General features: G+C 38.4%; 1 long non-coding RNA gene across 1 annotated transcript; it reads left to right on the forward strand.

The window, feature by feature from the left end:
* Positions 1-3347: 3347 nt before the first annotated feature.
* Positions 3348-56590, forward strand: LOC132537486 (uncharacterized). The gene is made up of 3 exons (XR_009548939.1): positions 3348-3548; positions 3970-4092; positions 55862-56590. It is a non-coding gene; the product is annotated as an uncharacterized LOC132537486 (long non-coding RNA).
* Positions 56591-72089: the final 15499 nt, after the last annotated feature.

A 72089-nucleotide genomic window follows, 5' to 3' on the forward strand; every position in this document is an offset into this window, starting at 1 on the left:
TTCTCAGAAGGGTGCTGCTGCACTTCTATCATTTAAGAATGATGAACTGTTAAGAGACTGGCAATCAGCTTGCTGCAATCACACCGACATACCTTTTTCCACAGTAACCTAAAAATAAGAACAATTGCATTTTAACTTTAAAAAGACAAGTCTCATTTTTAGGTAAATTGAAAGTGTGTGCGTGACTTCAAAAGCAATGGCGCTCCTGAATGCTAGTTTTGGCAAGTCTCCTTTGAAATGTCTCAAGCTTATTTTTTGAAAATCTGGATTATCTTAATGTGGAAATAAAGTATAAGTCATCAAAAACAGTCCAAGTCACATATTACATAAAGTAAAATGATCTAAAATGCTAAAGTCATCACGGCTATAAAATTCTACATGTTTTACTTTCAGGTTTTACTTTTGTCAATGTGAATGAACTAAGTTTGCAGGTTTTAATTTTAGCTGTATATTCTATTGATGGATCATAGTAACATACCGTGATTTTATAGTCTCTCTATCTAAATAGCAGGTTAATTATTTCTTGACAATCAAACTCCTTGTCTTTGAGAAATGTAAGCAACAACCTGTTACCTTTATATTTGTATGACTGACTTATTTTCTTCATTAAATAAATAAAATTGGAAGTGTCTGATCACAAATTTATGACTTCAGAATTTTTAAAATTCAGGAGATCCAAAATAGGGCAACAGGGCAGAATTTCTGAGTGAGCAATTTATCTACGTTAGAAAATATTCATAGTGGTTTATTTTTAAATATTTTCATTTTACATATTGAAATCAGTACTATTACAAGGATGTACAAATATGAAGCGCATGCCTTTCTCTTTCCCTATCATCTAGCCTGTATTTGATGATTTGTGTTGCATTCTAAAAATTAAGATCAGCAGAGATGAGTCTACGTAATTTCTAGTCCTATAGCTTACTTTCTTTTGTTCAACAGTTAATGACTAATTTTTTTATTAAGAGTATTCCTATTGGCCTTTCTGATTATTTTTGCTCAAGAAAGAGAATGGGAAAAGACTCCATAAAAGGCTTTTCACATCCTTGTTATTCCAAAAATAAAATAAAAGTCAGAAAAATGTGAGTGATGCTTACAAGGTAGTAAGTGGTACCAGGACCACTGAAAATCTTAAAGTCTGGCACCAAAGTAGAAGAGAACAAGATTATTTTCACATGTTATTGTTCATATGTGTATAAATATTCCAGTAAGAATTCAGCAACAATCTGTGATGTACATATGATCTACTTTGAATCTGGTGCCTTTGTGACTGTTAAAAATGAATTTCCATCCTCTGCACTTAAAATTTTTATTCCAAAGCAATTTCAGAAAGCAAAATAAATAAATAAATATATGCATATAAATATACATATAGAGTATAAATAAAATATGAACAGAAAATGGCTTCAATCACTAATATTTTTGCAAACTAATGTTCAGCTGATGCAACTCAATTTTATTTTGCATCACATTAGTGTCATAATGGTAATGACTAGCCTTTATTCACTAACAGTTTGAGTCAGCACTTTGAGACATTTTCAAATTAGGTCATACTGCACATTTGTGGCTGATACAAAGGTTGATTAAGAGAGCTGCACAATTTTAAAGTGATGTGGTGTGAGTTGAATTAAGTTCTCTCTGATAGTTACAGGAAATGTGAGCCACCATAACTAAGCAGAAATAATGTATGGGCTATAGGAGGAGAATATATCTCCACAGAGTGCTTGAAGTAATGCTCATTTACAATTTCACAAAGTCTTCAGCTGTTATGGAAGAATTTTACCATGGGGCCCAGAAATGAAGAATGAATTACAATAAGGACACTGGAAGTCTGGTTCCCAGCTCTGTCTGAGTGAAAGACAGTTTTTGCCTTTGTGTTCCTTTTGATGATCTACAGAAAGACCTACTTTTGTTCCTTCTAGATACTGTTGACTGCTCTTTCTGAAGTCAAAATCATCCTGTATCACAACCACACCATTTACCTATAGTGTAAAGATTCAAAGGCAAAACTAAACTGCTCTGCAAAGTAGACCTGAAGGTGAAGGCTAAGGTCTGTTTGAAGTGATACTTGGGAATTATGTGGAGTTGTCCCCCTCTTAACATATGGCTTTTGTCAGTGTTTCCTTTTTATAAATAAAATTTTAAAAATAATAAAATAAAAAATAAAGTGGTATTGCTATGGCAAATCCACAATCACATCTAAAATATAAAGGCATAGAATTTTCTTTAGTTCAGTCAGCACTTCAGATGAATTGTTCGTGTGGCTCCTAAAAAGCATAGTGATTTTTAAGGGGGGGAAATAAAATGACTGCTGATAACTGTATTTGTTGATTTGTTCAAAAGGAGGGGGGGTTATTACTAATAATTGTGTGTTCACTTCATATCGCCTTCTCCATATGATGAAAGAACCATTTATACATATACATTTACTGCTCATGTGACCTTGAAAGCCAAGAAACTTGGACAAAAACTGAAAGAGCACATGGAACAAAACTAAAGAAATGCCTCTAAGAAAGTTTGGTACAAGGACACAAGAAATTGGCGGGAGTCGGGTGGTAGCGCAGTGGGTTAAGCACAAGTGGCACAAAGTGCAAGGACCAGCATAAGGATTCCGGTTGGAGCTCCCCACCTTCAGGGGCATCGCTTCACAAGCAGTGAAGCAGGTCTGCAGGTGTCTTTCTTTCCCCCTCTCTGTCTCCCCTCCTCTCTTCATTTCTCTCTGCCCTATCCAACAACAACAATAATAACTACAAAGATAAAACAACAAGGGCAACAAAAGAGAATAAATAAATCTTTTGGGGAAAAAAATTCTCTGGGGGCCAGGTGGTAGCACACGTGGTATAAAGTGCAAAGACCAGCATAAGGATCCCAGTTTGAGTCCCCAGCTCCCCACTTGCAGGTGGGGGGGGTGCTTCACAAGCTGTGAATCAGGTCTGCTGTTGTCTACCTTTCTCCCCCCCCCTCTGTCTTCCCCTCCTCTCTCGATTTCTCACTCTCCTATCCAACAACAAAGACATCAACAACAACAGCAACAATAATAACTACAACAAAAAAAGGAAAAATAAATAAATTTCTTTATAGTTTTCCTTGCACATAACCCTCTTCCCTCTTACCCTCCCTTCCCACCCATCCCTTGGAGAAAGAGAGAGACTGAAGCTTCCTTCAGTGTGGTGGTAACTGGGATGGAACCTGGCCTGCACACAAATAAAAGCAGCACACTATACAAGTGAAGTATTGATAGTTTACCAACTCTCACCTTGCTTTATTTACATTGTCAGTCTAAAACATTATGCGACCAAAACCGTATTTTACTTATTGTATCTGATGTGATTTTTCAAATGCCAACTTCCTACATGGCACTTTTTATAGTTCTGAATTCAGTCTTAGCCAAGACAGTTTGTACCACACCACCCACTCCAAACAACACACTGTCAGTTTATTCTTGGATGGCTTTTGAATTCTAACAGAGTTTTCACAAACATTTGGACTGAATTTCTTTTCTTAGGTAAGAATAAACTAACAATAAAGAGGCAGAGCACTAAATAAAGGTAAACATGTTGATTTTTTAAAACTTTCTCTTTTTTTAATTTATTTTTTTAATATTTATTTTATTTATTTATTCCCTTTTGTTGCCCTTGTTGTTTTATGTTGTAGTTATTATTGTTGTTGTCGTTGTTGGATAGGACAGAGAGAAATGGAGAGAGGAGGGGAAGACAGAGAGGAGGAGAGAAAGACAGACACCTGCAGACCTGCTTCACCGCCTGTGAAGCAACTCCCCTGCAGGTGGGGAGCCAGGGTTTGAACCGGGATCCTTATGCCGGTCCTTGTGCTTTGCGCCACCTGCGCTTAACCCGCTGCGCTACAGCCCGACTCCCACATGTTGATTTTTTTAAAATGCAATGCATTAGGAACATGAAGTTAAAATAGTTACAATCATTCTCAATGTTTATAATCATGTTTATATTCCAGACTCAAGAGTCTCACAAGATGCAAAGAAAAATATCTTCAAGGAATGGAACCAAGAGTTCTTTTGAAGATAGTATGGCAAAGAGGATGGAAAAAACAGAAGGATGAACAAAGAAATAAGATATGGTTAGTTCTTCCACTCCTTATCAACAAAGGTTTGTTCATGAGGCAAAAATTGCTGTTCTACCCTTCTACTGTGAAAGATCACAACCTGTGAAATTGATACATAAACTTGTGTTTTACTATCTTAAACTTTGCTGCCATTGATTTCTGGACATATAGCTAGTATTTTTTTATGAACTATAACTTGAATTTGGATAACCTCTTGTGCATGCTAAGCTACAGAGGTTGCTCTACCCTGACCTGATTATTTTTCAGAAAAATAAGCATCATGAGTAGTTAAAAGTGAAATGTCCTGTGGCCCAGAGTAAAACACAGTGTGCCGGCATTCATAGTCGCCAATTAATACCTGACGTAATGATGGTGCTATGTTGTGCACATACATTTTCATTTTGAAAATACCCTTGGTGTGTGCAATCACTTAATTTACATTTTCAAAAGGTCACTTGTGGTACTAGCTGAAACGGATTGTAGATTTTACTTATTTTGAAATAAGTTAATTTGCCCAGCCAGCAAGATGCACCTTTTCAACCACTAGGACAACATAAATCTGATTCATCTACAGTATCACAATGAAGAAATAGAAGTATTTTGCTAAGCACTTAGGGGATACTGAAGTGTCTTCAGTAGTTTAATTTAGTGCATGAGAATAATATCTTAGTGAGATGTGTTTATTTATAGTTTTTTTATTATTTTGTAGAATGGATACAGAGACATTATAGGAGTTCAAAATGACTTTTGATGATCTAACATGCAGTGATTAAATAAGGTTAATCCTCATTTTATATGCTAATGGGATATTTATAATCTCTACAGCATATCCAATTTAATGATTTTATTCTCTATTGTTCTGCAACTATTTCTTGTTAGTGAAAGAGAATACCCTTACATTCACCACAGATGCTAGTTTAATTGGGCTTGAGTGCATTGTGTATAATTAGTCCACTTCTCTAATATTTCATTTATAATTACACAGTGAACAGTGCATTTGAATTTTATAAAATTTGAGTGTTCACAAGAAAGACTTCATACACACACACACACACACACACACACACAATCATTCTGTTACCAAGCTTTTCCCAAGCACTACTAAGAACCTAATGAAAATGTGACTCAGGCTAGTCTGAGTTCCTTGAATGGTGAATGGATGTTCAGTGATTCTGAGGCTGAATGCAAAATAATGTTTTCTTTCAGCTCCACTCATCCTATCCAGTGGTATAGTTAAACTGTATGTCCAACTGTCTATGGATTAGCAGGTTAAAAGTCTGCAGAAACAATTATTCCAAAGTCCTCAGAAAATGTCAACTTTCAAGATGATATTTTTAGGAGTAGAACTGTTTGGTTTAGGATTAGAGTATTTTTCTCCTCCAGCATGTAGAAATCTTTTAGGCACAATTATTTTATGCAGTAATTTATGAATTTTTACCATGGAAGTCAAATTTTAAGATTTTTTTTAAGGAATGTGACCAAGTAGGGAGATTACCTGATTTAAGATTCTGAGTGTTCCTTCACTAATTGAAGAAAGTTAATGGGGCTTCTGAGTATGTGTTAACTATCCAACTTAGTTCAAATAAGATTATTATTTTTCACACTAGCAGTGTGTGTGTGTGTGTGTGTGTGTGTGTGTGTGTGTGTGTGTGTGTGTGTGTGTTGGTGTCACTGAGACTTTACTGTTCCAGGTAGACTTTTTCAGAGAGAAAGAAAAGGAAAATAAAAGCTACCACAGCACGAAAGCTTTCACTGTTATTGTAGAGGCCAAGCTGGAATTTGGGTTGTGTGCATGACAAAAAAGGCATACTCTCTAGGTAAACAAGAAGGATGGTTTACTAAATAAATTTATTTATTTATGTGTATATTTGTTTGTTTGGATTTTAGATAAAGACAAGCAGGGAAGCAGAGGGAAAAAGTGAAAGAGACCCCCAACAAAACTTCCTTCAGTGCTGTGAGAGTCAAACTCAAACCTGTTTCACACATATAGCAAACAGTACACTATCCAAATGAACTATTTTGCCAGCCCTTTCTGCATAAAGTAAAAAAAATAAGAAATAGGGTAGGCACAATAGTTCCCTTGGCTAGTTCACTGTTTTGCCATGTTATTGACCTAGATTTGAAGCCAGCCCACATGACACTGAAGGAAGTTTTGGTGCTGTGATTTCTCTCTCAGTCTATCTCTCTGCCACTATCTCTATATTAAAAGGTCAGCCTGGAGTGCTAAAGCCCCAAATATGATAGATAGGTAAATAAATAAGTTAATAAATACATAAATAATAAACTTTAAGAGTAAAAGAAAAATGGATTGTGGAGCTTTAGGAAAGTTTTTCCAAGGACTATAGGAAACTTTCCTTTTCAGTGCTATCCAACTTGGGGGAATTATCCAAGGTTAACAATATGTGCATATGGTTCTTTCAATGTGTCTGTTTTCTAATATTTATTTTACTTGTTGACAGACATAAATCAAGAAGGAAGGGGGGAAAAAGAGAGGAAGAGAAGTGGAGAGATAACCTGTAGCACTGCCTCATTCCTCATGAAGCTTTCATCTTATAGGTGGGGACTGGGGGCTTGAAGCTGTATTATGATTGTGATGCATGCTCTGCTGAGTGTGCCACCACCTGGACCCTTAATGTATTCTTTAAATTCCTAAATGATCATTCTGTAAGAACTTTGAATGGTTGAATGATAACAACATGCTTGTTCCACATCTACCATAAAGAATGACAATTGCCAACCTAACTATAGAAGCCAAATAGAATGAATGAACACTAGACAGTTCAGTAAAGAAATTTAAGTGGGATGGGGCTGATAACATAATGGCTATGCAAAGAGAATTTAAGTTAGAGAACTAATTGCAAAGATATTGGGAGGAGAAAAGTCATTCCCAAGCGTTTGGGAATACCAAGAAGCTGCTATTCTTAGACTGAAGAACGAAGGTATGGGGGCAGATTCTGGGACCTCAGAGATGATAACAATTGCCAGAACCACCTCCTGTGAATATTTGAGTGAGATCTTAGAATTCCAGCCTCTCCTCTCTGCTCAGTTTCTATCTGCAGACATTGGTGGAAGTCAGATTGCAAAGTATCTTCCAGAATTATATCCCTTGAGTATGAAAGAGTCAAGGGAAGTAAGGAAATATCTAAGAGCAAACAGACAAATGACTAAACAGAACTCCTCTCATCAGCCTTAACATTTTTGTGTGATAACATTCCAAACAAGTCCCTATTTGATTACAGCATGAAGAAACTGACAATTATTTTGAATTCAAAGTACTTATGTATTCTACCTAGGAGTAGCAGGTGGGAGAACAGATATCATATTAAGAATGTGCATTGAAGTTAACTCTGTATATTTTAACTGGTGAATAGCAAAGAGATACAAGTGCTTAAGAGACGGTGGAGGGACTGTATGATGGTGCACCCAACTGAGTACTATGCTCAAGGAGCCAGGTTCAAGCCCCCTGCCCCTACCTACAGGAGTGAAGCTTCACTAGTTGTGATGCACTGCTGCAGCTGTCTTTCTTTTCCTCTCTATTTCCCTCTCTAATTTAAATTTCTCTCTACCCTACCAAATAAAGACAAACATAAATAAATACCTTAAATATTTTTAATATTTATTTATTTATTCCCTTTTTTTGCCCTTGTTGTTTTATTATTGTTGTAATTACTGTTCTTGTTATTGATGACGTTGTTATTGGATAGGACAGAGAGAAATGGAGAGAGGAGGGGAAGACAGAGGGGGAGAGAAAGACAGACACCTGCAGACCTGCTTCACCACTTGTGAAGCGACTCCCCTGCAGGTGGGGAGCCGGGGGTTCGAACCTGGATCCTTATTCAGGTCCTTCCACTTTGCGCCACATGCGCTTAACCCACTGCGCTACCGCCCAATGCCCACCTTAAATATTTTAAAGAGAGAAGGAAGGTAGGAAAAGACCTTAGTTATGAGTCAGAGTGTTTTTGCAGACACTTATCACAGGGAGAGATTGTATCCATATGTCAACAAGGATATTGCAGTTCATTAATCCCACTTAGTAAAGAATGAAACAAAGGGGCCAGGTGGTTGGTGCACCAAGTTGAGCGCAAATGTTACAATGCACAAGAACCCAGGTTCTTGTTCCCGATGCCCACCTGCAGGGGAAAAGCTTCATAAGTGGTGAAGCAGTGCTGCATGTGTCTCTCTATCTCTTCCTTTCTATCCCACCCTTCCCTCTCAATTTCTGGCTGTGTCTATCCAATAAATCAATAAAGATAATAATAAAAATAAGTTTTTAAAAAAGAATGAAACAAAGGGAGGAGGTTGGCTGTGCACCTGGTTAAGCACACTTTAACATGTGCAAGCATCTGGTTCCAAGCTCCTACTCTCCACCTGCAGGGGAAAGCTTCATGAGTGGTGAAGCAGTGCTGCAGGTGTTTCTCTGTGTCTCCCACTCTACCCCCCTTACCTCTCAATTTTTCTCTGTCCTATCAAATCAAATAAATAAAGTTAAAAAATAAATAAGAAAGAGAGAAAGTTGTAGTGATACAGGGTACCTACTCAATGGAATATTGTCTCTCATAACATATTTAGGAACTCAGAAGGGGAAAGGGAACATTACTAAGATAAGGTTGGAGATCTCAGTCTATATGGTAGAACAAGACACTAGTTTGATTGAAGGTGAAATGTCCTAATAGCTATCATGGAAAAATGTAGAATTACACCATTATGACAACAACAGCAAAAAAAAAAAAATCCTGGCTAAAGGTTTGTCGATTTTGTTTACTCTTTCGAAGAACCAACATTTACTTTCATTGATCTTTTGTATGGTTTTCCTATTCTCAATGTTATTTATTTCTGCCCTAACTTTAGTAATTTCTGTCCTTCTGGTTGCTTTAGGATTCCTTTGTTGTTCTTCTAGGTCTTTGAGATGTGCAATCAGGCTGTTTATTTGTGTCTTTTCTTGTTTCTTAATGTGTGCTTGTATAGCTATGAACTTCCCTCTTAGGACTGCTTTAGCTGTGTCCCAAATATTTTGATAGCTTGTGTCTTCATTTTCATTGAACTCTCAAAACATTTTGATTTCTTCCTTGATTTCCTCTTTGACCCAGAAGTTGTTAAGAAGTGTACTGTTGAGCTTCCACAAAACAAAAAAGGGAGAAGACCCAAATAAATCGGATAGTAAATGAAACAGGAGAAATCACAACAGACACTGCAGAAATTCAACATATCATGTGAGGCTTCTATGAACAACTATATGCCACCAAGCTAGAGAACCTGGAAGAAATGAATGATTTCCTAGATACCTACCAACTTCCAAAACTAAGTAAAGAGGAAGTGGATAACATGAACAGGCCCATCACAGCTAATGAAATTGAAACAGTTATCAAAAATCTTCCCAAAAATAAAAGTCCTGGACCAGATGGTTTTACAAATGAATTCTACAAAACTTTCAAAGAAGAACTAATACCTCTACTTTTAAAAGTCTTCCAGAAGATTGAAGACACTGGAATACTCCCTCCCAGCTTCTATGAAGCCAACATCACCCTGATACCAAAAGCAGACAGGGACACAACCAAAAAAGAAAACTACAGACCAATATCTCTGATGAACATAGATGCGAAAATATTGAACAAAATTCTAGCCAACCAGTTACAGCAGTATATCAAAAAGATTGTTCATCATGACCAAGTGGGGTTTATCCCAGGCATGCAAGGTTGGTTTAATATACGTAAGTCAATCAATGTGATCCACCACATGAACAAAAGCAAGACCAAAAACTACATGGTCATATCAATAGTTGCAGAGAAAGCCTTTGACAAAATACAACATCCCTTTATGATCAAAACACTACAAAAAATAGGAATAGATGGAAAATTCCTGAAGATAGTGGAGTCTATATATAGCAAACCTACAGCCAACATCATACTCAATGGTGAAAAACTGGAAGCATTTCCCCTCAGATCAGGTACTAGACAGGGCTGCCCACTATCACCATTACTATTCAACATAGTGTTGGAAGTTCTTGCCATAGCAATCAGGCAGGAGCAAGGAATTAAAGGCATACAGATTGGAAGAGAAGAAGTCAAACTCTCCTTATTTGCAGATGACATGATAGTATACATGGAAAAACCTAAGGAATCCAGCAAGAAGGTTTTGGAAATCATCAGGCAATACAGTAATGTGTCAGGCTATCAAATTAACATTCAAAAGTCAGTGGCATTCCTCTATGCAAACACTAAGTTAGAAGAAATTGAAATCCAGAAATCAGTTCCTTTTTCTATAGCAACAAAAACTATAAAATATCTAGAAATAAACCTAACCAAAGAAGTGAAAGACTTGTATACTGAAAATTATGAGTCACTACTCAAAGAAATTGAAAAAGACACAAAGAAGTGGAAAGATATTCCATGTTCATGGGTTGGAAGAATTAACATCATCAAAATGAATATATTACCCAGAGCCATCTACAAATTTAATGCTATCCCCATCAAGATCCCAAGCACATTTTTTAGGAGAATAGAAAAAATGCTACAAATGTTTATCTGGAACCAGAAAAGACCTAGAATTGCCAAAACGATCTTGAGAAAAAAGAACAGAACCGGAGGCATCACACTGCCAGATCTCAAACTGTATTATAGGGCCATTGTCATCAAAACTGCTTGGTACTGGAACATGAACAGACACACTGACCAGTGGAATAGAATTGAGAGCCCAGAAATGAGGCCCCACACGTATGGACATCTAATCTTTGACAAAGGGGCCCAGACTATTATATGGGGGAAGCAGAGTCTCTTCAACAAATGGTGTTGGAAACAATGGGTTGAAACATGCAGAAGAATGAAACTGAATCACTGTATTTCACCAAATACAAAAGCAAATTCCAAGTGGATCAAGGACTTGGATGTTAGACCAGAAACTATCAGATACTTAGAGGAAAATATTGGCAGAACTTTTTTCCGCATAAATTTTAAAGACATTTTCAATGAAACGAATCCAATTACAAGGAAGACTAAGGCAAGTATAAACCTATGGGACTACATCAAATTAAAAAGCTTCTTCACAGCAAAAGAAACCACTACCCAAATCAAGAGACCCCTCACAGAATGGGAGAAGATCTTTACATGCCATACATCAGATAAGAGTTTAATAACCAACATATATAAAGAGCTTGCCAGACTCAACAACAAGACAACAAATAACCCCATCCAAAAATGGGGGGAGGACTTGGACAGAATATTCACCACAGAAGAGATCCAAAAGGCCGAGAAACACATGAAAAAATGTTCCAAGTCTCTGATTGTCAGAGAAATGCAAATCAAGACAACAATGAGATATCACTTCACTCCTGTGAGAATGTCACACATCAGAAAAGGTAACAGCAGCAAATGCTGGAGAGGGTGTGGGGTCAAAGGAACCCTCCTGCACTGCTGGTGGGAATGTCAATTGGTCCAACCTCTGTGGAGAACAGTTTGGAGAACTCTCAGAAGGCTAGAAATGGACCTACCCTATGACCCTGCAATTTCCCTCCTGGGGATATATCCTAAGGAACCCAAAACAGCCATCCAAAAAGATCTGTGTACACATATGCTCTTGGCAGTACAATTTGTAATAGCCAAAACCTGGAAGCAACCCAGGTGTCCAACAACAGATGAGTGGCTGAGCAAGTTGTGGTATATATATACACAATGGAATACTACTCAGCTGTAAAAAATTGTGACTTCACCGTTTTCAGCCGATCTTGGATGGACCTTGAAAAAATCACGTTGAGTGAAATAAGTCAGAAACAGAAGGATGAATACGGGATGGTCTCACTCTCAGGCCGAAGTTGAAAAACAAGATTAGAAAAGAAAACACAAGTCGAACCTGAAATGGAATTGGAGTATTACACCAAAGTAAAAGACTCTGGGGTGGGTGGGTGGGTGGGGAGAATACAGGTCCATGAAAAATGATGAATGAAATAGTGGGGGTTGTATTGTTAAATGGGAATCTGGGGAATGTTATGCATGTAAAAAAAAAAAAAAGAAGTAGAAACGCAAAGCAGAAATTGACTGAGTTTGGAGTATGGCACCAAAGTAAGAAAGCAGAAGTACACTAGAGTTTGCAGTGAGTACCTCCCTAATACTTCCTCTCCACTTTTCCAAGCTTTGGGTCCATGATTGCTCAACAATTTGTTTGGCTTTGTATGTTAACTCTCTTTTCAGTCACCAGGTTCCAGGTGTCATCAGGATGCCGGCCAGACTTCCCTGGATTGAAGACCCCACCAATGTGTCCTGGAGCTCAGCTTCCCCAGAGACCCACCCTACTAGGGAAAGAGAGAGGCAGACTGGGAGTATGGACCGACCAGTCAACGCCCATGTTCAGCGGGGAAGCAATTACAGAAGCCAGACCTTCTACCTTCTGCAACCCACAATGATGCTGGGTCCATGCTCCCAGAGGGATAGAGAATGGGAAAGCTATCGGGGGAGGGGGTGGGATATGGAGATTGGGCGGTGGGAATTGTGTGGGGTTGTACCCCTCCTACCCTATGGTTTTGTTAATTAATCCTTTCTTAAATAAAAAAGAAAAAAAATAATAAAAAAAAAAAAGAAGAAGAAAGACAGTCCAAGTCATAGGGGTCCTCAAAAAAAAAAAAAATCCTGTAAAATCAATACTTCTTCAGTAAAGTGACATTGATATTGAAAAATAATAATAAAAAAAATTGAAAATGGATGCCACTTTCATCCCAGGCCTTTGAAATTGTTGTTAAGGGTACCATGTCAGTGTCTACCCTATTAACCTCGGCAACAGAGTGAGGCATAGACCAATCTTGATATCAAATAGTTGGCTTACAAAAATTGTATACAATGCAAATTTTGCATGAACAAAGTTTGTTCAAAGACACTTTGCTGCTCCCTGAATGAACAGCAATGAATCATTGATGTCATGCCAACTATTGCTGCCCTATAACTAGATCACCTACACTTTAAGTTTTTCTTCCTGGATATTAGCAAGTACCAACAGTGTTTTTTGTTTGGAGTAGTGTCACCTTGAAAGCTAAATACAAGTGTGCTTTGAATGCTTAATATCTTATCTCCTTCCTTGTCTGTTTCCAGCCATATCATTTGCCTGTTGAAATGTGAAATGTAGTTTTAAAAGAACTGTATTTGGTCCTACAAAGATTTCAGAAGTTGGCTTTTCCTCCTTTTGACCAGAATCCATATAACTTGGAAAGGGAAAGGCCAAGGGGAAATTATTGCTATTTCAGACAGCAGTATAAATTTTCTTCTATTTTTAACCTAGCTTTTAATTTAATAAGTTTTATGACCCTTATATTAAGTACATATGTTTTACAAGACATTGTGTCCCTTGAGTCACCCTGAATTTGCTCTACTGTATCAGAGTTAAATGAATGAATACTGTGTTTCTGATTTTTAGTTCACTCTGTATTTGATCCTTATAATACTCCTGGTAAACCAGCATAAAAACTGAGTGCAACAGTATAATTCAAAGACCATCTAGAGACTGGCATACTCTGGTAAACAAAATGAATGAATGTGTGTCTCTCTGTGAGATATTAAACTTAGTATTTCTCTCCCACGAGTGTTTTCAAATAATAAAGTATATACAATATAATAGGGATTGTTTCTGATCTTTAGAATTAGTCACAAAGTATGCAAGCTTGCTTTTATAGTTTATTCACTGGCCAATATAAAGGAATGTTACCTTCAAAGTAAAATTTCAAAATAAAAAAATAATTATCTCTTATTGGAAATTTTATTTTATTTTTATATTTATTTATTTTCCCTTTTGTTGCCCTTGTTTTTTCATTGTTGTTGTTATTGATGTTGTCGTTGTTAGGACAGAGAGAAATGGAGAGAGAAGGGGAAGACAGAAAGAGGGAGAGAAAGAGACACACCTGCAGACCTGCTTTACCACCTGTGAAGCGACTCCCCTGCAGGGGGGGAAGGGGAGGGGTGTGGGGGGTGCTCAAACCCGGATCCTTCCAAGGGTCCTTCAGCTTTGCACCACGTGCGCTTAACCCGCTGTGCTACCGCCCGACTCCCTTATAGGAAATTTTACAGCAACTTTCTTAAATAAGATGTTTCGTCACTTTGTGCTTATAGTTATTTCAAAATTAATTTTGTGCTATTTAAACATAAATTATTAATGGATCCTGAAAGGTTATTTGAATATTGATTCTGTGGTTATTTAAGAAGAAATTTAATGGGGCCAGGTGGTGGCGCATCTGGTTGAGTGCACATGTTACAGTGAGCAAGGACCCAGGTTCGAGCCCCTGGTCCCCACCTGCAGGGTGAAAGCTTCACAAGTGGTGAAGCAGTGCTGCAGGTGTCTCTCTGTCTCTCCCTCTCTATTACCCCTTTCCCTCTCAATCTCTGACTTTCTCTATCCAACAAATAAAGATTTAAAAAAAAAGTTAAAAAAAAGAATTAAAAGAAAAAGAAAAAAGATATGTCAAAAAAAAGAAGAAATTTTAAATTAATAATGGAGTAAAGAAAAGCATGGGTCAGGTGGTGGTGCACCTGGCCGAATGCATGTTATAATACACAAGAACCTGAGTTTAAGCCTCTGGTCCCCACCTGTAGGAGAAAAGCTTGACAAACGTGAAGGAATGCTGCATATGTCTGTCTCTCTCCCTCTTTATCTCCCCCTTACCTCTTGATTTCTGGCTGTCTCTATTAAAAAAAAAATGCAATGGCAATGCAGAGGAAGATTTAGTAGTTGTAGATAGTGAAGAGGTAGACTTTTCTGAGTTTTTAGGAGCTTTGCTTAAAATTGTAGGATTAGGGTGCGGGCGTACCTGGTTAAGCGCACATAGTAAGTACTATGTGCAAAAAACTAGGTTCAGCCACCACTCCCCACCTGCCGTGGGGACCCTTTACAATAGGTGATATCGGCCTGCGGATGTTTATCTTTCTCTCTCCTTCTCTAACTGCCTTTCCTCGCTCAATTTCCTACCCAATAAAATGGAGAAAATGGCCGCTAGGAACAGTGTATTTGTAGTGCAGGCACTAAGCCCCAGCGATAACGCTGGAGGAAAATAATAATAATAATAACAATAATAATAATAATAATAATAATGTTGTAGGTTTAAATAGTATAAGGCAGCATTGCACTAGTGACAAAATTTGCTTTTTAATTATTATTATTATTTATTTATTTATTTATTGCTTCCAGGGTTATTGCTAGGGCTCAGTGCCTGCACTATGAATCCACTGCTCCTGGAGGCCTTTTTTTTTTTTTTTTTCCATTTTTGTTTCCCTTGTTGTTATTATTGTTATTGTCATTGTTTTTGTTGTTGGATAGAACAGAGAGAGATCGAGAGAGGAGAGGAAGACAGAGATGGGGAGAAAAAGATAGACACCTGCAGACCTGCTTCACCTCTTATGAAGCGACTCACCTGCCCGTGGGGAGCCGGGCCCTCAAACCCAGATCCTTATGCCAGTCCTACACTTCACACCTTGTTCGCTTAACTGGCTACGCTATCACCTCACCCCCTGCTTTTTAATTATTAAGGTGCAGCAAAGTTTTACAACTGTCCAAAGAACTATTGACTAACTAATATCCAACTATAAAGTTATTATAATATAATCAAATTTGTTTATAAATATACTTCCTAAGTGCTTTATTTCAATTTTGATCATAAAAATGTTTCTTTATACACGGAAAAACTCTAATAAATCAATAATCTATGAAAAGTGTACTCTAGGCCAATAGATTAAGAGTAGGACAGTCGAGACGAGAAAACTACCCTTCATAGCACAATTTCAGGTTGCATGCCAGACGCCAAACCATATGTGAACACTTAAGTTTACCGATGTATCTTATCAGATTCAAGAAGCCATTAAGCTCTTTTCTACTCACTGTTTGCATTTGTCCTACTTCAGTGACTTTGAAGGACATGACCTTAAAGTATAACTGGTTATTCAGTAGAACCTCTTCCAAAGATCTACATAATGTTTATTTCACAAGCAAGCATAACCTCAAAAACTGATATATTGCCCTGTGGTTTTATTGTTAGAGGAAACCACCCATTATTTTTGAAAGGAAAGAATTTCAAGCTATCTATGTTTCATTTCAAGACCAAGTGAACAAAAAAATGACACTATATTTGAAACCTATTCAAATATTTGGCACTTTGAAGGTTCTTTGCATTTGTTGTATTGCTTTCAGAAAAAATATTTTTTAAAAAAAGTAAGGAACTCTACTAGCTAGAAACTCTTGGTCAGCCCCACTGTCTGAGCTGTGATTGCACTGCTGAGAAATACAGGGTAGGATGGAATGTTGGCATTAGGCTCCAGGAAAACAAGGGCTGGCCATTTTAGCCCTTCACAGGGAACTCCTGGTCACCTCCCAAGGGGCAAATTGATGTCAAGTTCTGCTGTCTGTCAGGATTAAGTGCCTGTTTGCTTTTTCACTAACATGTGGTTTGAGAACAAAGCAGCTCAAATCTCCTCAGTCCCTAACAAAGCATCTCAAATTGCTGAGTAAAATTCCTTAATCCCCCATCTTAATCTGAAAACAGTGGCAGCACATGGTAGAACACTGTGGTCTCTTTTTATACTGCTCTCCACTCCGCCCACTCCCATCTTCCCCATGCTTGACCACCTACTCCTTAACACTAACATTAATGTGTCCACTCAGCTTTCACTACTCTACAAATACTCTCAAGAGAATATCATCAAATAGAATATCCCAGTAACTTTGTTGAAGATCATGTTTACTCTATTCATTTCTGTTCCTTGTCAATTTTAAGAGTCAAAGGGAAAAGATAAAATGAGAGTAGAACTAATTTGCCACCTTATATAGCCTAGAAGGATATACATATACAAAGAGCATTGCTCTAAGTTTTAATGGACAGGCTTTAGCAACTTATTTACAGTATTTGTTGATTCTCATTCAGAAACCAAAGGATACAGGGCCTATATATATCTTGAATATTTTGAATGAGGTAAAGAAAGAAGCAAAACTCCAAGGACTAGTTAGTTTGAAACCAGGGAACAATCTTTATTAATCTAGCAAATGAATCAACAGTTGGAAAATAGGTCTCATTGTTTGCAAATGTTCAGTATATGTTAAGGATCAAGACTATCAAGTGATCAAGACTATCAACTATGCCTCCCCACCCTTACTTTATTAAATCCCACTAATAAGTGAGATCATTTGATATTTGTCCTTCTGTTCTTGGCTCATCTCACTCAACAAGATGTCCTTGAGTTTCATCCAAGAGGATGCAAAGGAGACAACTTCATTGTTTTGAGCAGCTGAATAGTATTCCATTGTGGACATGTTGTATTGGCCCAAAGCAAAAGACTCTGGGGAGGGAAAGATAGAAAGAAAACTTTGGAGTCTATTACATAATGAAGTTTTATACATATGTCATCATTGCACTGTAAAGCATTAAACACCTTTAATTAAATATATATATTGGTTTTCCACATTTTATCTTTGAGATCAATTGCTACATCATTTTGAAAAGACTCAGAAGAAAATTTACAGTATCATGTTTTGGACAATATTATCAATTATTAGATTAGTTTGGGGGAAAATTAGAGCCTTTATAATATATTGTTTTACATGTAGAATCATGTTTTGCCTGGGCCAGTGGTGGCACACATGGTTAAACAAAGGTAAAAAAAAAATGATGGGTTTTACTTGAGGTACTTTAAACAATTTATTTATTTATTTATTTATTATTTTATAGACTGAGACAATTTAGAAGGGGAAGAGGAGAAACACACAGAGTAACAGAGAGACACCTGCAGAACTGCTTCACTGCTTGTGAAGCTTCCCCCCTCCAGGTGGGTGGGGCCCAGGGACTTGAACCTGGGTCCTAACACTTAGTAACATATGTTCTCAATCAACCAGGTGTACCAAAACCTGGCCTCACATGATATACTTCATTTTTCTTTAATGTATTATTAGTGATTTAATGTTCATTTACAAAATTATAACAGGGATAATTCCACACCTTTCTCATCACCACAGATCTGTGTCTCCCATTCCTTCCATTGGAAACTACAGTAGTTCTCCCAAGATCACAGATATGGGGTAACTACTATTTCTTTAACTGTCCATCTACATTTATATGTATTTGCCATTTTTATTTCTATTGTCCTACCCTCCCTTCCTTTGTAAGTCATACTTACCACTTCCGAATGTTCTCACTTTCTCTGTCTGGGTCTTGATGAAATTGGAGTTCAAAGCCCTCTGGCAATCTTTCCTTAACGTTTCTTTCCCCTCTGGAAGTATGGGCCAAAATTCTTTATGAGATACAGAAGGTGGAAGGTCTGGCTTCTATACTTGCTTCTCCACTGGACATGGACATTGGCAGATCAAGCCATACCTCCTTTTTCTACCTTTCCTTAGGAATGAAGGACTTTTTTTTTTTTTCCTCAGGAAAGGTGAAACTCACACTGGTCATTTTCCTTTTATGATTTTATAAAAGTGAGACTTTCCATAAAAATAATCAAAATTAAGAAATACTATTATTCCACTCTAAAAATTTCCTCCAGTTAGGCACCAAATTAAAAAAAGATGTCAATATGGTATATTCTCATATTTTCCCTTTTCTTTCACAATGGCCCCCTCACCTAAGATGAGTGAAATGGATAAAGCTTCCCAGGCACCTAGTTAAATGCAACTAAGCACAAGGACAGACACAGGGACCTGGGTTTGAGCCCCTGCTCCCCACGTGCATGCAGGACACTTAACGAGTGGTGAAGCAGGTCTATAGCTGTTTATCTTTGTTTCCCCTTTTCTATTACCCCCTCCTCTTTGTCTTACCCAATAAAATAAAATAAAATAAAATACAATGGCCACCAGGAGCAGTAGATTCTTAGTGCTGGTACCAAGCCCCAGCAATAACACTAGAGGCAAAAGAAGAAAAAAAAAAAAAGATTCCCTATAATCTTGAATTTTGTTGCAACACATATATCTCTGGAAAATTCATGGGTAATGTAAAATGCAATAGAGCTAAGCACTGTGCTGTATTTAATAATTATCATATTCACAGTTTTCCTTCTTGGCATTTTTGTTTTTCAGATTGAGTAAGGGAAAAGGCCAAAAAGATGTGAGGAACATCAACCATTCCAGGTTAATTTCAGATTTCCCTACATACTGTTTTCTTTGAAACTTTTTATTAGAAACGAAACATCACATTTTCCCCAGTAAATTCATTCATTATGGTAAAATTCCTACTCAAAATAAATGCAAGTTTTAAGTTCAACAATTTTAAGGGCCTATAAGGTAAATTAGCAGTGATTCAAAAGACTTCTGTGACTAAGTTTCTGATGTCCCAAGGTCCTAGGTTCAATTCTAGCTCCACAATAAACCAAAGCTGAGCAGTATGAGAGAGAGAGAGAGCCCACGGGGAATAGACAGGCAGGACACCCTCATCAGTTTTAATAGGAGAAAAAAATAGAAAATTTAAACAGTTGTTGTAGCTTTTAATCCATAAGTCCACAACATAAACTTTTCTGTCCTAAGCTTAAAGTCAGAGGCAATGACATTGGATGATACAAGCAGAACAATGTAGTATAGTAGGTAAGAGCATAGACTATAGCCACACTATTTGTGTTTAACCCAGTTCTGCTTCCTACCTGTATGACTTTAGGAGAGTTGCTTAACCTCTCTGTACCACAATTTCCTTTGCAAAGTGAAGATAATGGTCTATCAAATACAAATGAGTATTAAATGAGTAACTATTTGCAAGGCACGACACTGTTAGACATTGAGTATAAGTCATATGAGAGGTTGATTAAAAATACACTTTTACAAGTTGGTCTGAAAATAAGAGCCTTCATGTTCCACTGTATTCAAAGAAAACCTACTTCAGATCCTAAGTCAACAACATGATGAGAAGTGAAATAAAGTGGTGGAAGTAGTTATTTTGTTGTTTAAAATAGGAAAAACTACACAAAGTAAATAATTGCATATAATTTAAATTCATTGAAAACATACTTTAACATTTCAAAGCATTTGGAAAAGGATACACTATATCTTATCATGATTTCTATGTTAGCTATACCCAACAGTTCTTTGAGCACGAATGCTTCTTCTAGGTTAGTTATTTTGTTAAATAAACTGTTGGATATTTAGGCCACATTACCTTGGCAAATATTTATTAGTACAAGTGGAACCTGAGTAAATAAATGCCATATTTTGGAATATCTTAACAACCTGAGTAGAGATCCCAAAACAAATATTTCAGTAGGTTTTATAAAAATAACCAACTTTATCACTTTAAGCATTAAAATAAAATGACTCCTGTGTGAAACTTTCTATAGAGATTTTTACATACTTCTTTAGATACCTTTAGAACCTTAATATTTTAAAAGATACAGTTTATCAAGTATGATGACTGCACATGGAATTTGTGTCCCTGATACCCCAGATACCTTAAATTCAGTCTCTTGCACCTTCACATGCCAGTCTTGAGCACTGCTTCGGTCTCTCTTGTCCTATCCTTAAATACATTAAAAAAAAAATCTTTCAAGAGAGGAAGAAGCCACAGTATTATTTTCTTATATACATGCTTCAAGGAAGTCAAACTCAAGACCTCATACCTCTGTGGCACTTCCCAGGCCTCTACCTATGGTTTAATCCCGTATTCCTAAGTAGTCCATTGAAATAGTCATAAAAGTACTTACCTTATTTGGTTGGGTGGTGGCACACCTAGTTGAGCACATGTATTACAATGTGCAAGGACCCAGGTTTGAGCCCCTGGTCCTCACCTGCAGAGGGAAAGCTTTAAGAGTGGTAAAGCAGGGTTGCAGGTGTCTCTGTCTCTCTCCCTCTCTGTCGCTCTCCTCCCTCTTGATTTCTGGCTGTCTCTATCCAATAAATAAAGATAATTAAAAAATTAAATATAAATAAAAATAAAAGTACTTATCTTTATTCCTTCAGCTAATATGCAAGTGTATCTTGGGTCATGGGTGAGGCATTGTTATATAACAATGAGTAAACTAAACAGATATTTGTTTGCCAGTTGATTTGTTTTGCATAGTGACAGAAATTGAGAGATAAGGGGAAGGTAGAGGGGGAGAGAGAGAAACCTGCAGCACTGCTTCACCACTCGTGAAACTTTTTCCCTGTAGATGGAGACCAAGGGACCAGGGGCTTGATCCCATTTCCTTGCACACTGTAATGTGTGCTCTCCACAAAGGGCACCACCACTTGGCACCTGTCTCTAGTCTTTCAGCCTAGATATGTTTTCTCAGGCTCTTCAAGAATTAAAATGATATAGAGTATACAACATAAAATATAAGTACTCAAAATTGCAGTTAAGAACTTTGGGTCGCAAATCTCACTTCTATCTAACTGAAATCTGCAGTGCTAAGTTTGAGTGGAAAACATGGACAAAGTTCATCTCTTGTGAGAACTAGAAGACTAGGTAAAATATTCACTATATGATCGCATTTTGTTGATCACAATAGCATGAATGTTTTTATAAAGGAGGAAGATCAGGGCCTAGGAAAATAGGTCACTTTCATAGTGGACTGGTTTTCTATGCACATGACCCAGAGAGTCCAGTCCCTACTGCATCAAAGAAGCTTCAGTGCTGTGGTGTCTCTCCTCTCTCTCTCTCTCTCTCTCTCTCCTCTCTTACAAAAAGAGAAATAAAAGGAGGAAAAAGGTCAAAGATAAAAAAATGGATTCTAGATTCTAGGAAATGTGTAAGTATTATAATAGTTTTTAAAATGTTTTTTGGGGGGTTATATCAATTTTTTCCCAGAACATAACTCTTCTATACAAGCCATAAAACTATGAAATTCTTTAAAGTCTTGCTGCATTTTGAGTACTTTTGAAGCAAAAGTCAAGAGCATAATTCTCAAGATTATTAGTTAGATATACCATGGCCTTAAATCTGAACATTTAAAAAAATTTTATATTTGTAATCATAATTAATCTAGGGAAGGATGTTAATTAAACATTTAAACTAATCAAATGAACTTTTGAAATACATTCTTGATAATAACAGGACTATCTGGTAATATTAGAATGTACCACATGCTAATATTACCTAAGCCACATTTTTCTAATCATCTTTAATTTTTTTAACTTTTGAATTGTACATCTACCTTCACCCTCCACCTGGAGATTTTTACTTTGGTGCCCTACTCCAAACTCAGTCAAATCCTTCTTTGGGTGGAGAGCGAGGGTAAATGTTCAGTTTCACTGGGGGGGGGGGGGTGAAGGGGAGGGACACAGATGTTTGGTGGTGGGAATGTTGTTAATATACATTCCTAGTAACTTACAATCTCACAAATAACTATTTAATTAATATGACCAGGGGAAAATGGATTTAATGTCTCAAACTTTTTGATGCATATAGGCTGAGTTCCTTCAATCTAAGTACTTAAGACTTCAAATTAGAAATCAGATTGAATTTTAACAGTGGGTTCAAATTGTTAGTACATTTCTAATAATAACTTGTTCTTTGAAATATTGTCTCCAAAAGGCTTAAACCAAGGATAACAGAAGCAACTGGTGGTGTTACTTTATAGGATACAGCTATATATAAATAGCATAAAAGGACATAAATTATGGTGAGGTCTTGTATGATACAGCAAATTCTAACAATGAGATTTTCAAAATTAACCCAATTTCCAAATAACTTGGTTATAGCAATAACTATCTATTGCCTTCTTAAAACCTAAGACAGCAGCAACCTTCCCCTTTCTCTATAAATCCCATATATCTCCCAGTCCTGGAACCTCTAGGATTGGGTTCACTTTTTTTGCATGCTTCTCTCAATTCATACCTACTGATACTGCATCTGCTGATCCCAACCTAGTCAATGTTACCAGTACCACCTCAGCATGCTTCACTTTAGACTGTGTCTAGAGATGTCAGGTGTGGAATGTTAACTCTTCAGCTTCTGGTGAGACCATTCCTAGCTCATAGGACTCAAGTACATTTCGAGTGGCACACTTCTTAACAAAACCTAGATATAGACCAGGGCCCATGGGATAGGGCATATGTACAAGTATCCATAAGTAGGGGAAAATATATACCTTAAAGAAAAGTGCAAAATAATTTGCAGTGAGTCAAAAAAAAATGAAGCAAGAAATAGAAAGACCAAAAAAAAAAAAAAAAAACATACCATAAAGTACCTATTAAAATAGTATCTACGGGATCCAACTAATTGTCTAGGGAGATGGTGTCATGGCTGGAAAAAGGACCAGAAAGCTGGATCAGGGAAAAGAGTAGCTCTGAAATATGGGAAAGGTGTATAAATATTGTTGACTGTAAACCCCATTGATTTGATCTGATCTGGGGCCCATATTCAGCTTAAGAGACTTAAATTTTTGCAATGCTGTAAAAAAAAAAAAAAATCTTGGAGGTTCCCGGAAGATGGCAGACTGAGAAGCTGCTAATGGCTTGAGCTCTGACCACATCTTCTGGAAATGGTAGGATTTTCTGCCTTTAGTAAGCCCGTCAATAAGGGGTCCTAGCGGTAACACCAAGGAGGTGACTATAACTTAATTTGGGTTAAGAAATAGAGTAGAAAAAAAGGGGAAAAATTTTTTTTCCATTTAATTATAAAGCACACCTCCTCCCCCTCCGCACCATACCATAACCAGTCCCTGGGGATCAGCTTCTAGCAGGCTCCCCTGCTGAGCTTCTGTCTTTACCAAATTCCTGTCCCACCAGGGAGTATCATTCATTCTAAGTCTATACCCTTCTGAAACCTCTGGTCTTTTTTCTTCTTTCTAAATAGCCAACCCCCCCACCTCACCCCGCATAGCTAATTAAATAATTAAAAATAAATAAATAAAAAGCTTTCCTTTCACCGCTCTTTTATGACTGTACTTTTTCTTATCTTTTTCTTTTTTCTCTCTCTCCTTCTTTTTTTTTTCTTCTTTTTCTCATTCTTGTCATCCTTTCTTCCTTAATCCTACAGCTTCCAAAGCCACAGGCCCCAGCCCTCATACCACCAAACAGTGTGCTTTTTTGAAATCACTGATACACATTTGGGAATTATTTTGGGGAAGAATTCTGACTCAGTGTGGACTCTCACTGTGAGTGTCTCTGCTCAACTTCCCTTCCTCCTTTAGCCACCCCTAGAATATACAGTGGATACTAGATTTGCATAACTGTCTATTTCAGCCATCCTTGTATAGTCCTGAGGGTTTTTATTTTCTTTTCACTGCTTTAATTACAGCTCTTTTTCTTCTCTTTTCCCTTTTCTCTCACTTGTCTCTTTTTTCTTTTTCTTTTTTTTTATCTTGTCATACACTTCTCCCTTCCTTCTTCTTTGCCTTTCTGAATTTGTGAATTATTTTGGGGAAGAAATCTGACTCAGAGTGGACTCTCTATGTGTGTATCTCTGCTCTAGTTCCCTTTCCCCTCTTGTTACGCCTAGAATATACAATGGATAGTATATTTGCATAACTGTCTATTACTGCTATCCCTTCTTTCTTTTCTCTTTCTTATTCACTGGGATTTGGTTACTAGTTTTTCATGGACTGGAGAAATTGTTTGGCTAACTGGTAGTGATTAAACTGCTTCAATACTTGCTTCAGTTGCTACTGCAATTCCTGAGGTTTGTGAGTGCAATTGTCATAAAGGTATTTAGTACAGTGTTGCTTGTGCTCAAGACACAACAACTGAGGAACAACAGAGCATAAAAAAAGAAACACATAAATCAAAAAAATGGGTAGATCAAAACAAAACTGCTACTCCAATGAATGAAGACAATATCCCAGAAGAAACTACAAATCAGCCAAAAGTAACCATAGATAAGAAAAGTATGCAAGCAATAATAAACTTATTAATCACAGAAATGAAAACAACATTGGAGGAAAGGAATGGCAGTATTAGGGAAACAACAGTTGAGAACCCCAAGGAAAATACTGATTATCTTGAGGCAATTAGAGAATTGAAAGCTGAAATAGCTGTAATGAAGAAAGAAGCTGAGGCAAGGGAAAGCAGACTAACAGAAGCAGAAAACAGAATTATTCAGACAGAGGATGAGTTAGAGAAAACTAAGAAAGAGGTGAAAGAGCTTAAAAAGAGATTGAGAGACACTGAAAACAACAACAGAGGCATATGGGATGATCTCAAAAGAAGTAACATTCGCATAATTGGCCTGCCAGAGGAAGAAAGAGAGGAAGGGGAAGCAAACATTCTAGAGGAAATAATAGAAGAAAACTTCCCAGGCCTGAATAACAGAAAGGACATCAAGATTCAAGAGGCCCAGAGAGTACCAAGCATAATCAACCCAGACCTGAAGACACCAAGACACATCATAGTCACAATGAGCAGGAGTAAGGATAAAGAAAGGATCCTAAAGGCTGCAAGAGAGAAACAAAAAGTCACATACAAGGGAAAACCCATAAGATTATCTGCAGATTTCTCCACTCAAACTCTAAAAGCTAGAAGAGAATGGCAAGATATCTATAGAGCCCTGAATGAAAAAGGGTTTCAACCAAGGATAATATATCCTGCTAGACTTTCATTCAAACTAGATGGAGGGATCAAAACCTTCTTAGACAAACAACAGTTAAAGGAGGCAACCATCACCAAAACGACCCTGAAAGAGGTTCTAAAAGACCTCTTATAAACAAGAACATCACTATAATACTGGCAATATATCAGAGCAAATAAAAAAAATTTTTTTTTGAACAATGGCACTACAATATCTTAAATCCATAATATCAATAAATGTCAATGGCTTAAACTCACCCATCAAAAGGCACAGAGTTGGGGGAGGGATAGAAAACATAATCCAACCATATGCTGCTTGCAAGAATCCCATCTGTCACAACAAGATAAACACAGACTTAAAGTGAAAGGATGGAAAACTATCATACAGGCTAACAGACCACAAAAAAGGGCAGGAACAGCCATTCTCATCTCAGACACGATAGATTTTAAATTAAATAAAATAATAAAAGATAGGCAAGGACACTACATAATTATTAGAGGATCAATCAGCCAAGAAGACTTAACAATAATTAACATCTATGCACCCAATGAGGGACCATCTAAATACGTCAAGCACTTACTGAAAGAATTTCAAAAATACATCAATAGTAATACAATAATAGTGAGAGACTTCAATACCCCACTATCACACTTAGACAGATCAACTAAGCAGAGAACCAACAAAGATACAAGATAATTGAATGAAGAGATTGACAGACTAGACCTCTTGGACATTTTCAGAGTCCTTCACCCCAAAAAACTGGAATACACCTTCTTTTCAAATCCACATAGCACATACTCAAGGATAGACCACATGTTAGGCCACAAAGACAACATCAATAAATTCAAGAACATTGAAATCATCCCAAGTATCTTCTCAGACCACAGTGGGGTAAAACTAACATTTAACAACACACAGAAAATTATTAAAAGACACAGAATTTGGAAACTAAACAACATGCTCCTTAAGAACCACTGGGTCAGAGATTCACTCAAGTAGGAAATTCAAATGTTCCTGGAAACAAATGAAAATGAAGACACAACCTATCAAAATATTTGGGACACAGCTAAAGCAGTACTGAGAGGGAAACTTATAGCCATACAATCACATATTAAACACCAAGAAGAAGCTCAAATGAACGACCTTTCTGCATACCTCAAGGACTTAGAGGAAGAGGAACAAAGGAACCCTAAAGCATCCAGAAGGACAGAAATCACTAAAGTTAGAGCATAAATAAACAACATCGAAAATAAAAGAACCATAGAAAAGATCAATGAAGCCAAATGTTGGTTCTTTGAAAGATTAAACAAAATTGACAAACCCCTAGCCAGACTCACCAAACAAAAAAGAGAGAAGACTCAAATTAATAGAATTGTAAATGATGGAGGAGATATCACAACTGACACCACAGAAATCCAGAGAATCCTGCAAAACTGCTATAAAGAGCTATATGCCACCAAGCTAGAGAATTTGGAAGAAATGGAACAATTCCTAGAAACATACGCCCTTCCAAAACTGAACCAAGAAGAACTACAAAATATAAATGCACCAATCACAGACAAAGAAATTGAAACCATTATTAAGAACCTCCCCAACAACAAAAGTCCCGGACAAGATGGCTTCACAAACGAATTCTACAAAACTTTCAAGAAACCGTTAGTACCCATACTTCTTAAGCTTTTCCATAAGATTGAAGAAGCAGGAATACTCCCTTCCACCTTCTATGAAGCCAACATCACCCTGATACCAAAAGCTGATAGGGACAGAACAAAAAAGGAAAACTACAGACCAATATCTCTGATGAACATAGATGCCAAAATGTTAAATAAGATCTTGGCAAACCGGATACAGCAACATATCAAAAAAGATTGTTCATCACGACCAAGTGGGATTCATCCCAGGAATGCAAGGCTGGTTCAACATCCGTAAGTCAATCAATGTCATTCACCACATCAATAAAAGCAAAACCAAAAGCCACATGATTATCTCAATAGATGCAAAGAAAGCCTTTGACAAAATCCAACACCCATTCATGCTCAAAACTCTACAAAAAATGGGAATAGATGGGAAATTCCTCAAGATAGTGGAGTCTATATATAGCAGACCTACAGCCAACATCATACTCAATGGACAGAAGCTGAAAGCATTCCCCCTCAGATCGGGGACTAGACAGGGCTGTCCACTATCACCATTACTCTTCAACATAGTATTGGAAGTTGTTGCCATAGCATTCAGGCAAGAGAAAGAAATCAAAAGAATACAGATTGGAAGGGAAGAAGTCAAGCTCTCACTATTTACAGATGATATGATAGTATACATAGAAAAACCAAAAGAACCCAAGAGAAAACTACTGGAAGTTATTAGGCAATATAGCAAGGTATCAGGCTACAAAATCAATGTACAAAAATCAGTGGCATTTCTTTATGCAAACACTAAATCTGAAGAAGAAGACATCCAGAAATCACTCCTGTTTACTGTTTCAGCAAAATCAACCAAATACCTAGGAATGAAGTTGACCAAAGAAGTGAAGGACTTATATACTGAAAACTATGAGACGCTACTCAAGGAAATAGAAACTGATACCAAGAAATGGAAAGATATCCCATGCTCATGGATTGGAAGAATAAATATCACCAAAATGAATATTCTCTCCAGAGCCATATACAAATTTAATGCAATATGCATCAAAGTTCCACCAAGCTTCTTTAAGAGAATAGAACAAACACTACAATCATTTATCTGGAACATGAAAACACCTAGAATTGCCAAGACCATCTTAAGGAAAAGAAACAGAAATGGAGGCATCACATGCCCAACCTTAAACTATATTATAAAGCCATCATCATCAAATCAGCATGGTACTGGAACAAAAATAGGCACACAGACCAGTTGAACAGAATTGAAAGCCCAGAAATAAATCGCCACAACTATGGACATCTAATCTTTGATAAGAGGGCCCAAAGTATTAAATGGAAAAAAGAGGCTCTCTTTAGTAAATGGTGCTGGGAAAACTGGGTTGTAACATGCAGAAGAATGAAATTGAACCACTTTATCTCACCAGAAACAAAATTCAACTCCAAATGGATCAAAAACCTAGATGTCAGACTAGAAACAGTCAAATACTTAGAGGAAAACATTGGTAAAACACTTTCTCACCTATACCTCAAGGACATCTTTGATAAATCAAACCCATGTGCAAGGAAGATTAAAGCAGAAAAAATCAATGGGACTACATCAAATTGAAAAGCTTCTGCACATCCAAAGAAACTATTAAACAAACAAAGAGACCCCTCACAGAATGGGAGAAGATCTTCACATGCCATACATAAGATAAGAAACTAATCACCAAAATATATAAAGAGCTCAGCAAACTTAGCAACAAAAAAGCAAATGACCCCATCCAAAAATGGGCAGAGGATATGAACAAAACATTCACTACAGAGGGGATCCAAAAGGCTAACAAACATATTAAAAACTGCTCTAGGTCACTTATTGTCAGAGAAATGTAAATTAAGACAACACTAAGATACCACCTCACTCCTGTAAGAATGGCATACATCAAAAAGGACAGCAGCAACAAATGCTGGAGAGGCTGTGGGGACAGAAGAACCCTTTTACATTGCTGGTGGGAATGTAAATTGGTCCAGCCTCTGTGGAGAGCAGTCTGGAAAACTCTCAGAAGGCTAGACATGGACCTTCCATATGATCCAGTAATTCCTCTCCTGGGGTAATACCCCAAGGACTCCATAACACCCAACCAAAAAGAGGTGTGTACTCCTATGTTCATAGCAGCACAATTCATAATAGCTAAAACCTGGAAGCAACCCAGGTGCCCAACAACAGATGAGTGGCTGAGAAAGCTGTGGTATATATACACAATGGAATACTATGCAGCTATCAAGAACAATGAACCCACTTTCACTGACCCATCTTGGACAGAGCTAGAAGGAATTATGTTAAGTGAGCTAAGTCAGAAAGATAAAAATGAGTATGGGATGATCCCACTCATCAACAGAAGTTGAGGAAGAAGACCTGAAAGGGAAACTAAAAGCAGGACCTGACCAAATTGTAAGTAGGGCACCAAAGTAAAAGCCCTGTGGTGAGGGGTAGACATGCAGCTTCCTGGGCCAGTGGGGGGTGGGAGTGGGTGTGAGGCATGGGTCACAGTCTTTTGGTGGTGGGAATGGTGTTTATGTACACTCCTAGTAAGATGTAGTCATATGAATCACTAGTTAATTAATACGAGAGGGGATAATTAATTGTATGTCTCGAAGTTTTTCAAAACACAAACTGAATCTTTTCAATATATAGGCTGTGTAATTGATATGCAGACTCTCTCAAAAGTCTAGACCAATATATCAGAAGCAACCAATAGCACAGCTATATACAAGATACTGGGTACTGTACAGCAAACCCTAACAAAAGGACTTTTCATAGTTAACCCAATTACCAAATAATGCATGATAACATTAACTATCGATTGTCCTTTTGAACCCTAGACTGCAGGAACCTCACATCTCCACTACAGAGCCTCTACTTCCCCCAGTCCTGGAACCCTTGGATAGGGCCCACTTTCCTGTATGCCTCTCCCAATCCATATCAAATAATATTGCATCTGCCGATCACAACCTAACCAACACAACGATTGCCACCTCAACATGCTTCACTTCAGACTGTGTCCAGAGACTTCACGTCTGGAATGACAACCCTTCAACTTCATTACTCGGGTGAGACCTTTCCTTTCATAGTATTCTCTAATTCCATACCAGGTGGTTCACTTTCTAACAAAGTCCCAAAACCTAGATATACACCAGTTTCTGTGAGAGAGAGCATATGTTCACATGTATCTGTAAACTACTGAAAAATATATGCCTGAAAGCAGAAGTGCACTAGAGTTTGCAGTGAGTACCCCCCTAGCATTTCCTCTCCACTATTCCAAGCTTTGGGTCCATGATTGCTCAACAATTTGTTTGGCTTTGTATGTTAACTCTTTTCAGTCACCAGGTTCCAGATGTCATCAGGATGCCGGCCAGGCTTCCCTGGACTGAAGACCCCACCAATGTGTCCTGGAGCTCCGCTTCCCCAGAGCCCCACCCTACTATGGAAAGAGAGAGGCAGACTGGGAGTATGGACCGACCAGTCAATGCCCATGTTCAGCGGGGAAGCAATTACAGAAGCCAGACCTTCTACCTTCTGCAACCCACAATGACCCTGGGTCCATGCTCCCACAGGGATAGAGAGTGGGATAGCTATCAGGGAAGAGGGTGGGAAATGCAGATTGGGTGGTGGGAATTGTGTGGAATTGTACCCCTCCTACCCTATGGTTTTGTTAATTAATCCTTTCTTAAATAAAAAAAAATAGTATCTACTTAGACATAGATACCTTCTTCACCTACCTCCTATTACACATCCCCTAATCACTCCAAAGCTAACTGTGTCAGACAAAGTAAGGACTACAAAAGCTGAATAGGGGCAAAAGACTAGCATAACTTTAACGATGACTGTTTAGTCACAGTCAGGTTGCCCCATCATCTGGGGCTCTGGTCAGGGAGTCCTGGGGATCCCACACAGAAATGATGAGCCCAGACCTCTAACAGATCCCTCTCTCCACTGTCACTGGTCATTTCCATCAGGAACAACATAATGGACCCCTTTATGAGTCCCTATAGGACTTTTACTTCAATGTGGATCAATAATGGTAGGGAATGTTCCATTCTCCAAAGGGAGGTTAGACAAATATTCTACCTACTATGCAAGGAAGATGGGTCATGAAATTAGTGCAGCCTGGACTATTCCTAGCCATGACCACAGAATGTGAGCCCAGATCTACAGGGATGCAGAGGTTACATAGGCTCCTGTGCTGAATAAGGGCCCCAGATCAAACCAGTAGGGATAACAGCTAACAATATTTACATACTCTCCCATATTTGGGAGCTGCTCTCTTCTCTGATCCAGCTTTCTAGTTCTTTTTCCAGCTATGACACCATCTCGCTAGGCAATAACCCGGGTCCACCTGCACAGTACATGTCAGGTTCAGGCAAAAACTATTAAAGTCATGGGCCCCCTGTAATATACCTAAAACAGACCTACTAGCTTTTTCCAAAATGGAGACCTTAATTTTCATTTGCAATACTCCAGCCTTTAGGTTCATGATTAGTCAACAATTTGTTTTGTTTTATATCTTAACTCTTTTTCAGCCACGAGGTTCCAGATGATACCATGATGCCAACCTGACTCCCTTGGGCAGAGGACCCCACCATGTGTCCTAGATCCCTACCTCCCCAGAGCCCTGCCCCACTAGGGAAAGAGAGAGACAATTTGGGAGTATGGATCAACCCACCAATGTCCATGTTCAGCAGAGAAACAACTACAGAAGCCAGACCTTCCACCTTCTGTAGCCCTTAATGATCCTGGGTCCATACTCCCAGAGGATAAAAAATAGAGAAGCTATCAAGGGAGGGACTGAATATGGAGCTGTTGGGTGGGAAATATGTGGGAATGTACCCCTCTTACTCTATGGTCTTATTAATGTTTCCATTTTATAAATAAAAATTTTTAGTTATTAATTTATTTATAAAATAAAAATATCAACAAGACCATAGAATCATATTTAACTTATACCCAAAGTATCCCTAAAGGAGACTCCTCAAAAAATGTAGAACTCAACAGCAAAATGGGAGCAGAAGTAAAATTTGGTTTTCTGAATTTTATAAAGCAGATATAGAATGGTGAGGTCCTAAGCACATGCACATACACACACACAAACACACATACTCACACACTGTACATATTGTTTAGTAGAACTCTAAATTTCTATAAAGGTAATAGAGAGAGAAAGAGAGAGAGGACAGAAAACCTAAAATAGTGGTCCATCAATAGTAATTGGTGATGCAATCATTGAAAATGAGTGTGTGTATACATTTGGGTTATTATCCTGATATCTGTGACACATAATTTTAAAATGCAGACTGAAAGACCATACGCATAGTATGGAATTATTTGAAAGGTGTATCTATCTGTATTGTATAAGGAACAAAACTCTGATACAAAAAGTTAGTGAAGGTTATCTGTTTGGAGACCTCTATTTACTTTTATTTCATGTTAAACATTTATTATGTAAACCCAGATAGGCATAACCAAACTATACTATTATTTCTGAATGTTTGTGTCTAGACAGCAGATACTTTTGTTTTTCTTCTCTTTTCCCTTTACTTATTTTTATTTATTTATTTTTATTTTTGTTACTACCAGGATTGTCATTAGAGCTTGATAATTGCACAGTGAATTCACTACTCCCAGTGGCCATTTTTCCTTTTTTTTTTTCTTTTTTTCTTTTCTTTTTACTTGATAGGACAGAGAGAAATTGAGGGATGTGGGGAGGTAAGGAGAGAGAGACACCTGTAGCCCTGCTACAAATTATGAAGCTCCCCATCCCCAGCAACTAGGGACCAGGGGATTGAACTCAGGTCCTTGCTCTCGGTAATCTGTGTACTCAGCCAGGTGCATCACTGCACAGCCACCAGAAAATACTTTCATATGCATACATTAGATTTCATTTACACACACAGGAATCTATGTACAATGGCAAACCAACAAGTCTCACAAAAAATACATAAATGTATGCATTGTTACCTATAGACATACACACAATCTTAAATAATCACCCACAACTGATTAAAGTATCTACCATAATAATAGTTCTCAGACCTTGGAGAGCATGAAAATCCCCAGAAGGATTTAGTAAAACATCAATTGCTACACTCAACCTCAGATTTTCTTATTAAGAAGGACTGGAATGGGGTCTGAAAATTTGCAGGTCTAGCTACTTCCCAGAAGATTCTAACACCAATAATCAGAGAGCCATTTTGAGAATTACTGACATATCAGCGTCATTTTGCCTGAATGATGAACGTCTTAGGGTGAGCGGATGCCTTTGTTCAGGTGTGTTCAGTTCAGAAATATGGTAAACAGCTGTTCTTTTTTCCTCACTGGTGAGCAGGGAGGAAATGGAATTAACCTGCAGCACAATGATTTAAGTTTACTCTGGAAGGAAAACTTCCTTACATGAGGGTTCTAAAGCACTCAGACAGGCTTACAAGGTTAATAAGAGGGAGTGTTTCTTATCTGTCTCCCTGGAGGTTCTTAAGAATTTATATATCTGCTTAAATGGAGGAGAAGGGAAAAGAGATGATGTAAAGGTCACCAGTTATTTTCAGGTGATCCCAGACCTATTCCATTACCTTCTGGTGAACTTGGATAACTAAATATGTTCTCTTCCTCTATTTCTAAATCAATAGGACACACAATTGTTCTCTCTGTTCTCTTACTTCAAGGAGAGTGTTTCAAGTCTCACAGAACATTGAATATTTAAGTGTATGCCCTATACTTAAAATAGAAAGGCAGATTAACCAGGTCCACCTCCTCTACTGATCTTCCACTCTGCATATTATAAAAGTCCCAAGTAAATTTACATTTCCATGAGAAATAAATATAAACATCAACTCAGTTGGACTCATGATACTTTTGACATGGGTCCAGAACTTTCAGAAAAAAAAGAAATCTTTGGAGAATGAAAGGAGATGCATAGCCCAGATATTTAATTTTTTTCAGCTTAAACACTTTGTTTTCAACTCTTTCTTGACTCAGAGTACAAAATCTACAGTTTATATTTCCTTCATTAGACATCTGGGTTTTCCCATAGTTCCTGTTATAAAACTGACATCCCTTATCCTATGGTCTTGTCAGTGTTTTCATTTTATAAATTAATTAATTAGCCAAGTAATTAATTAAAAGAACAGGGAAGCTATCAAGGGGAGAGACTGGAGCTCTGGGGGTGGGAAATGTATGGAAATGTACCCCTCTTGTCCTATAGTCTTGTCAGTATTTCCATTTTATAAATAAAAAAAATCCAAAAGAAAATTGACATCCCACAGTCCCATCCACTGCAAGAACTTATATTCTGGTGGGCAAGACACCTAGATTCATAGCCTTATCCACCCTTTCCTGCCTGTGTGACCTTGAGTAAGTTATTTAAATTCTGTTTCTCCTCTGCAAGATTGAATCAATTATACCCACTTCCCTGGGCTACTTAGGGAATGAAATAAGATGCACTATGGAGAGAGAGATCTTAATCCACTTAGAAGGGAATAAACAAAAGTTACTTTTTTCCCCCATTGAAACTTTATTTATTATTATTATTAATATTATTATTATTATCATTTTGCCTCCATGGTTATTGCTGGGGCTTTGTGCCTGCACTACAAATCCACTGCTCCTGTAGGCCATTTTTTCCTATTTTGTTGCCCTTGTTGTCATTACTTTTATTTTTGCCATTGATGTTGTAGGATAGGACAGAGAGAAATAGAGAGGGGAGTGGAGAGAGGGGTGGGGGGGAGGAGAGAAAGATAAGACACCTGTAGATCTGCTTCACTGCTTGTGAAAGGACTCTCCTGCAGGTAGGGAGCCAGGGGCTCAAACCAGGATCCTTATCCAGTCCTTGTACTTTGTGCCATGTGTGCTTAACCCGGTGTGTTACCGCTCAACCCCCTCCCCATTGAAATTTTTTTTATTTAAGAAAGGAGACATTAACAAAACCATAGGATAAGAGGGGTACAGTTCCACACAATTCCCACTACCTGATCTTCATATCCCACCCCCTCCCCTGATAGCTTTCTCATTCTCTATCCCTCTGGGAGCATGGACACAGGGTCTTTGTGGGTTGTAGAAGGTGGAAGGTCTGGCTTCTGTGATTGCTTCCCCGCTGAACATGGGCATTGACTGGCCAATCCATACTCCCAGTCTGCCTCTCTCTTTCCCTAGTAGGGTGGGTCTCTGGGGAAGCAGAGCTCCAGGACACATTGGTGGGGTCTTCAGTCCAGGGAAGTCTGGTCAGCATCTTGCTGGCATCCAGAACCTGGTGGCTGAAAAGAGAGTTAACATACAAAGTCAAACAAATTGTTGAACAATGATGGACCTAAAGACTGGCATTGATTGGGATGCAATCCGCGTATGCAATATTATTTGATTTGAATTTAGAGCAGGCTGCAGAAAAGTGGGCCCCACCCTAAGGTTCCAGGACTGGGGGAAATATAGGCTCTATAGTGGAAATGTGAGGTTCCTGCTGTCTTAGGGTTCAAGAAGACAATGGATAGTTATTGTTATCATCACATTATTTGTTGATTGGGTTAACTTTGAAAGTCTCTTTGTTAGGGTTTGGGGTATAATACCCAGCATCTTGTATATAGCTGTGCTACCAGTTGTTTCTGTTCTCCCTGGTTTAGGCTTTTGAGAGAGTCAACATATCAAAGACAGCCTATCTATTAAAAAGACTCAGTCTGTGTTTTAAGAAGTTCTAGACATATGATCAATTTTTCCCCTCTCATATTGATTAGATAGTGGTTTATATGTCTATACTTTAATAGAAGTGTACATAAACACCATTCCCACTACCAAAAGACTGTGTCCCATCCCAACCACCCACCCCCGCTCCCCCCACCCCCTCACTCCCCGCCGCACTGGGAAGCCCAATGGCCACCCTCCCCTTCACCAGAGGCTTTTTACTTTGATGCCCTGCTCTCAGTTAAATCAGATCCTGCCTTTAGTTTCCCTTTCTGTTCTTCTTTCTCAACTTCTGTTGATGAGTGGGATCATCCCATATTCCTCTTTATCTTTATGGCTTAGCTGACTTAACATAATTCCTTCTAGCTCTGTCCAAGATGGCCCCATTGAAATTTAATAAGGGAAAAATCATCTGGACATAAGCTATTTGATGTCATTTAAATCTAATTCAACATCTTGTTACAATGACAGTTTTGTACTTAGGTTTTGTCACAATTTCAGATCTTCATGAGGGTCAGTGCAACTTTGCTTCAGTGAGTGCCTGGGTTTCTACTAGTAGAGAAAGTTTCTCCTGCAGTGGTTTATTAATAACTAAAATGTTTTGGATGCAATTAAAGAATCAACTCCCAATCAACACTTCCTTTGGAATTCATTATTTCATTTAATGTGTGGTCATAAAACAGAGACACAGCTGTGAAGTCAACATTGGTATTTAGTTTTCTCCACTTTATTAAAAAAAAACAAATGCTAAATTTTAAGTATTTTCAAATGAGAACTTACTCAGATTATAGCTAAAAATTAGAACAAATAGCTACAAAAATCTGAATAGTGTGATCACATATCCAAAGACGTCATTATGAGGATGAAATAAAATGTAAACAAAAAAAAACCTAACAGAGCTCATAGTATATGGTTATCTGTAATTACAGTTATTATGATGGTTTTGAATGGGGATGATGAACAACCTTTTCAGATGTAAAATCTGATACTTAGAAGTAATTTGATCCTCAGGAACCTTTATCTTGTTTCTTCATGCTACACACACCACTTTCTTAGACAGTTATCATTTATTTTATTTTTTACATCTTCATTTTTTTATTGGACAGACAGCCAGAAATTGGGAGGAATAGAGATGGGAGAGAAAGAGAGAGAGAGAGCACTGCAACACTGCTTCACCACTTGCAAAGCTTTGCCCCTGCAGGTGGGTACTAGGAGCTTGAAGTCAGGTCCTTGTGCATTGCAACGTGTGCTTAACCAGGTTTGCCACCACCCACCCCTGACAGTTACCATTTATTTATAGTCTTTGTAACCAGGTCCACAGCAAATTCTTACTCATGCCATAACTTCTTTCTCTTCTATTAATTTGTAGGAGTTGATATTTATAGGAAATATGTATGTATACTTCTTTTATAAATGATTTATGTTTGAGCACTTGCTCTCCACTGGGAGACTCATAGTGTCAAAATGAGCATGAAGTCATGATCACGTAGGTCTGAAAGAGGCCCTCAAGATCATCTAGTCGACTTTTGTTATTTTTAAAATATGGAAACAGATTCAAAAGTGAAACTCAGGCAAAAACTATAATATCAAACTCAGGCAAAAACTATAATACTCATAGCCTCCTAGGAACATGCCTAAAATGGACTTCAACCTAAGATCCCTATTCTGTTCCTACTTTTTGTTTCCTGTTCATTAATCATTTTGCCCTGCTTTATATTTTACTCTCATTTAGCCACCAAGTTGCAGGTAATCATGATTCCATCCTGACTTCCCTGGGCAGCAACCTAACCAATGTGTCCAAGAATCTCACCTTTCCAGAGTCTGACCCTGCTAGGGAAAGATAGAAATAGGCTGGGGAGTATGGATTGACCTGCCAACACCCATGTCCAGCAGAGAAGCAATTACAGAAGCCAGAACTCCCACCTTTAATTAATCACTAATTAAAAAATTGAAACAAAAAAACCCCAGCAAAACAAAAGAATATATTTGTTTACTTATTTTTTAATATTCAGACCCTAGCAGTTTAGCTACTGTCTTTTTTCATTATTATTATTGTTGTTGTAATTATTGATGTCATTATTGTTAGATAGGACAGAGAGAAATGGAGAGAGAGGGAAAAACAGAGAGGAAGAGAGAAAGACACCTGCAGACATGCTTCACCACTTGTGAAGCGACTCCTCTGCAGGTGAGGAGCCGGGGGTTCGAACTGGGATCCTTACGCTGGTCCTTGCACTTTGCACCACGTGTGCTTAGCATGCTAAATTACCTCCCAACTCCCTGTTTACTTCTTAATACCTGTGACAAGGCTGGAGAGATGCATAATGGTTATGCAGAAAGACTTTCATGCCTGAGGTACCAAAGATCCCCTAGCCAATCCTCATCACTACCATAAACCAGAGCTGAGCAGCGCAAGGGCGGGGTAGAGAAGTATGATAATCATTTGCAAGTGACAGAAGTTGAAATTTAAGGAATTTAAGTAGAAAAGGACATCACTAACTCACAAAACACTACCCTAGACTTCAGGCTGCTCAAAAATTCTGAACACAGAAGTTTGAAGATAAGGACTTTCTTGGTATTTTTTAACTCTATTTTTGGGGGACTAACTTCAGTTTTTTCATATTGACCTTTTCTACAAGGGTGTTCTAACACAAGGAGAGAAGTGTGCACCTTAGGACCACATCCTTTTGAATATAATAGCAACCCATGCACAACAGCGTAACTAAATAGTGGTTCTGTTTTTCTCATATAGCAAAAAATCGAAAGAGACTATGCAGCTATCAAGAACAATGAACCCACCTTCACTGACCCATCTTGGACAGAGCTAGAAGGAATTATGTTAAGTGAGCTAAGTCAGAAAGATAAAGATGAGTATGGGATGATCCTACTCATCAACAGAAGTTGAGGAAGAAGATCTGAAAGGGAAACTAAAAGCAGGACCTGACCAAATTGTAAGTAGGGCACCCAAGTAAAAACCCTGTGGTGAGGAGTAGACATGCAGCTTCTTGGGACAGTGGGGGGTGGGAGTGGGTGTGAGGGATGGGTCACAGTCTTTTGGTGGTGAGAATGGTGTTTATGTACACTCCTAGTAAAATGTAGTCATATAAATCACTAGTTAATACGAGAGGGGGAAAATTAATTGTATGTCTAGAAGTTTTTCAAAACACAAACTGAATCTTTTCAATATATAGGCTGTGTAATTGATATGCAGACTCTCTCAAAAGTCTAGACCAAATAGATCAGAAGCATCCAATAGCACAGCTATATACAAGATAATGGGTACTGTACAGCAAACCCTAACAAAAGGACTTTTCAAAGTTAACCCAATTACCAAACAATGTGATGATAACATTAACTATCAATTGTCTTTTTGAACTCTAAGACAGCAGGAACCTCACATCTCCACTATAGAGCCTCTACTTCCCCCAGTCCTGGAACCCTTGGATAGGGCCCACTTTCCCATATGCCTCTCCCAATTCATATCAAATAATATTGCATCTGCCGATCACAACCTAACCAACACAACGATTGCCACCTCAACATGCTTCACTACAGACTGTGTCCAGAGACTTCACGTCTGGAATGACAACCCTTCAACTTCATTACTCGGGTGAGACCTTTCCTTTCACAGTATACTCTAATTTCATCTCAGGTGGTTCACTTTCTAACAAAGTCCCAAAACCTAGATATACGCCAGTTTCTGTGAGAGAGAACATATGTTCACGTATCTGTAAACTACTGCAAAATATATGCATGAAAGCAGAAGTGCACTAGAGTTTGCAGTGAGTATCCCCCTAACATTTCACCTCCACTATTCCAAGCTTTGGGTCCATGATTGCTCAACAATTTATTTGGCTTCGTATGTTAACTCTCTTTTCAGTCACCAGGTTCCAGATGTCATCAGGATGCCGGCCAGGCTTCCCTAGATTGAAGACCTCATCAATGTGTTCTGGAGCTCTGCTTCCCCAGAGCCCCACCTTACTATGGAAAGAGAGAGGCAGACTGGGAGTATGGACCGACCAGTCAATGCCCATGTTCAGCGGGGAAGCAATTACAGAAGCCAGACCTTCTACCTTCTGCAACCCACAATGACCCTGGGTCCATGCTCCCAGAGGGATAGAGAGTGGGAAAGCTATCAGGGGAGGGAGTGGGAAATGGAGATTGGGTGGTGGGAATTGTATGGAATTGTACCCCTCCTACCCTATGGTTTTGTTAATTAATCCTTTCTTAAATAAAAAATAAATAAATAAAAAATCGAAAGAGAAACAGATTAAATTTGATACAACTTCATGAAAGAATTCTATGATTCAAGATTCTCCCAATTCCTACTCTCCTGTCCTTAGTAAGTTAGAAAGCATTGTATTCAAGTTTTAGGCAAGAGATGGGTCCAGAGTAATTGCAAAAAACTCACTTGCCAGTTAATGTGACTTATTTTTCTCAAAACAGTAATTTGCCAGAAATCCCACAAGGAGATTTTCATTCATGTTGTATTATTCAAAATGAAAGAAAAGGAGAAGGAATACTGTATAGCAACTTGCTTTTGACAGGACACTCTTCTCCCTTATTTCTATTTAGATGAGTCCTGCGGGGACAGTAACTGACTTTCCTAGGTAAAATGTCCACCCTTGTTTCCATAATACTGGGCTATTTTGATTCACAATCCTAACTAGAACCATAGACAGGTTAAAGAAAAAAAGTCAGTTGCCAATGTCAAAGGGAAGTGACAATTGTCAGGTAAAATGATGGGGTAATCATCTAAGTAAACAATATCATGGTACTCCAAATCGGTTGAGGTACAACTATATCTGACAATCTGTTCAAGACTTATAATACTAATTAATAATCACAAATTATGAAAAGCACCCATAATTTCTTCCAATGAAGTTGATAATATAATCCAGATACAATGGGAAACTTGTAACAAGACAGATTTCCAATATGAAATATATAAGATTGCATACCTATTCATCAGGTGTATCATTTTATAGCCTACGGGTGAATAATAGGTCAAGACTAGGTATCTGCTGCCTCATCCAGTGATATTATCTTCAATCATGTTAATTAAATTAATATGGCCTGCACTAATGAAAACCACAAAAACCTACTTCAGTTTCTATCGGCACATACATTTTGATAATTTAGTCCTGTCAGACTCGTGTGCTTCTCACTGCCAGATTCAATGTTCATAATGCCAGGCTGATTTTAAGCATATTCTACACAAAACCAACAAAGAAAATGACTTGTGAACTTAATTTCATTTCAGTTGAGCAGCAAACCAAATCAGGAATTAAGAGATTCTGGATGACTATACTAATGTCTCTAGTTTTAACCATCTATCTTTCTTTCTTAGTATATATTTTTCGTTGACATGTTTTCTGAATGACTAGTCACCTGAGAAAATGTTTAAATGGCAATATCATAAGGTAAAAGATTTATGTCCTATATTACATTAAACAAATCCAATATGCTCTGCATATGGAAATGAGTAGCTTTCACAATATATTCTAGCTATTAAAATGGACCTTAAAATATTAAGTTTCCACTGGAAACAGTATGATCCCCCCTCAATTCATCTGATCACAGATTCTCAGAGTAACCAAGCAAAAACAAATGTCTTAGTCCTTGGTTCAGAGAAATAAAGGGTTACTGGCATAATTAATTTTATGTTTAATTACTGTAGAATGAAACAATTCAACAATATCCCATCAATCCTTAGAATGACAGAACAGAAGGTCAGCAGTTGCTAAGTCAATTGTTTTGAAAGAGAAATTTATGTCAGGTTCTCTTTTATGTGCTATGGAAAGAAATTGGATAAAAGTGGTCAAGCAAACATTAATTAATTGTATAAATGTAATCTGGTTGTCATGCTAAATCATACAGACCAGGGATACAGTTCTCAGAATGGTGGGCATGCATCAACTGCAAATTTCAGTGACACATTCAACCCACCCCAGCCTCATGTTATGCACAATCAAAAGCCTTGGAGTCAAACATTAACATCTCTAGAATTATGTTTCTGAAGTTTATATTGACAGCCCCTCAGGAGAAAAAAGTTGATGGTTCCAGTTCATTTATTTCTAGGTTACCCTTTCAGCATGAGAAGCTGAGAGGAAGTGGAGAATAACTGACTTCTCCATTCCCTCTACCTCATATCGTTCCTTGAAGTCCCATTAGCAGCAGAAAGGAAAACCCAAACTTGCTCAAGGTGATTCTGCTATGTCAGCACATTTGGGAGCTCTATAGACAAAAAAAAGTACTGGACACAAATCAGTCCACATTATCTTTCCACATGTGAAGAGTTAATTTTCCAAGATTCCCTCCTGACTATGGATTTCCTCAAGATATAATGCACTTAAATCCTTGACTTCCTTGACTCAGAAGATCCAGTTTTTGTTCTTCTGCTCCTAAGATGCCTATGAAATTACTGCTGTGTATTTGCCTTAGGATGACCCCTTTCTGCCTTTCATATACTCTTTGAGATGGACCCACCAACATTCTATTTTATATCTTCTGTGCAGCTCCATACCAAGTATGATATAGTGCAATTGTTCCACAAAGCATAAGCTGAAAGCCTTGCTTGAGACTTTTCTGTGAAACAAAAAAAAAAAAGCACCACTTTTCCACCATTATTTCATTTTCTGTCAGCTTCACAAAATGGGAGAAATTGAGAAAAAAAAGTATTCTTCTGTATGTAGGATTTTACTGAAAATAAAAGTGAGTATGTAACCACATTCAATAACCGAGAATTGATGGAATACAGAGCAAGCTCATTCTTCAAGATTAAAATCAGGGGATGGCAAGGTAGCTTATTGAGTAGGGCACGTGCTTTGCCATGCATTCATTCCAAGTTTGAGTTGTAGCACCACATGGCACCTATATAAGCTTTGGTGCTGTAGTCTCTCCCTGCCTCTTTCTGTCTCTGTCTGTATCTATATATACGCATATATACATATTAGATATCTCTCTTCATAGAGATACGTATAGACATAGATATAAAAGTCAGCCTGAAGGGCGGGCAGTAGCACATGGCACCACGAAGTGCAAGGACCAGTGTAAGGAACCCAGTTTGAGCCCCTGCATCCCCACTTGTAGTGGAGTCACTTCACAGGCCATGAAGCAGGTCTGCAGGTGTCTATCTTTCTCTCCCCCTCTCTTTCTTCTTCTCCTCTCTCCATTTGTCTCTGTTCTATCCAACAATGAAGACATCAATAACAACAAGAATAATTACAACAATGATAAAACAACAAGGGCCACAAAGGGCGGGGGGGGGGGGATAAAAATAAACCTTAAAAAAAGGCCAGCCCAAAACAGTGTAAGACCCTAGTGCTGCCAAAAATAAATAAATAAATAAATAAATAATCAAAATCAGCAAAGCAGTAAATTACCTGTCAGAGTAGCTTAATGGAAGGGTTATACAGAAGGCCACAGGGTTTCTGGAAATGTTTTAATTCTTGGTCTAGATGGTACATATGAAGATGCATTCCACTTTATAGTGTATTATATATTTTTATTGTGGTAACATTGGTCTATCATGTATATTTCTAAGTTTTGAAAATGAATTAGGTTGGGATTGGATAGGTTTTTCTAGAGGTTTTCATAGAAATAGAGAGAAAGAGACCACAGTTGCAAAGTTTCCTTCAGGGTGATGTGGGGTTGAGCACATGGCAAAGCAGCACGCTACACAAGTGAACCTAACAAATAAAAATTTTACAAGTTTACTTGTTTTAACAAGTAAAGCCCTTGTTATACAGGCCTTGATATTAAGGAGTTTGGAGACAAAAGGGGGAGTACTATTATATATATATATATATATATATATATATATATATATAGCAAGTCTTCAAAGCAATGCTTTATTCAGATAAAATATGTATCCATTGACAAGATAACTCACCTGGTGGTTTTGCTTGCTATGCCATGTGTGCCATCCAGGCTCAAATCATACCTCTACTGCATTGGTAGAAACTGTGGGGTCTTACCTTCTTTCTGTCTCTCTGTCACTGAATCTCCATTACCAGCTAAAGAAGTTAACTGGAGCAGTGAAACCCTGGCAGTGACAAAAAGATGTGGTGAAATTTTTTTTTCTTTTTAAAATTTTTATTTATTATAATTAGATAGAGACAAAGAGAAATTGAGAGGGGAGGGTGTTGTTGAGCCAGATGTTGTAGTGCGCGGGCCGCAGAGAAGAGAGAGAGAGGGTCCGGAGCGAAGAGGAAACACAAATCTTTATTCGCGCTGGCACCTCAGAGTTGGGTGTTAGAGAAGCAGATTGGGCCACATGGAGGTAGAGAAAATGGCCGCCTCACGCAGTAACCTTTCCTGCGTCTGAACACCAGAGTGGAGCGCCGGCAAGAGAACGAGGTGCGGAAAACGAAGGGTTTTTATAGGAGTAGCTTTCGCGAGAATGGGAAGGGGGAGGAGTAACCATAGCACTCCAGGATAGGATGATAACTCTCGTGAGAATGGGAGGGGGGAGGAGTAACCAGAGCACTCCAGATATCGCGGGGATATAGACAATGTCCTGAGGGCACAACATGGCTGAATAGGCACTCCGAGAATGTCCCAACTCTTGCGGGAACTAGCAGTAGCCTGAGGGGACAACATGGCAGATGTGACTGCATCGGCACAATTTCCCAGCAGGAGGGGGAAATAGAGAAAGAGACACACAAACACCTGCAGCCCTGCTTCACCACTGTGAAACTTTCCCCCTGCAAGTAGGGACCAGGGGCTTGAACCTGGGTTCTTGTCCACTGTAATGTGTGCACTTAACTAGGTGTGCCACCGTCTAGCCCCCCTTTTCTATTATCAAAAATAATGGAGGTAAAAGATTCTAACTAATTTTAAAATTCAAATGCAATCAATAATAGGAAAGAGTTTTGTTTCTGTTTTTAAATCTATTGTATTGATCATAAATCCCTTTAAGATTTAATATGGAAGAGTATGATATTTTGTTTCACTAAAATCAAAGTTAATGTCTTCTACAAAATGAACATAAAAAGGTCATATTCTTTATTATTTTCTTCAATAGCTTTGGTACTGCTAAGAAAAAGAATGACAGACGATAAAGTATATAAGATCCACAGTATCTGTAATTCATGAATGTAGCTTCTCAATATTTCCTTTAAATACAACTCTAACACAATTATACAGCTACTTTACAAGACCTTAGACTCATGTAATTATAGATGAGAAGTACATTTATTACACTGAACCTAACCACATTCTCTTAAATTTGATCTCCAAATGTCCACAACAGTAATAAAACCATCATTTGCCCCAGTGGATGTTCGTTGAAATTAATTTTTCTTTCCAGTTTTAATTATAACACATTTTGCTTTCAAGAGAATAAGTAGAAGTCTAAATTAGAAAGCTCAATTATCTGAGACTTATAATTCATTCTAAACATATTGCTGAAAAACTTTGCTTTAAGAAGAATTATGATTCTCCTTGAGTAGAACTAGGATGAATCCTTTGGATTTGGAGTTTTAACCATATAATGATTTTTTAAACCCTACTATAAAACTTATAGAAAATTAAAGTTTTTTTAATTATGAAGATATAATATCAAAATCCCCATTCATTTAATATAATAAATTAGGAAATAGACCAAAATACATTATGAACATAATAGCCACAAGCATGATCTACATACTTATAAGTGAGTCTGCCAGAAATAACTTAATTCAAAACATCGTTAGCACCTTAGAACATGCCATTTCAGACCACTGTTAGTCAATGCTCTTGTGCTTTCATTTTTTTTTAAGGTTTCTTTTTTAAATCTTTATTTATTTATTGGGTAGAGATAGCCAGAAATTGAGATGGGAGAGGAGAGAGAGAGAGAGAGAGAAAGGGAAAGAGAGAGAGAGAGAGAGAGAGAGAGAGAGACCTGCAGTCCTGCTTCACCACTCGTGAACCTTTCCCCCTGCAGATGGGAACCAGGGGTTCAAACGTGGGTCCTTGCACACTATAACATGTGCACTCAACCAGGTGCACCAGCATCGGACCCTGATTTCATTTTTGTTGGTGAAATTCTGTAGAAATGTTTAGCAGTTAAATGCTAGGTGTAAATTTTTATTGAATTCTGTATTTTAAAGATACAACTTTAAAATACATTTTAGAAACAACTAAGGAAACTACAATATAGACTATTTAATAGAACATTATATTGCTAACTTTTTGGTGAGTGAAAATTGTATTTTGGTTCTATGGTATTCTTAAGGTATACATGACAAAGTATTTAGAAGTAAAATGTCATGATGTGTGTGGGTTGTTCACTTTAAAGTAATATACACACATGCACATACAAACTCAAAAAAGAAAGTATGCAAATGTGATAAAATGTTAACACTTGGTGAATCCAGGTAAATAATATAAAATGTTCACTGTACTATGTTTTCTACTTTCAAAGGTTTAGATTTTTGCCAAGCCAAAAAATTGAGGGGAACTCATATAAATGTACAGAAAAACTGTTCATTTGAATGGCATTAAATATGTGCATCTTTTACTCTTTTTCTCCATTTTAATTGCTTATTTTAGTATGTGATTTTCTGATTCTTCAATATAATACTTCCAGAATAATAGCAGATCAGCAGACCTTGTTTAAAGTTTATTAACTAGCAACTTACTTTCAATGACAACAGAAAATGTAACCTAGGGCTGTTTTAAAGCAATGATTGTCAGCTCAGATGGTCAATATATCACACAGGGGACACTTCATTAGGGAGTGAATTACTTTGGTTGTAATCTGAGCTAAATGAATGTCAATGTCAGGTTGCATAAATCAAAGATTAAAATGTATATGTATTACTAAGTGCAATCAGATAGGCAGTGTCACCCTTTACCCTCCCCAAACGACCCAAAATGAGGGCATACTGTTTTCCAACAGGCAAAGTGTCTTTTGAATCAAAAAAGTAATTTTCCAGACACTGAAAGGACTTCAGTGGTTAGTATTACTATTTAGGTTTAATATCTTATTGCTATAATTTTTATCTCTGGTGAGATAGAAAAATTAAATTTTTATGTCTAAGGGTTCATTAACTAAGATAGCAAACTCCTTGGCAGATACTCCATGAGATACTAAAAGAAACACCAATAATCCTCTCAAAAGGTAAGTACTGAAGAGTTTATTATTTTGCAGAACCAATCACATATACTATGCTTTATATAAAAATATATTCCCTTGATGTTGTTCTTTAGTATAATAAAACCCACTTTACATAAAACACATCTATTGTAATGCAGTCATCCTTGGTCAAGTCAATATAACGCTCCTCTATTCAAGTTGTTCTAAACAAGACAAATGGGCTCAGTTACTCTTAGGTACCTATCTGGGTACTTAGCACCATGTTGATGATTTCACAGGAGATGTGGCAAGGTGCACAGGGAGCAGACTCTAGCCCCCCACAAGAAATGGATTTTCATCCTAGTACTATCACAAGTCACTCAGGAAGCAGAGTGCAGTATTTATGTTCATGAGCAGTCCTGGGTTCTATCCTTGGCATCCAATGTGACAGAGTGATGTTCTGGCCTCTCTTTCTTATGTGTAAAAAAATGCATCACATAATAATAATAGTAGTGATACACAGATACCACAGTATAAGGGCCTGACACATGTAGCTAGTCATAAAAAGAAATTATTATAAGTTGTATAAAAGCAGTAAATTTTATTTTTTTCAAAGAGATATGAATAGTTTTTGATTGAACAGATCTTTCTGGTGTTGGTCTAGGTATATCATTAATGTATATTAGGTGAATGATCCAATGCACAGATTAGTGAGTTTAAAATATTCCAATAGGCACATTATGGATATCAGGAAGGTAAAATCTGACTTAATCCCCTTGGCATTTCATCACTATGGACATTTTAACAGTTAGCTTAATGTTCCCACTGGGAAGCATGGAAGGTAATGATCAAATACATATTCCACTTTGGTCTATGTATTTAAGTGAGAACTCCCAACCTTTGGTTGAAGAGAGTTACTGGACATTTCCCCAAAGTCCAGTTGGAGCAAGGAACATCACAGTGGCTTCCGACAGCAGAGATCAATCTATCAAAGAAACATAGGAGGAATAACTTCCACAGGGTATAACCATCTTTACCCAGAATGCATTCTGAGCAAATTACTTAGAAAGTTGCTAGGCAGAACTGGGCAGTGGTGCATGCACCTGTTTGAGTGCACATGATATCATGTACAAGAACCAGGATTCAAATCCCTAGTCCTGTGGTGTGGGAAACTTCATGAGCAGTGCAGGTATTGCTTTTCCTTATCTATCTATCTATCTATCTATCTATCTATCTATCTATCTATCTATCTAATCTATCATCTATCTATCTATCTACTATCTAATTATGTGCCCATATTCCTTTCTCTCTCAATTGCCTTCTGCCCTATCAAATTAAAGAAAGTGACTAGGTAAGGCTTTTTGATGTTACACTTTTAAAAAGCGAGAGAAAGGGATATATATATATATATATATATATATATATATATATATATATATTGCCTAATTTGTGAACTTAATCACATACTTGTGGAGTCACATACTATATCCATAGCATTTCACTGTGAACAGTTTCCTGAAGAAAAGTATCAGCAAGAGTAAAGCAAATTTAATATTCTAGACTACCAGAGCAAATGTTGTTTTGTTTTCTTAAACATTTGTTTGATGAGCTAGGGATAACAATCAGAGCATATCTCTGGCATATCCTTGCCAGGGATCAGATCCAGGGGTTCACTCATGTTCATCTGAAGCACTACCTACTGAGCCACCCCCCTGGTCATTTCTTGTTTTGCCTTGAATTTCACCCAATGTCTGGTTTTTGTTTTGTCTGTAAATACAAATAAATTTATTTATTTGCATGTGATCTTTTGTTTCTTGGCAGAGGAGTAGAATTAAGGAGAAAACACTGAGCTCAGTTGTGAGTAGTAGGTGTAGGCAGTAGCTGGTCAGTAGGTTCACAGACAAGGAGACTAGACTGTAGTAGTTTTCTTGGGCTTAAAGTCAGAACAGACAAGAATCATTATCACCTCACAAATGAAGAACAATCTAAACTGCATCATGTAGAAAAGTATTCTGGTCATGCAAATTTCTGCTTTCAATGCTAGCTGAACAATCCATAAAGTGACTAGAAGGTCAGGACAGCAGCTAATAAAATCAGCATCTGAATTTAAAATAAAGAAATGCCCTTTTGCTGCAAGGGAAATCTTCAACTACCCCTCTCCTTTGGTCACAGCCTGCATGAAAATGTCTTCAGATTTTTCCAAAGGCAAAGTTGGAGTAAATAAGATGTGAACACTGGAAGCTGAGATTTGCTGGATGTGTTTTTTAAACAGCTCTTTAGATGGGCAAATGAGGCAGCTTGATTAAGAGATGCATACCTTGATCATCGATCAAGCACATGTCTTTAAGCCCTGAGGGGTAGTTTGTACCAGATCTGGAAAGAAGTATGCCCCAAGAGACTGAGGACAGCACTACCTGGTAATCAAAAAAGAGAAATGAACATGGCATTGAAGAGACTTAAAGAGGCGGGCACGAAACTCATTTGTTTATCCCCTAATATAAATTTCCTCACAGATCTTGTTCATTTCTACTATCCTTCTCCTTAGCTGGAAAAGAAATTGCCTCATTTCTCTTCCTCTGCCTTTACATCTCCATTCTTGCTGTGTGCCATTTGAATCCTCAAGCATTCTGGTGTCAGCATTACTCATACCTCTGGTCAAGGCAGCAGGATCACTGGTACAAAGTGGCTTTTGTAGATTTTCATGGAACAAAAGACTCTGCATACAGGATGTAACTAACCTACAGGGTCTTGAGAACCAGGGGAGGTAGATATAGAAGGCTCTGGGCCAGGTTTGAGAGATACAGAAGTTCCTCATCTAAACCTAGGTCCTGCATGCCAGTTTAGCCTGGGGAAATGCTAAAATAACTTAACAAACCCCACACATTCTTTGTGGTACACTTGGTTACATTGGATTAATGTTCATTGCACTGAGTTCCACCTCCTCATTAGAAATTGACTAGAATTCTGGCATTCATTTTTGTTGTTTTTATTTTGTAAAATAAGTATTTTTTTTCTATAACCAGACATTACAATGCCTGTTCTGAAGTAGGCAGCAGTCTCAATAAATCAATAAATACATAAATTTGGGGCCAAGTGGTGACTCACTGGGTAGAGTACAACCCAGTAGCGCAAACCCGTAACTGCTACGGAAAATATATCCACAAAACAGCTCCAAGTGTTAACAGCTGAGTGTTACAGCTCAAGAGTAATACAGCTTTCAGGTATTACACCTCAAGGGTTTTACAGCTCCAGGTGTAGCAGATCCAAAGAACGAGTCTGAGGCCAAAAGTGCATGGAGAACAGGCATATACTGTATTACACCGGTGGAACTTAACGGACTCCTGCCAGGCTAGATTACTCGCCTAATTCAGAATGCCGCTTATATATCCTTGAATCTGGGCGTATTGTGCCATTACAGGGTAGTTTTGAAAATGATACATTTTGATTGGTTACAAGGTAGACCAATCAGGTAAGACAAAGGATAAAGTGGATTGGCCACATTCCACACTAATACGGACTGCCAAAATACAAGTGCCTACAATTTAGTTATTGAAAAGATTCAATCCGATTGGTTACATTTCTAGTCTCCTAGGTTTACTGAAATGCAGGAACAGAGGAACCTTCGCTTGCCTGTTCTCCATGGAACTGGGGAACATTTTATTTCAATAACTATGCACAAGAATTCAAGTCCCTGTCAACACCTACAGAAGAGAAACTCCACAGGTGGTGAAACAGTGCTGCAGGTGCCTCTTATTCTCTCCCTCTGTCTGCCCCTCCCTCATTTCTCTTTATCTCTAATAGAAAAAGAAAGGGGGTGAAAAAAACATGAGTGGCCACCAGGAGTGGTGGAGTCGTTGTGCAGGCACCAATGATAGCTATAATCCGGATGGTATAAATAAATAAATAACATTAATTGTAGAATTCTTTGAGAAAGTTAATGACAGCAACACTTATTTAAAATTCTCTGTCCCACACCAATAATTACATTAACATAAGTTCATGTATTTATTTGAAAGGGTTAAAACTGCCTTCAAAGAACAATTCACTGACATTTAGAAACTTTGAAATAAAAAAAATAGTTTCTTTGTCAAAACGAAATTTGACAACTGTTGAAACAAATGGATGCTAAACCTTTAGAATTCTAGTGATTTTCGAGAATAAAATTCAATAACAGTTTGATGTGTTACTAATTTGTATTCATAATTAATAATAAAATGGCTTCAGGATATGAATTGCATGAATAAAATACCTTTCAGATTGTCAATAAGTTTAAAAAATATTAGGGCTGGGGAGATAACTCAACATTAGAGTATTGGACTTATACTCTTGAGATAACAGAAAACTTAGGTTCAGACACCAGAACCAGTATATAACAGTACTGAACAGTACTCTTCTGTACTCTTGCTTTCTCTCTCTCATTCTCTATTTCTCATAAAAAAATAATAATGAACAAATCTTTTTCAAGATCAGTATTACATTCATAATTTCAGTTCTTCATATCCTCATCCTACATCCTTCTCCGAAAGTGTTCTACCAGAGGAACACTTGATGAAGAACTGGGAAGAAGTCATTCTGAAATAAGTCGTCATGCTTTAACACAAATGTAAATTTCCCTAGACAAAATACTGAATTTTTTTTTGCCTTACCCTTTAGAATATAATTTGTCTCTCTGGGAAAACCACTTATTCTATCATTTTGCTATAACTGTATTCTTGATAGAGTGCTAGACTTACAGACATAGGTTCCTTCAGTTCAATCCTATGCATTACATATGCCAGAGTGATAGTCTACTTTTCTCTTCCTTTCTTATAAATAGATACATGTTAAGCGACTTATTTATTTATGAGAAAAAAAGGAGAGAGACATAGAACCAAATCATTACTCTAGAACATGCAATGTAAAGAATCAAACTCACCACCTGATGTTTGAAAGCCCAATGCTTTATCACTGTGCCATCTCCTGGCCCTCCTAGGCCACAAAAAATATAATTTTAATATTTTAGTTATTTAGACAGATGTATGGTTGGACTAGACCAGTACACAGCTCTGGTTTGTGGTAGTACTGAGGACTGACCTTGAGAGGTCGGAGCCTCAGGCATAAAAATCTTTGTGCATTAGCATTATGCTACCTCCCCAGTCTTGCAATAACTATTTTTAAAGCACTCTACTCTTGGAGTTAAGTGCCCATAAAACACCTGTAAGATATGACTTCATCATGTTACAACCACGTCACTGGATGATCCAGTTTGTTCTAGTCAGTAACTGATTTTAAAAAAAAATGGATAAAGGCCAACAAAATAGCTTGGATAGCATACTACTTCTCCATGTGTATGACCCAGGTTTGAGTCCATCCCCCACCACATGTCTCTGTTTCTTTGTTTTTTCATTTATTTATTTATTTAATAATATCAACAAGACCATAGGATAAGAGAAGTAACAATTCCACATAATTCCCACCACCAGAGTTCTGTATTCTATTCCTTCCATTGGAAGCTTTCCTTTTCTTATCCCTTTGCAAGCAAGGACCCAGGATCATTGTGGAGTGCAGAAGGTGGAAGGTCTGGCTTCTGTAATTGCTTCTCCACTGGACAGGCATTGGCAGGTCGATCCATTTTCCCAGCCTGTTTCTATATTTCCCTAGTGGGGTAGGGGTCTGGAGAGTTGGGGTTCCTGGGTACATCAGAGTTCATCTATCCAGTGAAGTCAGGTTGGTGTCATGGAAACATCTTCAGCTTGGTGGTTGAAAAAGCATTCTGTTTTTCTCTATTTCTATTTGAAAAAGTCACTTGGGAGTGGTGAAGCCCTGAGATGAGAAAAAAAAAATGTAAAAATTCCATTAAACCATTAATCCCTGAATAAATAGGGGGGAAATAAAAAATTTAAAAAAAAAAGAATTTCTATGCCCTCTAGTCACACCATACTATTTGCCCTATGTGGCCACACAGAGCAACAAGTGACAAGAGAGAAAAGAACAAGGAGCTAAAGGAAGAGCCCAGGGAATTCATTTGCTCTGGTGTAATCTTTTCAGCCTGTGTGAATATGAAAGAAAAACTTGTGGGGTAACTGGGTTAAGCACACATAGTACAAAACGCAAGAACCCACTCAAGGGTCCTGGTTTGAGCCCCAGGCTCCCTACTGGGGAGTTGGGAGGGAGAGTGTCACTTTGTAAGCAGTGAAGCAAGTCTGCAGGTGCCTTTCTCTCCCCCTCTCTATCTTCCCCTCCCTTCTCAATTTTCTCTGTCCTATAGAAAAGAAAAGGAAAACTCGGGGGTCAGGCCTTAGCGCAGCAGGTTAAGCACACATAGCTGCGAAGCATAAGAACCAGTGGAAAGATCCTGGTTCAAGCCCCGACTCCCCACTTGCAGGGGGTTGCTTCACAGGTGGTGAAGCAGGTCTGCAGGTATCTATCTTTCTCTCACCCTCTCTGTTTCCCCTCCTCTCTCAGTTTCTCTCTGTCCTATCCAACAACAATAATAATGACAACAACAAAAGTAACAATAAGGGCAACAAAATGGAAAAAAAATGGCCTCCAGGAGCAGTAGGTTCATAGTACAGGCACTGAGCCCCAGCAATAACCCTGGAAAGAGAAAGAAAGAAAGAAAGAAAGAAAGAAAGAAAGAAAGAAAGAAAGAAAGAAAGAAAGAAAGAAAGAGGCAGCAAGATCAGTGGATTCGAAGTGCAGGCACTGAGCCACAGAGATAACCCTAGAGGTAAATAAATAAATAAATAAATAAATTTTAAACAACTTTTAAAAAGCCCTTGTGTGCCAGATACCTGCAGCTGAGGATACGGAATTGCTGTTGCATCTTGCAGTGGCTGACCAAGGTTTATCTACAAAACTAGATGGAGATGAAAGGCAAGACTGGAAAGACAGCATAACTGTTAATGGAAAGAGACTCTTATGCCTCAGGCTCCAAAGTCCCAGGTTTAATCCCTTGCACCACCATAAACCAGAGCAGAGCAGTGCTCTGGTGAAAACAAACAAAAGAAAAGGTCATATGAATGTGAGTCTAGAATTGAGAGTCAAGTTTCTGGAGGGCAAGATAAAGACACTGTCAAGGTGGGGCCTCCTGCTGACACCTAGAAGAAACCCATTTATACATTTTCTTTGAGTTTGGAAGTTATCCAACTTTCTAGCCCTATTATCAACTCTGACTACATCTTCACAGACAATATTTTTAGTCCACCTGCATGCTAGTAGTCAAGCTCAAATATAAATTACTAAACTCATGAGCCTCTAGGAACATTATCTAAAATAGACTTTCTAGCTTTTCTCCACCCTAAGATCCATATTCTAATACACTCTAGTCCTACTTTTTTGGTTCCTGTTCCCTGTTCAATTTTATTGTTTTGTCCTGCTTTATATCTCACAGCCTTTCAGCCACCAAGTTGTATGTGGCATCATGATCCATCCTGACTTCCCCAGGCATAAGACCTCACCAATGTGTCCAGGAACCTCACTTCTCCAGAACCGTACCCGACTAGGGAAAGATAAAAACAGGCTAGGGGTATGGATTGATCTGACAATGTCTATGTCCAGCAAAGAAACAATTACAGAAGCCAGAACTCTAACCTTCAGCACTCCATAAAGAATTCTGGTCCATACACCCAGAGAGGGAGAAATGTTAGGGAAAAATGACCAGAGGACTCTGAACTCTAATTCTATCAAGACCCAAAGACAGAGTAGGAAAAAAGATGGACATCTGGAAGTAGCTATGGGTGTCAGTGTGACTTAGATTAAAAAAGAAGACAGAACCATAAAAAGATGGGAAAATATATAGAACTGTAGACAGTTAAAGAATAGGTAACCCATGTATGTCTATGACCATGAGAGAACTACTAGAGTCTCCAATTAAGGGAACGGGGACACAGAACTCTGGTTGTGGGAACAGTGTGGAATTGCACCCCTGTCATCTCATTGTAAATCAATATTAAATCACTAATTTAAAAAGAGAGAGAGGGGGGCTGGGTGGTGGTGCACCTAGTTGAGCGTACATGTCACAATGCACAAGTACCTGGGTTTAAGCCCCCAGTCCCCACCTGCAGGGGGAAAGCTTTGCAAGTGGTGAAGCAGTGTTGCAGGTGTCTCTCTGTCTCTCTCCCATCTCTACCACCCCCTTCCCTCTCAATTTCTGGCTGTCTCTATTAAAAAAATAAATAAAAATAAGAGAGAGAGAAAGAAACCTATTTACAGTATTAGCAGGTATGTCCCAAAAAGAAAGAGTTGATACAGGTAATCCAGCAGTAAAGCAACCAGCCAGCAGTTGATCTTATTCTGCATATCCATTTCAGTAGCAACAGTCTGATCCACATTTTGGAATGAGGCTCTTATTCATACAAAGTTCTTATTTAAAAGTCAAGTAAATGAATACAGCAGAATACTACTCAACAATACATAGCTACAGGGCTAAGGGGATAGTTCAAATTCAGAGCATAGGACTGGTGTAACTGAGGCCCCAGAGACTCAAGGTTCAATCCCTAGCTTATGTAGAAGCTATCTGACAACAACAACAAAAAAATACATACTGTATGTTTCCATTTACACAAAAACTGAGAAAGAACAGACAAAGCTAGTCTTTGGTAATAGACATTAGATATTAAATGTATAACTACAGGATGCAGAGATTACATAGGCTCCTGTGCTGAAAAAGGCCCCAGATCAAATGGTTGGGGTTTACAGCTAATAATATTTATAAACATTCCCCATATTTGGGAGCTACTCTTATCCCTGATCCAGCTTTCTCATCCTTTTTCCAACTATGACACCATCTCCCCTGACAATACCTTGGGTCCACCTGCATGTTAGCTGTCAGACTTAGGCAAAAACTAGTAAAGTCATGGGCCCCTTGGAATATACCTAAAATAAAACTACTAGCTTTTTTCTAAATGGAGACCCCCAGATCTTCATCTGCAATAGTCTTTAGGTTCATGATTAGTCAATAATTTGTTCTTCTTTATATCTTATCTCTTTTTCAGCCACCAGGTTCCAGATGCTAAGATGATGCCAATCTGACTTCTATGATGACTTCCCTGAGCAGACGACCTTATCAATGTGTCCTGGAACCCCACCTCCCTAGAGCCCTGCCCCACTAGGGAAAGAGAGAGAGAGGCTGGGAGTATGGATCAACCTGTCAACATCCATGTTCAGCGGGGGAAGCAATTACAGAAGCCAGACCTTCAACCTTCTGCATCCCACAATGACCCTGGGTCCATACACCCAGAGGGATAAAGAATAGAAAAGCTATCAGGGGAGGGTATGGGATAGGGAGTTTCGGTGGTGGGAACTGTGTGGAATTGTACCCCTCTGGATCTATGGTCGTGTCAATGTTTCCATTTTACAAATAAAAAGAAATTAAATATATGTAAGTGAAATAAATACGGAAGTTGACTGGAAAGAGGACTGATTTCTGGGTTCTAAAAGAGCAAATGGGATGACCTAGGAAAAGCAGGGTATACATATTCTGTTCCACATCATGAAGTTATTTAAGGAAAAGAAGATGCTGGAACCCCAGTGTCTTGTGCTTTTTTTTTTTTTTTTTTTTGCTACTTTACAGGATATAATGTAAACCTGAATTAAGGAATAAAAATCTATGTAAGGTTTCAAGCACCAGTCAGTAGTTGTCTTGTTTGTATTTCTAAAATTGCATAATTTTCCTGCAAGAAGCTACCCTTGCTCATTTTCAAATGCAAGTTAAGTATAGTGAATGGTTTATCTAAAATGGTAGCAACAAATCAGGAAGCTCCCCCAGGTCAAGGGCAGCAAGGAATGACAAAGAAAAAGGAATAAAAATGAGGAATCATACTTGGAAAATCTTGACAAAGGTGAGAGGAAGTGGTTATGCTATTTTAGCACCCTTTTATGAGACTCAAAATCCACCTTCCAGTATCCTCTACGAAGATACTACAATAGTCTTTTGTCATTTTTCAGTCATCCAATAATACTTACAATATATTTTATTAGACATTTTCCATTGTGCTGTGCACACTGGAGTGAACACATCAGCACTACATTTTCTTCCCGTGTGCATTATTTTGTATTCATTTTTTCTCCTCCACAGTGTTAGTCCCTTACCTCCCAGCAAGTTAAGGACTTGAACTGACCAATATCCCTTTCAACGGTCTGTTCTCCATTCTAATCATTAGATACACATGTGCAAGCATGAATAATATTTTCACTTTAATGCTTTTTAGACCAAGTAGCCCTTTCTGAGTACATACCAACATGAAATGAAATTAGAAATTTGGGTAGTAGAGGCTGTAGCACAGGGTAGTAGGGGAAGTGGAAAGCAAGAAGGTATCTATGGGTTGGCCGCTTAGATCATCATCTCAAATGTTCTCTTCTCTGATGCTGAGGAATTATTCTGATGCAGTCTCTGCCCCCAGGTTTTACCACGCCCCGCAAAATCCTAGCAGTGCCCCCTTCAACCAATCCTGCCCCCACACATCACCCCTGGTTGTTGCCCAATAAAAGATTTCTCACTTCCCCCCCGCTCTCTCTCTGGGCTCTCCCTCTCTCTCTCTCTTTCTCTCTCTCTCGCTCTCGCTCTTGCCCGGCGGTGAGGTAGTGGGGAGGGCCATTGTCGGCTGACTCCACGTGGCCTTAGCCACCCCCCATCCAATAATAAAGATTTGTGTACCCCACTTGCTCCAGACCTCCTCTCTCTCTCTCTTCTCTGCAGTGCAGCCCGACACCTGGCCCCAACCGACACCTGGCACCCATCGTGTCCCGCATTCACACCGCGCTGGATGGCCTGGCCTGAGGTCCCCAAAAGCCACCCAGACACAGGTAAGTGGCATCTGCCCGCCTCTGTGGCCCCGCATTTCCCCCCACCATGGGACTTTTTTCGTTTTATGAGGAGGTGTCACAGACATTATATCCTTCTCTCCTGGGACAGGTTCTCTATCTCAGAGACACTTTAATTTTTGCTACACCATGGGTTTTCATGGCTATATTTGCTACTTACAAGATATGTACAAGGTGTTCTGCCACTAGGTTAAGCGACCTTGAGGCTGAGATACGAGAGTTAAAGCATATGTGCGCAAAACATAAATGCCTTAAGCGATCAGCAGTTAGCCCCAAAACTCCCGTTCCCACAGACACGCACACGTATTCAGCAGCTCCTCCTTTTACCCTGCCCCCAACTGACCCCGTTGCCACAGTTCCGGCTTCCCTTGTGGCTTCCCCTTCTCTCACCCCTCCTCCTGTTGCCCCGGTTCCGGCTTCCCCTTCTCTGACCCCTCCTCCCGCTGCCCCGGTTCTGGCTTCCCCTGAGGCTTCCATTTCTTTGACTCCTCCCCCTGCTGATACCTCATCATTAAGAGACCTTGTGGCTGAGATACGAGAGTTGAAGGATATCTTTTCAGCATTTAGGGACCTTAAACCATTTGCAGTCCGCCCCGAGAGCTCTGTCCCCGTAGATACATGTTCAGTTTCCCCTGCGGCCACTACAGCAGCTTCCACCTCTGTGGCTCTCTCTCCCACATCATCAAACCAAGTCCACACCTTCCCGGTAAATGTGGCCTCCAGTAGACATAACCCTCATGTGTGGCATCCATACTCCTCTAAAAAACTCAGAGAACTCAGACAAGCCGTTAAGGAGGACGAAATTCATGCTCCCTGGACCAAGTCCATTTTAAGGAGTTTTTACCAGCACCTTAACACCCCCCAGGACTGGAAAGACCCCCTCTACCTGCAATGGAAGACATGCTTCTGTGATGAATGCTCTAGACAATCGCAGGAAAATAGTAACAAACAGATAGAATGGAATTTTGATACTTTGTTTGGAGCAGGACTGTTTGAATCTGGAACTCAGCAGGCAGAAGCCAGGTTTCCAACCGGTTATTTTGAACAGGTACACATCTGTGCAACACAGGCATGGGAAAGGGTAACCCCAACCACATTAGAGTCTTCAATCCCCATTAACTCTCTTCGCCAAGGCACTGATGAATCCTTAGCGAACTTCATCTCAAGGGTGAGGGCAACCTTAGAGAGAAAGATTTATAATCCTGAAGTCTGCTCTCTACTCCTGAGTTCTATTGTCTGGGATGGCATGATACCACAATTCCGTCAGACATGCCTTAGTCTTAAACAACTACACCCAGATAATTGGATTTTAATGACACAGGAACTTACATCAGGCTCTTATGGGACACCCGCTATGACACAGGTTTATGCAGTTACCCCACGTAATCAAAATGGGGCCTGCTTTCAGTGCGGTCACCAAGGGCATTGGCTTAACCAATGTCCAGATAAGCTGAGACCACGCCTCCAGTCAGGGCAACCCCGCCTCCAGTTAGAGCAACCCAGCCTCCAGTCAGGGCAACCCCGCCTTCAGTCAGGGAGTCAGAAGCCACGGAAAATTTGTCCCAGATGTCGTAGAGGGTTTCATTGGAAGAGAGATTGTTGGTCCAAATTTCATAAAGATGGCATGCCCCTGAATGGTACAAATTTGGGGCCTGAGATTTTGTGGACCACTCCTGTTTTAGAACGAGGTCACCCTACTATGACAGTAAAGATTGGCAATATTCCTTTTAAATTTTTGATTGACACGGGGGCAGAAAAGACGATTTTAAGGCAAGCAGAGGTTCCCCAAAATTGGGAACACCTCCCCAGACCCCGTATACATGGAATAGAAGGGGTGACCCCATCATTTCTCACAAGAGATTTGCTCATGTGAGAAGACCTGGAAGGTTCTACCGGATACTTCCGCCCTTTGGTAGCTGATATTAGCACCAAACTATTGGACAGGGATCTTCTGGAATGTCTTGATGTTAAGATATCCACAGATGCCTCTGCAGAGCGTAACACCCGCTCCTGCGAGACCAGATCTAATCAGCACCCCCAATACTAACTGCCACTGTTTGTAAGCAAACTCCCTGCTTAGACTGGCTTTCTAATGAGCCTGTCTGGGTGAAACAGTGGCCTTTACCTAGGGATAAACTAGAAATTTTAAAGGAGCTTGTCCGAGAGCAGTTATCCTTGGGACATATTCGTCATTCTTGAAGCCCATGGAATACTCCTGTCTTTGTGATTAAAAAGCGCTCAGGAAAATGGCACCTCCTCCAAGATCTCCATGCGGTAAATAAAACCATGCAGGTCTAGGGCTCTCCCCAAAGGGGTTTGCCTCTTGCTTCTGCAATTCCCACGGGAATTCCAATCATAGCTATTGATATACAAGATTATTTTTTCTCTATTCCCTTGCATCCGCAAGATTGTAAATGTTTTGCCTTCTCTGTTCCTTCTATTAATAACGCCAGACCTGCTGATAGATTTGAATGGGTGGTGCTGCCCCAGGGTATGGCCAATAGTCCTACAATTTGTCAGGAGGATGTTAAATCTGCCCTTTTCCCATATATTCATAAGGGCCTTAATGTTTTTCATTACACAGATGATATATTAATATGGGAAAAATCAGATACAGATCTCTGTGCCTTACGTGATTTTCTCATTCCTGCATTAAATAAAAGTGGCCTTAATGTAGCTCCTGAGAAGATACAGCTAATTCCTCCAATATCTTTCTTAGGTTCAGAGATTTCTCTAATGAAAATTCATCCCTTAAATCCTAATGTCACTTTCCTTCTAACCTTACTCTTGCTTCTTTACAAAGTTTTCTTGGAAATTTAAATTGGCTTAGGCAGTATCTCTATCTGCCTACAAGCTGCCTCCAACCACTGTTTGACCTGTTAAAAGAAAACAAACAGCCCTCCTCAAAACGTAAGTTAACTTCTGAGGCCTTCTTGGCACTGGGAAGGGTTAACCAGGCCCTCCAGGACATGCACCTTGTTCGATTCTCCCCCTCCTCTCCGGTAAACCTTCTAATCTTTAACTCCACAGTAGTAGGGGTATTGGGGCAAAACCATGGGGTTCTTGAGTGGCTTCACACACCAGTAGGCGAGGTCCAAGACTCCTCACTGAGATAGATACATTAACATTCATGGTTCACCAAGGGAGAAATAGGTCTGTGCAGGTCTTAGGAAAAGAACCGGATTTAATTATTCTGCCCTTTTCTCTCACAGATACAGAGTGGCTCATACACCATCATTCCCGCTTTGCCATAAGCTTCATGGGGTTTCCAAGACAAATATATAACCATTTTCCTTCTAATAAATTGATAGCTTCTTTACCTCTTTTGCCTCTACTAGCACCTAAACTTTTCTCTCGGGATCCCATTCCCTCTACTTCTACAGTCTACACTGATGGTGGAAAAAGGGGAGCTGCTGCCTTTATATATTACCCAGACAAACAATCTCCTAAACCTCTCTTTACTGAGCTTCCTGAAAATTCAAAGAACTTTATGCTGTTTTCCTTACATTAAAAGCTGTACCAGAATCCTTCAACCTTTTTTCTGACAGTGTGTATACTGTTAACTTACTTCCATGGCTTGCTCATTCTTATGTGAAAATTGATGACAACCCACTTTCCCCTCTCAATTCAAATTGCCACTATGCTCTGTTCTCGAACCCAACCACTGTATATTCAACACCTTCGTTATCACAGCCCTCTTCCTGGTTCCCTGTCTGAAGGGAATGCTGCAGCTGACTGCCTTGCCTCCACAGGAACTTTCCCAGTCTCTGTCTCTGATCCTGCTGATTTTCATTCCCTAACCCATGTTAATCTTAAAGGCCTTCAAGCTCGTTTTCCTGATGTTCCTTTACCACAGTTAAAACATATCCTTGCTACATGCTCTTCCTGTACAAGTTTTATAAAAACACCTGCTATTCAGACTCTTGGCGTTAACCCCCAGGCTTAAAAGCTAATGCTATTTGACAAATAGATGTCACCCACATACCAAACTTTGACAAACAAAAATATGTGTTTGTCTCAATTGATACCTTTTCTAAATTTATGTGGACAACAGCTCAGATAGGAAAAAGCTCCAGAAAGCTTATAAGCCATATGCTCTCTTGTTTTGATGTTATGGGTTTGCCATTTTTTCTGAAAACAGACAACGGACCTATGTTTACCAGCAAACAATTTAAAGATTTTTGTTCCCTCTGGAATATTACTCATACCACGGGCATTCCCTACAATCCACAGGGACAAGGCATTGTTGAGAGGGCCCATCAAACGCTTAAGGCTCAATTAAATAAAGATAAAGGAGGAACATATGCCCCCAATATCCAGCTAGCAAAAGCCTGAACTACATAAAATCTCTTTAATATTTACAATAATTCGAACCTACCTCCTATTATTCTTCACTGGCAAATACCATCTGCCCTCCCATCTATTAAGGTCAAATGGAAAGAACCACTCGATAACATTTGGAAAGGGCCTGACCCCCTATTGACCATGGGAAGGGGTTCGCATGCGTTTTCCCTCAAAATTACTCTAAACCTGTCTGGGTTCCTGCCCGCCATGTCCGACAATACCCGCAGGATGGCGCTGTTATCCCTGAAGAACAAGAAATACTACAAGAGGACTAGATGCAGGATATATCCCAGGACCCATAGTACAACATGGCAGAACCTACAAAATCTGGCTCACAGAGACCTCTCTCCTCCTTTCCCTTTCCCTGAATGTCTTATGTTATAACTGGCCAGTTGTGTTTTGTGAGTGAGTGTGTTGAATGACCAAAAATTTTTTTTGCATGACCCATAAGCTCAGAGTAATCTAAAAGGTAATTGACTTTATATAAAAATGCTGGACACAGCCAAAGTTTCTGGAGACGTGCAGAAACATTCCAAAATTTCTCCCTCTTTTGATTTATATATATAAGTTTTGGTATATATGTAAGTGTTTAGTCTTAAACTGTGTGACTAATGACAGATATAAATTTGTTTTTAATATGATATGTTTTTATAACAAAAGTTTTTTCCTCCTGTGTGTTATAACTAAATGTTTATATGTATGTTTCAAGTTTGGTAACATTAACTTAACGGTTAAAAGTGTAACCTTGAAGCTATATTACTACCAGGCAAGGTAAAGTTAAGTTGCTAAAGTAACTAACTAATTAAGGTAAAGTCTAAATATTTAACGTGACAATATATTCCCAAAACTAAAATGCAAATTCTCTATACAGGGTGCTTTTGGAGGACCCCCAAAAGTGCCCTGTAAACTGACTTGTGGAAATTAATCCACAACAGAGCTGGCATCAACCTGGCACTGTAAATGTTAAAACCATTGTCACTAGCATACATTAACTCTCTAAGTAACCTGAGCCTGTTTATACTCCAAAGTAAAAATGGTTAAAAATCAATATATATTTTAACTATAATTGGTCTAAAGATCCTGCTGTAGAGACTGCTACAGGAGATTACATTAGATGACCTTTAAACAAAATCATTAAGATATTTAAACCAATTATAATCATTGAGGTATCAACTATAGTAAACCTCTAACTTGTTACAAGTTTAATTTTTTTTTCACAAGTGAGTGATTACAGCTATCAAGCCTTCATATAAAGAATCATCTGTTCATATGGTAAGGTATTAAACTATAAAAGTTCTTCCATATACAACTTATGTAAATTAACAACATTCACATATTCTTCTACACTTAACTGATGTATCTCATCCCCCAATACTCAGTTGGCTAAGGCACCAAACCTCTTTTTCTATATACATATATAAAAAATAATAATAATAAATAAATAAATAATCAAATCAGATGCCCTACTAACCACAAGAAGCAGATTGTTTGTGTTTCTTTCACAGGAATCCCGGGAAAAACCATCTGAACCCCTGCACACCCTGACGTCACCCACTAGACACCCACTAGACGGCACAACTACAATGACACACCCCCTGAAACCCTAGATGTCACTTAACGCGATCTGAAGAACCTGATACACAGACTCCAAAGACAGAACTTTCTTAATGCCTGCTTGCCGTTCCTGCTTCTGATTTGCCTGTCACGTGTTGCCGGTTCCAGCTAGCTATCTACAGAAAAGCAGAATTCCAGCGGCTGACCTTCCTCATGCATCATTTCATCCCCTGCCATTTCTTCCCCTAGCCATCTACTTTGGACTGAGACTTCTATCAGACTTGCTGGCATACCCTATAGACAATTTTAAAGCAGCTTATTTCCCTTCACGCTGCTGGCTTTTCATAGACTGATCCTGAGTAGTTCATAGACTTTACAGACTGTTGCCTTGAGGGCTATACACTGACAAATAGCCCCTCTGCTTGGTGGGTCATGCCCTCCCGCATCCCCCTTATTATGTACCCTTGCTCTCCCCCAAACAGGGAACGTTTCTTTACACACCAATCCTTCCCTTGACATCACGCTGGCTTTTACTACTCCCCTACTTGTCCCTTCTTGTTTTGTTATATCATTTAGGTTTATGCCCAAAAGGTTTCTGCTCACCCCTACACCACTATTCCTCTGTCATAGATAGTCTTTTACAGACTTTGAACCATCTTATGCGATGACTAGATAGAAAGATAAAAAAAGATGTAGAGATATTGTGAAGAGATGGTTGAGCAGGCTGCGCTTAACCTATGAGATGAGTCCCTCCAGGTAAGTCTCTCTCTCTAAAGAGGGGTTGAGCACAAGGGGACACATAAATCTCACAAGGTTGGCAGCCATTTAAGTCTTCCCTCCTCCACAGAAAGTCCTACATCTTCCCACCTGAGCATGGCATTCCTTAAAAACATTTAAGCCTGCTCTATTCCATATTTCTTTACTGTGTCCATTTATATATAAAAGGAAAGGAGGAGATGATGCTGAGGAATTATTCTGATGCAGTCTCTTCCCCCAGGTTTTACCACGACCCGTGAAATCCTAGCATGCCCCCTTCAACCAATCCTGCCCCCACACGTCACCCCTGGTTGTTGCCCAATATAAGCTCTCTCACTCCCCTCCATTCTCTCTCTGGGCCCTCTCTCTCTCTCTCTCTCTCTCTCTCTCTTGCCCAGCAGTGAGGTAGTGGGGACAGCCATTGTCAGCTGACTCCACGTGGCCTGAGCCACCACCCCCCCGATCCAATAATAAAGATTTGTGTACCCCACTTGCTCCTGACCTCCTCTCTCTCTCTTCTCCACGGCGCAGCCCAACACCTGGCCCCAACCGACACCTCTCTGATTGTAACTTTAGTAGTCATCTGAACCCACTTTTAAAATATCTGGGGGTCAGAGAGTTGGTGTAGTTTTACAAAGCAGGTCTTTATACATGAGTCTCTGAGTTCTATCCTGAGCACCAGCAAACAACAAAGGTAAAGCAGGTAGAGTATCATGGACAATTGAAGGGTATTTTGAAAGTTATCTTATAAAAATAAAATAAAGGACTGACAAAATAACAAGAGCACCCCGACTGAGTTTTTGTTTTGCCATGTGCCTGACCCAGATTTAAGCCAAACCCCCCACACTGAAGGAAACTTCAGAGGTATTCCCTCTCTTCTGTCATCTCCCTCTCCCTCTCTCTCTCTCCCTCTCCCCCCTCTCTCTTGGTCAGTCCAGAGCAGTAAGCCACAGTGACAACAACAACAAAAATAAATAAATGAAATAAAAATTGGGTCAGGAAGATGACTCAGTGGAAAACCATGTGTCATTCATGCATGAGGCCTTGGACTGAATCCCCAGTACTAAGCAAATACTTGAAAGATTTTATGTGAGAGATGTGGGTGGGAATGAAGCTTGGGCAGTTCTACCCAGTGCAAAACAGGGAGAAAAGACAAATGTTCTTAGAGTAAAAAACTTCAGGTTAAAGATTATTCAAGTAGAAATTAATTTCAATTTCCTAGGAACCTCCTGGAGACTAACCATTGGTCTACAAAGCATAACACCTTTTTTGTTAAGGCCTATAAAATTGTTCCCCCCACTACCCTAATCCCCTCCCACCAAATCTTATATTGTTACCTTAATTTCCAGTGTGATGAAATCTTTGGATGAATAAGGATGTATATAAACACTACTACCTTTAATAAAATGTCTGTCCACTTTCACTCTTGATCTAGAATTTACTTCAACTACTTAAGTCCTCACATTATTTGGCCAATTCAGTGGGATTTACTTTTCCCTATGAAACTCTTTGAGTGATGCTATCTCACAATGAGAACCTCATCATATTTGCCAAGGGATCTGAGCCAAGCTGGCCTGGGGAGTAAGTACATACATCCATCGGAAATCATTTATCTTCTAGAGTAACTTCCCTGCCACCCCACACCCAACTGCAAACTACTTAACACATCAAAACTGAGAGCTGCCAAAGCCAGTCTCCTCCAGGGACTATAAATACCACTGTAACTAAATCACAATGCTTTTTTCAAGCTAGAATCCTAAGGATTGGGTTTAAACTGTTAAGTCTCTTACTACAATTTTGATTCAAATTTCTCAATTAAATCACTAATCCATATGTATATGGAACTAGAAATAAGAAACAAATTAGGCACCAATAACAGTCAAATATTTAGAGGAAAAGACTAGTAGGACTCTGTTTGATATAAACTTTAAAAACATCATTGGTGATTCAAGTCCAGTTGTAAGGAAAACAAAAAATAAATAAAAGAAATTACATCAAACTGAAAAGCTTCTACACAGCAAAAAGGAACCATTACCAAAACAGAGAAACCCCATACAGAATAGGAAAATGTCTCTACATGCTGTACATCAGACAAAGGGATAATAACCAAAATGCTCAAAATCACTGATCAGAGAAATGCAAATAAAGACAACGATACCAGTGAGAATGTCATACATCAAAAATGACAGTAACAACATTTTTTGGTGAAAATATGGAGAAAAAGGAGCCCTTCTATACTGCTTATGAGGGTGCAAATTGGTCTAGTCTCTGCAAAAAACTGTCTGGAGACTTCTCAAAATGCTACTCTATGACCCAGCAATTCCTCTCCAATAGATATATCCAAAGGAACAAATACACCCTTCCAAAGAGAGCTACGAACACCAATGTTCATAGAAGCACAATCTGTAATAGCCCATACTAGGAAACAACTCAGATGTTCAACAACAGATGAGTGGCTAGCAAAATTATAGTATATAAACACAAAGGAATACTATTTAGTTGTTAAAAATGATGAATTCATCTGCTTCACTTCATTTAGATAGAGTTTAGCAAAGGAATCATTTAAATAAACCAAAAAGAGAAGGATGACTATCAGATGATCTCATAATAGACAGAACTAAAGAAACAAGGACAAAAAAGAAAAATAGAAAGTTAAGCTTGAACTAGGTTTGGTGTAGTGCACAAAAGCAAAGGATTCTTGGGGAAGAAGGAAGGGAAGCAACTGAGGAGTGCTTTGGGGTACTGGTGTATGATGACAGAAAAGGACCTTAGATGAGGTTGAGAGTTATTTTGCAGATACCTTTCACAGGGAGATGAGAAATTGTACCCGTGTGTGAACAACTGCACTGTTAACCATTAACCCCTCAGTAAAAGTACAGGAAAAAAATATGATTTTAAGTAATTATAAAAGAAATAAATTATGAGTCAACTTATTATTTCACCAGAGCTTTGGACTTCTCAAATAGGCCAGTAATATCCCAATATACTTTAATTCCACAGACTCAGGGGTGTGTGTGTGTGTGTGTGTGTGTGTGTGTGTGCGTGTGTGTGTGTGTGTGTGACAAATACCATCACTGAAGCCAGAAGTTTAAAGGAGCTCTAGAAATGCTCTGTAACGGGGCCAGGTGGTGGTGCACTTGGTTAAGTGCACACATTAAAGTGCATAAGGACCTGAGTTCAAGCCCCTAGTCCCTACCAACAGGTCTGCAAATGTCTCTCTATCTCCTCCTCCCCTCTCAATTTCTCTCTGACTCTATCCAATAGTAAAATTTAAAAAGATTTTAAAAAGAAATGCTCATGTAAATGACCAGCTACATTAATATGGCTAAGATTACCTAGGTTTTTACTGCCTTTGTTAAATATGCTAAACCACGTGAAAAGGGTTTGAATAATATCTTTTTTAAAGATTTATTTATTTAATAACACGAGAGACAAGAGAGCAAGAGCCAGAGCATCACTCTGATTGAATGCAGTGCCAGAGATGCTTAAGAGTCCAGTACTTTATCCACTGTACAATAGCCTAGGCTGAAAAAAATAAGTTTTTTGTTTGTTTGTTTTTCTACCTGCCACATTTTTGAAGCCTTAAGTCACAAGTGACCGATTATCATCATTTACTCATCTTTTGCCATCTTTAACCAGTTATAAACATTAAAGGAATAATGCTAAGTGAAGTAAGCCAAACATTATTATTGACTAAAACTCCACCCAAGTGTAATGACCACAAAATGTTAAGCAATATCAAAACCTAGAAAGACCCTAAATGTTCCTTCATGTGAACTTAATTACAGAATGGTTCATCCATAAAGTGGAATAGTATGCAATAGTTAAAATATGTAAGGTAAATAGTTTCACATGAAGAAATATGACAAGAAACATAGTTAAGTTGGATAAAGACAGATTATAGGGTAATATTTCTAGTAAGATAATTTTAAATTAAACTTGAGGAGGTAGGGAGGACTGTATATATTTCTATGTATCTGAAAAATGTATACTAGATCATTAAGTGGCTAACAGTCATCATATCTATAGTATTACTGAGTGGCATATGTCAATATTATTTGAAATTTATACACTAATTTATTAATTTCTTTTTTTTGTACTTCCTTTTTTAAATTTATTTTTTATTTAAGAAAGGATAAATTAACAAAACCATAGGGGAGGAGGGGTACAACTCCACACACTTCCCACCACCCAATCTCCATATCCCATTCCCTCCCCTGATAGCTTTCCCATTCTCTATCCCTCTGGGAGCATTAATTTCTTTATCACAAATTTGAAGTTCTTTGTAGTGGCAGTTTGTGGAAGCATTACACACACCATGACTCCTTGTGGTTGGGTAACACCATATGATTATCTCAGCATAAGGAAATGTACAAAAAAAAAGACAGTTGATAGGAAATTATGAAGCCTTGACAACAGAACTCAGTAAGTCCATAGTAAACTCATCTTTAAAGCAAAGATGTTGCAACTTTGAAAAGCAAGTGTGCAAGCCTGTCATCAGTCTTGGAGTAAAATGAAAAAGAGTAACTTTTGGGATTTCTAGTGATATGTTATATTTTTTCTTTTTTAAGTTTGTTAATGTAAATTTATTTTTGTTGTTGTTGTCAAGGCTTCACAGTTTCCAATCAACTTTGTCAGAAACAAAGAGTGAAACAAGGAGAAGTAGGGACACCACAGCACCAAAACTTACCCTAGTGCAGTGGAGATTGGACTTGAACCTGGCTTGCATGAATGGCAAAGAAGTTGCCCTCCCAGGTGAACTGTATTATTTCATTGTATTAATTTAATTTTTAAAGATTTGCTTTATCAGGGCTGGGTGGTGGCTCTCCAGGTTGAGCACACATGTGCAAGGACTCGGTCGGGTTCAAGCCCCCAGTCCCCACCTGAAGGAGGAAAATATCACAAGTGGTCAAGTAGGGCTGCAGGTGTCTCTCTGTCTCTCTTCCTCTTTATCCCCCCCATTTTTCTCAAGTTCTGGCTGTTTCTATCCAATAAATAAATAAAGATAATTTTAAAAATTTTAAAATTTTGCTTTACCTACTAAATATAAGAACATCTCATGTAAGACACACACACACACACACACACACACACACACACACACACAGGTCTGAACATTACTTTGGTACATATGGTGCCAGGGACACAGCCAGGAACCTCTGGCATGCAATTCCAACACTCCATCAATTGAACCATTTCTCCAGCTGCCATTTTTTAATTTTAGCAAAAATATTCTTCAATTCTCTCTTTTTTTTTTTTTTGAGAGTATTCTAAGCATTCTCAATTCCTTGAAAACACATATGGATTTGCAATCTTTCTTACTTTTATTTTATAGAACAGATAGAAACTGAGAAGGGAGGGGAGACAGAGAGCAAGAGAGAAAGAGAGACATATGCACCACTCGTAAACTCCTGCCACGTTGTTGAATTAACACATTCTGATGGTGTTTGAAAGTGTGGATGAGTTACTTAGGACTTCCTACATATAAGATAATGCCATGCATAATGAGAGGAATGAGAAGCAGTTTCACTTCTTTTTTTTTTTTCAGTCTCAATATCTTTGTTTTATTTTCTTGTTTGATTGCATTGGCTAGACCTTCCAGTAAAAAAAAAAAAAGTTTAATAAAACTGGTGGGAACATTCATACTTGTTTTCTTCTTGATCTTAAAGGAAAATCATTCAGACTTTCAACATTGTACATTATATCAGCTCTGAAATTTTTCCCAGAGATTCTCTTTATTAGATTAAAAAGGTTCATCAGTCCTACTTTGTTAAAAATTTATCTTAAAATGGTGTTGTTAGATTTTGCAAATATTTTACTATATCTTTTTAGATGTTCATGTGATTTTTATTGAGTATTATCACTTATTATATTAATTGATTCTTGAATATTAAAAGGAGTATTTGTCTTTAGAAGGTATTACTAGTAGATATTACAGAAATTAAATTAAAAATTCAGTTACTACCCTCTCCGCTTTGGTTCATGCTTTATATTAATCAAAAAAGACAAAATCATACTGCTCTGATAAATGACAAAAAGATATCACTGTTTGAACACAGACAAATATATTTCTCACTGACTCCAAGATCAGTCAGTCAACAGTCACAGTGTAGAGTTTCACCATCCAGATTATGACATGCAAACCCAGGCTGGCCTGATCTCAGCATACTTAGACTCACTACCTATGGGAAATGAAGAGACTAAAAGCTTATACACTGTTTGAATTCAAAGTAACACATGTCACTTGTTTTCAGATCTCATTGTCCATAATCAATCACAGTCTTGCTTTACACTAAGGAAACTGAAAAATAAAAATTACATTTGGCTTAGAAAAGAGAACTATAAAGCAAAAATTGCAAACATATAGAATTGTCTCTGGCATGGACTATGTAGTCTTTATCATTTGTCATGGTTTTAACTATGTCTCTAAAGAAGAAATGTTGAAGATCTAATATCAAATACATCACAGCATAACCTTATTTGGAAATAAGGTCATTTTAGATGTAATTCATTCCAGTGTAGGGAGAAACATTAAATCAATATGACTAGTATACTTATAAAAAGAGGAAATAACATGTGAAGACAGACATTGAGAGAAAATTCCCTTTGAAAACATAGACAAAGATTGTAATGATGTACCTGTAAGTTAAGAAATGCTAAGAATGAACAATCAACACTAGAAATAAGAAAGAGGCAAGGAGAGAGTCTACTAGTTTCAAAGGTCACAAACCCTATCTTATAGCTGATAGAGTGAATCATGGCTATGTGGGCTGCTATCCACACAAGGAAACTGTCTGGACTTTAAGAAACCACTAGTCTTCAAGACATCAGCAATTTCCTTCACAAAGAAGAGGATCTAACAAACTTCCCACAGAAAGGAGTCATAACTAGACAAAAGTCCCAATGTTTTTAGCAGAAGTAGGTGGCCTGCCTCACCCCCTACATTACACACACACACACACACACATACACAAACACACAAACACACACACACTTCTGCCGTAGTTGGGTCAGAAGAACTTCCAGAGTCTTTGCTGCCACCAGAACCTCAGGCTTCAAATCCCCATAGCTCAGACTCAACAGAGGAAAAACTGGCATACTTCTGAAGACTAAGTCTCCTCTCCCTTTATTGGAAATTTGGGCAAGTCTGTCTCCAAATTAAGCCAGCAAAGGCAGTTGGACCTAGAGGCAGGATCTGGCTATAAAGTAATCACTGAATGCAGAAAGAGATCTAGTCTGGTCACAAGAGGAAAGGGGGCAGTAAGGGATATAATGCACAGCCTGGTCTTCCCCACCCAGCATGGTGATTTAAAGAAGACCTTCTCCAACAGATCTATTCCTTTCTCCCCCACATATCCAAGAGCCACAGCACCTCCCACTGGGAAAACAAAGCAAATGCAAAAAAAAAAAAAAAAGTTAAATGCAGCAGCACAATATGAAAAAAGGAAAATTTAAAATAACTATTAGGAAGAAAGTTAGTCAGATACATCAAATGTATGTTAACCAAAACAGAATAAAATACTAACAAACTGAGAAAGAAAGTATGGGAGCAGAAGAGGTTCACTGAAGAGATATCAAATATTTGGGGTGTACCAAGGAAATTGTTCAATTCTCTCTCCCTCCCCCTATTGTAATCCATATTAATATAATCATTATAAAAGATTCAAGGGGGAAAGCATGTGACTCACCAATACAGTACTTGCCTTGCATGTATGAGGTCATGGATTCAACATTTGACACTAAATG

This window comes from Erinaceus europaeus, chromosome 3 (assembly GCF_950295315.1).
Source record: "Erinaceus europaeus chromosome 3, mEriEur2.1, whole genome shotgun sequence".
NCBI classification, from domain to species: Eukaryota; Metazoa; Chordata; class Mammalia; order Eulipotyphla; family Erinaceidae; genus Erinaceus; species Erinaceus europaeus.